The sequence below is a fragment of the Ovis aries genome, chromosome 13 (assembly GCF_016772045.2).
Source record: "Ovis aries strain OAR_USU_Benz2616 breed Rambouillet chromosome 13, ARS-UI_Ramb_v3.0, whole genome shotgun sequence".
NCBI classification, from domain to species: Eukaryota; Metazoa; Chordata; class Mammalia; order Artiodactyla; family Bovidae; genus Ovis; species Ovis aries.
The window spans coordinates 76,606,209-76,678,297 of NC_056066.1; the positions used below are offsets into that span (position 1 = coordinate 76,606,209).

The following is a 72,089-nucleotide window of genomic DNA, read 5'->3' on the forward strand; positions in this document are numbered from 1 at the left end:
CCAACCCTCCATCCTCTCCAGGGCAGCCAGCAGGCTCTTTCTAAAACTCAAATCCAAGCATATAACTGAGTAGGGCCTGGACGAGCTGAGACCAGAGAGGCACCCAGGGCACAGGTTTGAAGGGGCACCCACTCCAGGAGGACAGGTGTAAGGCACTCAGCTCACCTTAGTCCAGCCCTGTCACTTGCCTGCTCAGGTTAAAAATGGGTGTTATTAGACTATTATTCTTCACTTCATGAGTTTCTTAAATCATATGTGATGGCTGAAACAAAAATAATCACATCACGTGATGTACTGCTCATAAAAAACACTTCAGACACTTGTACTTTTTTTTTTCAAAATACAATCTTTTTATTGAAGTAGTATGTGAATGCAGGTTTATTTGTATTTATTTCTTGGCCACACAGTGCAGATGTGGGATCTTAGTTCCCTGACCAGGGATCAAACCTGAGGCCCCTGCAGTGGAAGCGCATAGTCTTAACCTCTGGACCACCAGGGAAGTCCCAACAATTGTACTTTTAAAGCGTGAAAGATAAAGGGAAGGCTTCTTACTTACCTTGCAGTGTTGAAACGTTGATAGCAGCATGTTAAGTCATGCACATGCATACTATAATACCTAAGCAATCACTGAGAAAAATATACAACAAAATACTGTATCATAAATAAATCAAAATGACATTTAAAAAACATTTTAAAAAGCCCCAGGAAGCCAAGAAAAGAGAAACAGAGGGAGCAAATTGAAAATAAAAATTTAAATGGCAGACTTTAGTCCTAACCCATCAATAATTAAGGTGCCAATGGCCTAAATATATCAATCAAAAGAGGACCAGAGTGGATTAAAAAATACCACTCAAATTGCATGCAGTGTGCGAGAAACTCACCTTGAAACTAATATCGGTAGGCTACAAGTAAAAGAATGAATAAAGTGTGATGTAAACATTACTTCAATAAAAGCAGGAGTTGTTATATTGGTAACCGATTAAGTAGACATCAGGCAAAGAAAATTACTAGAGATGACAAGGGGCATTGTATAATGATGAGATCAAGCCACCTAGAAGACGTAGTAATCCTAAATGTGTGTGCGCCAAACAACAGAGCTTCAAATTACAGGAAGCCAAAACTGATGACACCGAGAGAGACGGATAAATCCATAAGCATAGCTGGAAACCTCAACGTCTAATGCATCAGTATTTGACACCCTCTATCAGTAATTTCCATATCCAGCAGACAGAAAATCAGTGAAGATATAGTTAAACTGAACAGCACCATCAATCAGCTGGACCTAATTGACATTTATAGACTACTTCATCCAACAACAGAATATACATCTTCCCAAGCCCACATGGAACATTTACCAAGGGAGGCCATATCCTGATTCATAAAGCAAGTCTTAACACATTTAAAAGAATTCAAATCACTAGTAGCATATTTTCTCATCATGATGGAGTCAAACTAGAAATGGAAATCGATAGCAAAGACAACAGGAAAATCTTCAAACATACGAATATTAGACAGTGCCCTTCTATATAGCCATGAGTCAAAGTGGAGGTCTCAAAAGAAAATTTTAAAAACACATAGAATTGAATGAGGATGAAAATACAACCTATCAAAATTTGTGAGAGGTGGCTAAAACCATACTGAGAGGAATTCAGAGTACTAAATGCTTACATTAAGTAAGGAAAGAGCTCAAATTAGTAATCTAAGTTATCACTTCAAGAAACTAGATAAAGATGAGCAAAGTAAACCCAAAGTGAGCAGAAGGAAGAAAATAGTAAAGAGCAGGATTCAATGAAGTGGAAGATAAAGACAATAGGGGGAAAATAGCAATGACAAAAGAACAGCTTCTTTGAAAATATCAATAAAGTCGATAAACTTCTAGGAAGACTGAGAAAAAAGAGAGAAGAAAGAGCTCATTAACACCAGGAATAAAACAGTATCACTACAGATCATCTAGCCATCAATGGGATAATAAGGGGAAGCGATAAACAACTTAATGCTCATGAATTTTATACTTTAGAGAAATGGACCAATTATTCAAAAACCACAAACGACCAGACTCAATCAAGATGGAATAGGTAACTTGAATAGTCCTGAAACTATTTATGAAATTGCTTTTGTAATTAAAAAGCTACTGAGAAAGAAATCTCCAGATTGTTTCACTAAAGAATTTTATCTAACATTAAAAAAAAAATTTAACACCAACTTTACACAATCTCTTCCAGAAGATGGAATAAGAAACACTTATCAGCTCATTTTATTACCTTGATGCCCAAGTCAGACAGAAGCAATACAGAAATAGGAAACTACAGGCCAATATCTTTCATGAATTTAAACACAGACTTCTCAAATATATTAGCAAATTAAATACAACAGTGTGTAAAGAGAATTTCATAATATGAGCAAGTGGGATTTTTTTTCCTCAGCTTTGCAAGACGGGTTCAATGGTCGGAAAAAAAAAATCAATATCATCCCCGCAAAATCATTTTAGTTGAAGAAAAAGCATCTGTTCATGATAAAAGTACCCAGGAACCAGGAAAAGGGGGTAACTTTCTCACAAAGAACATCATTAAAAACTCCTTCACGTGCGAAGGTCCAACATGCCTCCAGCCAAGCCTTTCTCCTTTCCATCTCACCTTGCGCTGCTAATGAGGATGCTAAATTACACACCTGGACAGACTGTTGTGATGAGCTCTATCCTCCACATGTGGGACAAGCAAAGCTGGGAGAACCTCTCTCACCAGATGAGTGGTCTTCAGTCTCCTCCCCACCCCATTTCTATGTAGAATGAATGGTTTCAATTTAAGTAAAACCCTCCAGTGACTCTGTGGCTTCCCTGTTAGCTCAGCGTAAAGAATCCTCCAGAAATGCAGGAGATCCCATTTGGATTTCCTGGGTTGGTAAGATCCCCTGGAGAAGGGACAGGCTACCCACTCCAGTATTCTTGGGCTTCCCCGGTGGCTCAGATGGTAAAGAATCTGCCTGCAATGTGGGAGACCTGGGTTCAATTCCTGGGTTGGGAAGATCCCCTGAAGGAGGGTGTGGCAACCCACCCCAGTCTTCTTGCCTGGAGAATCCCCATGGACAAAGGAACCTGGCAGGCTAGAGTCCAAGGAGTTGCGAAGAGTCGGACACGACTGAGTGACTAAGCGCGCACACACACACAGGCTCTGTAATGGGGAGTGGAGATGCAGCAAGAAACCCCCATCGCTACTAACTACAAGAGAGCAACTCTTCCTGCTCCGGGGAGAGGCGCGGGGCGTCCTCCAGGGGAAGCCCATCCTCCCTGCTTCGCTGGTGCCCAGAGAACCCGCTTGAGAGCATCCTTCCTTCTCTGCCCCAAAGGAAGCGAGAGCGACCCTGCGGGAAAGGGGCAGCAGATAGATGGAGAGGCGTGCGGGCAGGGGCCTGGACATGCACAGATGCAAATACCCAGATTCAAGCGGAAGCTAAATGTAATGACTTGGTTAATTAAATATTGACTTTTAACTCAAAAAGTGATTAAAACAAGTTGCAGGAAAGGCTGCTGAGAGAGGAGAGGGGGCAGGGAATATTCAGAATTCTCAGGAAGGTGGAGGAGGAGAAAAGGGATTGTCAAAATGGGCTTGTCCTACTGTGTGCTTCCCAGGTGGCGCTGATGGTAAAGAATGCTTGCCAGTGCAGGAGATGTAAAAGACAAAGGTCCAGTCCCTGAGCTGGGAAGATCCCAGGAGGAGGGCATGGCAATCCACTCCAGGATTCTTGCCTGGAGAATCCCAGGAACAGAGGAGCCTGGTGGGCTGCAGTCCATGGGGTCGCAAAGAGTCGGACACGACTGAGCAACTTCACACACACTTACTGTATGCAGGGGGTGTGGTCTTCAGCCTCCTGGTAGATAGGAAATTGCAGACAGAGGCCACTGGGCAAAACTAGGATTTGTGGCTATCTGCTTACTTTTAGATAACATCTTTTTTCCCAGTTGCCCTCCAAGTATACCAGGAGCTTTGGGCCCCCAGGAATTAAATTGTTTCTCTGAATGTTCCTGGAACGTAACGCGGTACTTGGCAAGAGAGCGTGCTCTATAAACATTTGCAGAGTGAATGGATGAACTGCTGAACAAACAATGGCAGTGAGTGTGCAACAGCAAGCGTGCACATGTGCAAGTGTAAGCACATGTGCAAGTGTAAGCACATGTGTGTGTCCGCTGCAGGCAGATACTGCGGATCAGGCCTCAGGTCAGGACCTGACTCACCAGCTCAGACACTCGCAGGATCAGAGGTTCTGCAGAGTGTCCTCTGGTCGTGTTCTTCCCTGCAGCTCACTTCCCAGTTCTCTCGGTCCAAGGCCTCGGCCTACGTTTCCCAGGTTCCCTGCAGGCAGGTGGGGACTCCTGGCCCCATTCGGGAGTGCAGGTTCCTCCTGGGAAACATGAGGGGCCTCAGGGGCTCAGATGCCCCCCAGCCTGGGAAGTCACTCAGCCACAACTGGGAGGGGGCTTAGGATAATTCTCAGAACCTCCTACCTCCTGATTCTGTGGCCTCTCCCACCTCTAACCCCACCATCCGGGACAGCCTTTCTCCTCTGTGTCCCTCCTCACCCTGACATCATCTCTCTCAGTGATCCTCCTGGTCCTGGCTGGTTCAGTTCAGTTGCTCAGTCGTGTCTGACTCTTTGCGACCCCATGAATTGCAGCACGCCAGGCCTCCCTGTCCATCACCATCTCCCAGAGTTCACTCAGACTCACGTCCATCGAGTCAGTGATGCCATCCAGCCATCTCATCCTCTGTCGTCCCCTTCTCCTCCTGCCCCCAATCCCTCCCAGCATCAGAGTCTTTTCCAATGAGTCAACTCTTTGCATGAGGTGGCCAAAGTACTGGAGTTTCAGCTTCAGCATCATTCCTTCCAAAGAAATCCCAGGGTTGATCTCCTTCAGAATGAACTGGTTGGGTCTCCTTGCAGTCCAAGGGACTCTCAAGAGTCTTCTCCAACACCACAGTTCAAAAGCATCAATTCGAGGGGACCTTTCTCTCAATACCTGCAAACCTGTTTTCCTCCTCAGACCAGTTCCCTTTGTGCAAAATGCCCATCTGTATCTATCTGGCTCACCCTTAATGCTCTTCTATTTCCTGGATTCCTATGTAACAATTTTTAAAAAATCGTTCTTGTTTTTTTTTTTTTTAATCTCTGTGAAGAGTTGAAAGATCCCTGGGCCATTTTAGCTTGAGCACTTTTCGGCCGAGTTTAGGTTGCAGCAAAGGGATTTTATGAAGGATGTAAAAGTCAGTCTTTCATCAAGTCAAACAAATTGGCATATGCAACAGAAAGGTTAAAGGTAGGAAAAATGGTTGCAGCCTGGCCGGGTAGCTCAGGGGAGGGCAGGCATAGAGCTGTCGCAAGGGGGCTGTAACAGTTGCTTTTCAAGAGGAAAAGATGCTACAGGAGTCACCTTCAGAGCTGGATTCAAACTCCTCAGCTCCTGGAGTGGGGACTGGGCATGTGTTTTAAAATTGAAATGCCAGTATCATCTACAACAAACTCATGTTAACTCTGCCCGAGTTTTCATTTAGACATAAACTGTCTCGTATGTAGGACTGTAATTACATTAGGGGAAAAAAATCTGTTTATATGTCTTGAGAAATTATGATAATGAAAAATAACAGCATAACCCCCCATTAAGTCAGAAGAAAGATAATTGTATTTCATGCTGCCTCCCTGAGCTGTGCGTTGACATAGAGATGGAATTATTTCGGCAAAATGGGGCTCATCTTTGCAAAGAGGTACCCATTTCCCCCCTTAATTACACCTAACTGAATAGTCTGATTTATACTAATACCCAGTGCCTAACAGTGCATCTTCATGAAGGGAGGATTAGATTGGGAGATGGAAGAATTATAAACTGGCTTCACTAGTCATCCATGTACTATTTTATGTATGACCTCAGAGAGTGATGGTGATTACTCTAAACTCTCACCATCACGAGTTAAGACACTGCTCTGAGATCATAGATAATAAAGCAAGCAAACAGCCACCTTTATCTACCAATAATTCTCTTTTGGATAAGCAGATGAGGAAGATTAAACACGTGGACTTCACTGTGTGATGAAGCAGACACACAAGCATCAGTGCACAGTATGTTACCGGGCTTCGCTGGTGGCTCAGGGGTAAAGAAGCCGCCTGCCAATGCAGGAGACCTGGGTTTGATCCCTGGGTTAGGAAGATCCTCTGGAAAGGGAAATTGCAACCCATTCCAGTCTTCTTGCCTGGAAAATTCAGTGGGCAGAGAAGCCTGGCAGGCTACCGTCCATGGGGTCTCAAAATAGCCAGACACAACTTCGTGACTAAGCAACAACAGTGGCGAAATATTGTGTATTATAACAAGTCAGGTCGGGCTTCCTTGTAGCTCAGTTGGTAAAGAATCTGCCTGCGATGCAGGAGACCCGAGTTTGACCCGGGTCAGGAAGATCCCCTGGAGAAGGAAATGGCAACCCACTCCAGTATTCTTGCCTGGAGAATCCCCTAGATAGAAGAGCCTGGCGGGCTGCAGTCCATGGGGTTGCAAGAGTCGGACACAAGTTAGCGACCAAACCACCACCACCATAATGAGTAATACCCTGGGCTGCTCAGCTACAAATCTCTATGGGCAAAGTACAGCTTGGGGGCCTGGTGGGTAATAGGTTTCTGAAGGGTTTGAAAAGCAGGTTCCATTGGACAATAAGTGCAATTCGATTCGGGTCTCCCTCTGTGACAGCATGTCTTGGTTCACAATCACTTTCCAGAAAATTTACTGAATGAGCTGATTAACGTGATTGCTGATTTAATAGAAGCAGAGCAAAGCAGCCCCAGGGCTGAAATTCTAATTAACCTGACTCTGCAAACCACCATCCCATCTCCAGGCCTCAGTTTCCTTGAATCCTTCTGGAACTCTGAGTCTCTGTCTTCCTCTTCTCCTTTCAAAGGCTCATGTGACTACATTGGTTCCACCTGAATAGCCCGGGAAAATCTCATTATCTTCCCAGGTTCCAGGGGTTAGAGCATGAGCGTCCTTGGGGGGCAATTATTTTGCTTATTTCCACACGTGGATGCATATGGAAGGGTTTCCCAGGTGGCTCAGTGGTAAATGAGATGTGGGTTTGATCCCTGAGTTAGGAAGATCTTCTGGAGAAAGGAATGGCAACCCACTCCAATATTCTTGCCTGGGAAATCCCATGGACAGAGGAGCCTGGCAGGCTGCAGTCCACGGGGTCGCAAAAGAGCCGGAGATGGCAACTAAACAACAAATGCCTGTAGAAAGTGCATTTCAGACAGGGAACGGTAGAGGCAAAGGCTGTGAAACACTAACGAACTTAATTTGTTCAGGAGTTTAAGGGACTATCATAGCCAGGCAGTTGAACTTGAAGAGGGCAGGTGGTGAGGTCAGAGAGACAGTGAGTTCCAGATCAAAGAGAGCTTTGCGGACAGTAGGAACGTGTTTGGGTTGTGTTTCACGTGCCAGTGAAACTCACTGGAACATTTTGAGCAGGGGTATAAACATATCTAACGATTTTTAAGATGACGGGCTTCTGCGTGGCACAAAACAAGGATGAAGTGAGAAGGCCACGGTCACGGACCATAGTGACTTGGAGCAGGATGGTGGCACTGGAGGTCATGAGAAGCTGTCAGAGTCTGGATAGCTTTAAATGATTTAAAAAAAAAGACAAGCAGAATTTTCTGATGATATTAAAGATTTTTGGACTCTCTTCTAGCTAACAGAAGCAGTGGTTTTGGAAAACTTTCTCTCCCCTCCAAGACGCCTCATAACCCTCCAACTAAAGGCAGCTGGAGTAAAAAAAAAAAAAAAAATGTGAAGCAATCCACATGCCTTTGCAAATACCTCCTGGGCAGTCCCCCCCACACGCCTCGGTTCTCCACAGCCCTTGCCACACGGATGCAGACGTACACAATGATGGATAAAAACTCGATTTATCCATAATCGAACGAGAGAAAGAGAAAAAAAAAAAAAAAGGACACCTAGCAGATGTAGAACCATTTTGCTGGAATTTGAAATAATATTAATAGTAACACAGAAAGGATGTCTTCAGCATAGGATGTGTGGAAAATGCTGCTCTGAAATTGAGGGCTTGGGGGGTAATTTTGTGCTTTGCCAGCATCCTGGGCAGCACACACAGCCCTAAAGTTCACTGACGAATCTCTGCCTCCTCCTTCCATGCACACCGAGACCACACCAGGCAGCCTTGGGCTCTGGCTTTGCTTAGCTGCGCAGGGTCTGACTGCCTGGGACTCACGCAATAGAGATGAAAGAAAAATGAGGCTGTAATTACTTTCAAAAGACACACAGCCTGGGTTTGCCTTGTGATTAAGTTGCTAGACCTTGGAAACAGCACTGGCGTCAAGGGAATGCAACCCGCATTTGGAAGGGTCCCTGTTTGGTTTAACTCTGTTTTAAAATTCCTAACAGTCATTGAACAAGGGTCCCCATGTTTTCATTTTGTGCTGGGAAACAGTCTTTCTCATTTTTATTACAGTTACTTAAACCCTTCTCTCAAAAAACTTTTAGAGGGGAAGGGTGACCTGGGGGACATTCCTGGGACTATGGTATGGAAGGGTTTTGGGTTCTCGTGGCAGCTCCTGGATGGTTGAGGATGATGGCCCTGGGGTCATGAGTGAGGCCTCAGCAGAATGAGACTGCAAGACAAGCCAACCTTGGAGGTCCATCCCCACAGGAGGGAGGCATTATTTTACTCAAGTATAGACAAAATTGGGGGCACTGAACAGAAACTGCTCCAGCTCCAAACTTATCAACAGAGCAGCCAGGGCTCAGTGAGACCCTGATCAAACCCATCCTGAAGCAGAAGAAATGGATGAGAGAGGAAGAAATGAATGAGGAGTATCTAGGCCAGACTCTAATGATGTTCCATCTTTGGTCAGGCTCAGATCCTGAAATCATGACTTGGTTCCCAGGACATAACCTGAGCACTGGTAAGACTTGTGTGGTTTAGCCAAGACAATGGTGGCTTGTGAATTCCACTGAGTGGGACCCTCCACTGGCACACCCAGTGATCAAACACTTGGGGAGCTTGTGTTTCTTAAAACCTGAGATGGGGCAAACCTTGTTCCTTGGAAGGTGGCAGGTTCAGCTACGTTTGGGGCCCAATGCCAGATAAAAATGCAGAGTCCTGTGTCCAAACATTCTAAGACTTTCAAGACAGTAATAGTAGAGTATTAAACTAAGTAAGGGCTGAAGAAGTGATGCTTTTGAACTGTGGTGTTGGAGAAGACTCTTGAGAGTCCCTTGGACTGCAAGGAGGTCCAACCAGTCCATCCTAAAGGAGATCAGTCCTAGGTGTTCTTTGGAAGGACTGATGCTAAAGCTGAAACTCCAATACTTTGGCCACCTCATGCGAAGAGTTGACTCATTGGAAAAGACCCTGATCCTGGGAGGGATTGGGGGCAGGAGGAGAAGGGGACGACAGAGGATGAGAATGCTGGATGGCATCACGGACTCGATGGACATGAGTTTGGGTGAACTCCAGGAGATGGTGATGGACAGGGAGGCCTGGCGTGCTGCAATTCATGGGGTCACAAAGAGTCGGACACGACTGAGCAACTGAACTGAACTGAAGGGCCCCTCTGCGTGTGGGACTCCGTGCAGCTGTGCAGGTAGTATGCCCATCCAGCTGGCCCTGGAGGATGAGCTTGGCATTTATAAATGTCTGGGTTCAGGTTCAAGGTTAGTGAAAAGGATATGCAAATGAGCTCCAGCTCAGGAGGTGCCCAGGTAGCACGTGACTGTGGCATAAAGGGACAGATTTCCCTGTGGTTCTCACCCCCTCTGAGGATCCTGGAGAAAACCATGATCATCTTGGCAATGACTCCATTATTGGAGTAAATATGATTCCTCCTGAGACTACTCTGCAGGCTCTAAGATCATACTGTTGTTCAGTCACAAAGTTGTATCCCACCCTTTGCGACCCCATGAACTGCAGAATGCCAGGCTTCCCTGTCCTTCACTGTCTCCCAGAGTTTGCTCAGATTCATGTCCATTGAGTTGGTGGTGCATTCAACCATCTCAACCTCTGCCGCCCCCTTCTCCTCTTGCCCTCACAATCTTTCTGAGCATCAGGGGCTTTTCCAATGAGTCAACTCCTTGCATCAGGTGGCCAAAGTATTGAAGTTTCAGCTTCAGCATCAGTCCTTCCAATGAATATTCAAGGTTGATTACCTTTAGGATGGACTTGTTGGATCTCCTTGCAGTCCAAGGGACTCAAGAGTTTTCTCCAACACCACAATTCGAAAGCATCAATTTTTTGGCGCTCAGCTTTCTTTATGGTCCAACTCTCACATCCATACATGACTACTGGAAAAACCATAGCTTGACTATATGGACCTTTGTCGGCAAAGTGGTATCTCTGCTTTTCAATATGCTGTCTAGCTTTGACCTAGCTTTCCTTCCAAGGAGCAAGAGTCTTTTAATGTCATAACTTTACACACTGTCTACAATGATTTTGAAGCCCAAGAAAATAAAATCTGTCACCGTTTCCACATTTTCCCTGTGTATTTGCCATGAAGTCTTGGGACCGGATGCTACGATCTTCATTTTTAGAATGTTGAGCTTTAAGCCAGCTTTTTCACTCTCCTCTTTCACCCTCATCAAGGGGCTCATTAGTTCCTTTTCCCTTTCTGCCATTAGAGTAGTATCATCTGCATATCTGAAGTGGCTGGTATTTCTTCCAGCAATCTTGATTCCAGGTTGTGAGTATACATATATATACACACATTATATATACACACAACTGAATATTACTCAACCATAAGAGTATAAAATCTTGGCATTGCTACAATATCAGTGCCATTGCTATGACATAATTCCCTTGAGGGAATTATGCTACATGAATTAAGTCAGAAAGACAAATATCTTATGACTTCACTTATATGTGAAAGCTAAAAACCAAAACAAATGAACAAGCAAAACAAGCAGCCTCATAGACACGGAGAGCAAACTGGTGGTTGCCCAAAGGGTGAGGAGTGGGGGAATGAGTGAACCGGATGAAGGGGATTAAGAGCTACAAACTTCCAATCATAGCATAAGCAAGCCACGGGGACGCCATATACCAAATAAGGAATACAGTCAGCAAGACTGCGTGGTGGCAGAGGGCTCCTAGACTTAACGACCGTGAGCAGTTTTTAATGTACTTAAATGTTGAAGCTGAAACTCCCATACCTTGGCCACCTGATGCAAGGAATTGACTCATTTGGAAAGACCCCGATGCTGGGAAAGACTGAAGGTGGGAGGAGAAGGGACGACAGAGGGTGAGACGGTTGGATGGCATCACCAACTCGATGGACGTGAGTGTGAGTACTGGCTCTTCATTGCTTTGGGCGGGCTTTCCTGTAGTTGTGGGCAGCAGGGGCCGCCCTTTGTTGCAATGCAAGGGCTTCTCACTGTGGTGGGGGTCTCTTGTTGTGGAGCACAGGCTCCAGAGCAGGGGCTCAGTAGCTGGCAGCGCACTAGCTTGTCATTGTAGCTCATGGGCTCTAGAGCAGGGACTCAGTAGTTGTGGTGCACAGGCTTAGCTGTCCCATGGGATCTTCCTGGACCAGGGATCGAACCCATGTCCCCTGCATTGACAGGTGGATTTCTCATCTGCTGTGCCCCCAGAGAAGTCCTCCTCCATCTTTCTTAACACAGCTTATTAGGGCAGGACTTTGCCAATTTTATAATATTCGTTGCTGTTTCTCCAATGACTGTCCCTTAGGAAAGTGCAACCATCATTGAATGGATCTGAAGAGGGTCCCTGTGTGCAAACTCTGCTCTTGCCTTGTTGCCAGCTGTGTAACTCTGGATGAGTTACCACCTCCTCTGAGCCTCAGTTTCTTTTTCTGAATACAGAAACAAGGCCAACCCCAAGGTGAGTGAGCCAAATAACCCACAAGAGAGGAGAACACCTGTTCCCTTCAAGGGAGATGGCAGGCATCCTCTCCCTGTCTCCCTTTCTACCCACAGCCCCTGATTTAATTCAAGAGGATCATCAGCTCCTGCCTGGACAGGCTCAGGATTCCTTTTGACTCACTCCACCCCAGCCTGGCCCCAAAGAGGAGGAGAAATGGGATGGGAAACAGGCTGGAATTATTGCCTGCCTTTCCAGCCAAGTGCTATGGGAATGTGTACATCCATTACCTCATTTCCCTTAAAAAGACCAGGTAACAACCAGATGGAGGGAGAGCTGAGCCTCTGCCTTTGTGTAAGTAACGAAGTGGGCACCAAGATCGAGGACAGGAAGGAAGGTTGGTTTACTCTGAATGAGCCTGGGAGATAAGACCCACTAGTGCAGCTATGCAAGCACATCCACAGCCATTGCCTTCTGGGGATGAAGGGCTAAGTCACTTCAGTCATGTCCAATACTCTTTGTGACCCCCATGGACTGTAGCCCGCTAGGTTCCTCTGTCCATGGAATTTTCCAGGCATGAATACTGGACTGGGTTGCCATGCCCTTCTCCAGGGGATCTTCCTGACCCAGGGATTGAACCCATGTCTCTTGCATCTCTCCTGCATTGGCAGGCGGGCTCTTAATCACTTCACCTGGGGATGAAGACACCTATAGATTATTCAGCAATGACCCTGGAGTTTCTAGGCAGCTTCTGGGATGGGGAGCATGGAATCACCACCCCAACCCCTTTCCCCACTGCCCTCCAACTCCTCCTAGCAGGTGGATCCAGTGCACGTTTTAACTCCAATTTCAGCTTAATTGGCAGCTGCTGTTGTTGCCTGGGGACCCCTATCTTTTTACATGTTATTGTAGATCAGTTGCCCACCGCTGCAATAAAGAACTCTCACTGGGTTGTCTAGAATTTCTAAATCAGTGCTGCAGAGAGGCTGGTGGGTAAAACAGGCAGGCTCCCTGCCAAGGGTGATAAGTGCTTGACTCAAGCAGGTGACCCTGGGGTCCTTGCCTCCTGAGATCAGCCCCTCCCCAACAACATCTCAAGGAGGGAAGTGGTTTCCCTGCTATGAGACTGATGGAAGCACACACACCGTGGCTACCTGGCACCCCTTGGCATCCTTTAGTCTGGATGATAACACACTCACCAGCTTTAACGACTTTCTGGTTCCCAACATGGTTCTTGCAATTATGGGGCCGAGGAGAGAGGGGCAGATGGTCGGATATTAGATCAGCGATCATCAAATTGGAGTACTCAGACCCCTGGGGGCACTCGGTGACTTTGTAAGGGTTCACAGGCACAGACTGTTTTAAGAGAATCAATATCCAGACCCCTCGCAACCGGCGTATGCTCTCTGTGGGTTCTTTTCCACATTCTCTTTTACAAACCCCCTTCTCCCCCTTTATAAAAGGAAGATTGATCGGTTGGGATGCCAGCAGAAAACAGATGGCACTCATATTGGCTAATTGGAGGAGAGCTTCACATAGGTACTATTTAAAACTTGTGAGCAGGGTGGAGGGGAATGACAAAGGCTATCGCGGGGCCCTGGCTGTACCACCGGGACCCTGGGTGGGGTGAAGTTGGGGAAGGTTTCTGGGACTTAAAGGCAGACAGGAGCTGTGACCTGGAGGGGATGCACCCAGCTGGGGCCACTCCCTGTGGGGTCCAGTAGAATGAAGACCCGCCCTCGTACTTCCTCGTCTCCCACCCATTCTCCCCACGCATCAGCAAACTCATTCAAAAGCCAGAAAGCAAGGCAGCCCATTTCTGTGGAAGGCACACAAAGCATCGAGTGACATAATTGAAGCTCTTCAATTCCCATCTATTTACATGGATCAAGGTCCACTATCCTTCCTGTGCCTCACGCTCAGTCGTGTCCAGTGCTTTGCAACCCCCATGGACTGTAGCCCACCAGGCTCCTCTGTCCATAGGATCTCTCAGGCAAGAATACTAGATCGGGTTGCCATTTCCTTCTCTAGGGGAACTTCCCAAGCCAGGGATCGAGCCCCTGTCTCTTGCGTCTCCTGCACTGGCAGGCGGGGTCTTTGCCAACTGAGTCACTTGTGAAGCCCAAGATTCACCATGCTTATATCAAATCAAACTAAAGTTATTTTTTAAAGGAGGGAATAGCTGAATCTTGTCCCTTTATATCAACAATACTCATTTGTGACTATGTGAACAAACAGCCCTGCCCACAATATTTATATTGTTTTGATCATTCATGCACTACTCACAAATAGAATCATGTATTAAACATTTGGAGTGTGTGGTCACAGACATTTGTAAATTTTCTATGTTAACTCACCCATGTTTTTGTGGCATTGAAGATCGATGAAAGATTTCCAAGCATAAAAATAGAGCACATCCCCATCAAATTCTTCCAGAAAAGGACAAGTTTGAAAGAAAATGGAATAATGAGAAATTTCCATCAATTAGAGCTGAGTTTCTCATACATTTTCCAAATCATTGATGATGTATATCAAATTTCTGTGGTCCTGAGCTTCCACCAGACATACTTGAAAAGTGATCTAAAAGTTTTCTTTTAGAATATGAGTGTTAAATATTTCTGGTGCGATGATTTACATGTATGTTTTAAAATTAGGTGTTAAAAGTGTGTGGGGGGTGGTTACGTGGATTTTTAAATGCAGAAGGAAATAAAAGGGATGAATTTGGAGAATTCAGCAGGGGTCCAAGGGTGATGTGGGTGCTTCATGTGACTGGAGATCAGGGGATGAAATAAAATAAGAATCTAGAAGATGACCAGGACAGACCTCATCTAGACCCCGAAAAGAAATAATATGATGTCAGAAGATCTCTGGGGTCAGAATAGGTTTTGTAGAGAGGACCCGAGGCTTACCAGGGCTCAAAACCAGGGTGGGGGTTTGAACACATCAGGGGAAACGCTGCCAGGACATTTTAGAAAGAGGAAATTGGCTTAAAGACCCTCAGTTCAGTTCAGTCGCTCAGTCACGTCCGACTCTTTGCGACCCCATGGATCGCAGCAGGCCAGGCCTCCCTGTCTATCACCATCTCCCGGAATTCACTCAGACTCACGTCCATCGAGTCAGTGATGCCATCCAGCCATCTCATCCTCAGTCGTCCCCTTCTCCTCCTGCCCCCAATCCCTCCCAGCATCAGAGTCTTTTCCAACGTAGTCAACTCTTCGCATGAGGTGGCCAAAGTATTGGAGTTTCAGCTTCAGCATCATTCCTTCCAAAGAAATCACAGGGTTGATCTCCTTCAGAATGGACTGGTTGGATCTCCTTGCAGTCCAAGGGACTCTCAAGAATCTTCTCCAACACCACAGTTCAAAAGCATCAATTCTTCGGCGCTCAGCCTTCCTCAAAGTCCAACTCTCACATCCATACAGGACCACAGGAAAAACCATAGCCTTGACTAGATGGACCCTAGTCGGCAAAGTAATGTCTCTGCTTTTGAATATGCTGTCTAGGTTGGTCATAACCTAGGGGTCCTCTTTTTGCAATCAACAACTACAAAATGATAATGCTACAGTTCTATATCCAGCACATATTTTATAGGCACTGAGCTAAATATTTACTCCTCCATCTGTATGTATATACCCCACTCAACAATCCCTATAGGCGTGTGTGCACAGTCATATCTGACTCTGTGACCCCAAGGACAGGAGCCTGCCATCCTCTGACCGTGGGATTTCCCAGGCAAGAATATTGGCATGGGTTGCCATTTCCTACTCCAGAGGATCTTCCCTATTTAGGAATCGAAACGGAGTCTCTTCTGTCTCTGGCACTGGCGGGGAGATTCTTTCCCAGAGCGCCACCCGGGAAGGCCGGTCCCTATAAGGAGAGGCTTTATCATCACCATCACCCATTCACAGGAGAATGAGCTTGTTAATTACCTTGCCCAGATTACTCATCACCTGCTAAATGGTAAAGCTAGACTTTTAAGCATTTAAACCCCAGTCTTCAGGTTCTGGCATCCTTCCTTTAACCACCAAACCGCATTACCGCCTCTTTCATTTGGTTGGTGGATTACTATACAGATATCTCATCTTTATTTCACGAGGCAAATAATTGAGCCCTGGCTGGTGCTGGGCCCTGTGCATCTTAACTGTGGGTTAAGAGACCCTCTAGAAACCCACTCCAGTGAGGTTTAATCACCTCCTGCTGACTTGGTAAGGAAGGACAACTCGCCTTCTGAGCCTTGGAAGGTAAGCCATATTCTCTGCCATTCTCCCCTCATCCTGCAGCCTCGGGGCCCAGTTCCCCCGCCCACCTCCCCTGACCAAGCCCCAAGCGTCTGCTGCACTCATTCCCATAGCTCTTACCTGCTGCTCCTCACCACCCAGCCTCCACCCCCGGGGAGTTTTGTGTTCTCTTTCTACCAGACATTTCACTGGAACTACACAATTTCTTCTCAACGACCTCCTCCTCTGCCCAGGTCCTAGCCCAGTGCTGAGCAACACGGACTGTGTGTTAGTGAGATTGCAGCCTGCTGTGAATTTCCAAGACTGATAGTGCCTTAGAGATAAGTGTATCTGTGTCCATTAAAGGTGCGTACTGCAGCGCTCGCACTGTGGCTCTCAAGACACTGAGAGCCCAGGCCCCCTCCACCTTGTTGCTCAGCCAGGCTCAGCATAAGGCTTCTCATTCTTGCCTTAAGGTGCCTGCCCTGGATGGGTAGCCTGCGTCTGCGTTCCAGCTGCAGGAAACTAGAAAGCAGCTTGTGGTCCTTGCGATACTTCCCAGAATTTGGACACGGAGCTTACACTCACGTTCCCACTGATTGAACTGGCCATGAGCCCCTGCATGAGTTCCTAACAGACTCCGAGTGATCAGATAAGGCTCTGGGATTCCACAGCTCCAGAAGAGATCATGGATACTGGGGGACCGCCAGGAAGGTCAGACCCAGCAGCCGACGTATTCTTTTCACTTGATCCTGACTCTTCTCCTCCCCCTCAACCTCCAACCCTCTGTGTCTCACTCCTCACAGGGTTCAGGGGCCAGGGCGGCTTCTCTCCCACTTTGTGACCAGCCCTCTTCCTTACCCCACCCCTCAGGAGAATCCATCTTCATTGTTATGAATATCAATGCTGAGAAGAACTCTCCAGGGACTTGTTGTCCACCAACTCAGAACACTTGGCATTTGTGGGAACGTGTTCACAGATGGCCCACCATTGATTTACCATCGAATTTTCATATTGTGAAGCAAAAAAACATTTTCTGCTCTGTTAGTCTGTCAGCTGCTGCAGGCAGGCGACAAGGAAAGGTTCCCCACTCCCCAATCAGACAGTTCGGTGGCTCTGAGGATCACCAGCTGCTCAGACTCAGAAAGGATAGGCATGCGGAGCAGAAGGTCCTGACCACGCCTCTGTCAGGGGACTCGGTCGCCTGTGTCCACTCGGCTCAAGCAGGAAAGGAATTTAATAAGCAGCAATAGGAAGCTCCCCAGCTCTCTGGGAGGGACAGCAAATCAGGCTTCTGGGAGTCTCTGCAGCCGGGAATCCTGTCTCAGTTACACTGTGGAGCTCTGCAGTGTTAACCTGAGCACTGGATTCCAGCTGTTTGGTCCCAGCTGTCTCTGGAGACAAGTCACGATGCCCCCATCACCAGCGCAGAGTCGTCACTAACCCTGCTTCTCTGCATCACCAGCTTTCAGGGAAGCCTCCACGTGCCGACTGGCCAAGCCCTGGTCAGGTGAGAGCTCTACCTGCAGGAGAGGTCGTGGAAGCCGGGGATGGGATGGCAGCTAAGACAGGAAGTCCCCCGCAGGCACTGGCAGTGTTTAGATACGAGTGTCAAGCGCCATCTGCCCCTACAAGGATTAAGTCACAAGCCACCACAGTCACTGACCTTCAACACATCCTGAAAGGAGTTCAGGCCGGAGATCAGGAGGGAGGCACTCGGGGCTCTGGGCAAAACTGGCAGAACACGTCACATGTTACATATTTTCAGGAGAAGATTCTTGCATCTCTCCGTATCTAGCAAAGCACTAAAATCACTAACCTAAACACCTGCTCTTTGTGACTGGCAACAAGCCTCTGCCAAAATACGAGCTTGACTGCAAGCACCCCCCTCATTCAGATCACTGACCTTCCCTGAGGGCAGTTCATCAGAGCTTTCTGAGACACTGTCTTCTGGGGTCTAGTCCTCATTTTGCCCCCAGAAAACAACTCATAACTCTCAAGTTGTGCTTTTTTTTCCCAATTGACATGCAGGGCAGCCAAAACCCTGCCAAGTGTCTCCTCCAAACAGGGCAGGTCTTACCCTTCTCTTCCAATTGTATTTGAAGTTCTGAGGACAATCTTGTTAGGAAGAATTCTTGATTATTTTTCACTATTTCTGTATCCGTTGGCTCTTTGGTCACAAGCAGGAGAGACTGGCTCTAGTTAACTTAAGCCAAAAAAAAAAAAGAAGCTATGTTGGAAAGCTGTGGGAAGGTCACCAGTGAAACAAATTTGTGAATCGAGTTTTATGAAAAGAGTAGAACATGGAAGCTTCGGAACTCTAGATATTAGAGACTGTGACATACTATTTGGTCCTACCTTGCTTCATGGCACTTCTCAGTACCTGAAACTATCTTGTTTATCTGTTTGTAGGTCCTTTATTTTCTGTTCTCTCAGATTGGGCAGAGATCACAGCTATTCTGTTCCACAGTCTCCACCGCCAGCACAGAGCCTGGATTAAGGCCAGCTGCCAGGGGGAATGCTCAGGAAATATTTGGTGAAAAAAGACACAGAAGAGCTAATGAAGATGATGAGCTGAGCTCCAGGATTCCCAATTCTCATCTGACTCGATGAGAATTCAAAGACTTGCAGGACCAGGACGTGTAGATCCAAAAGGGAAGCAACTTGGAAAGATTTGGAAGCTGAACAAAATAACCAACCCTCTTGTTTCCTCTTACGTTTAGACTTCAATCCAACCATCCATCCCCCAGGAGACATTCATCAGCCTTTCTGGAAGAAGCTGCCTTCTGCTTACTGTCGGATATCCTCAAAGTGCCAGGAGAAGATTAGTTGATGGGAAGGCTCGGATCTAAGCACAGCTGTTCCCTAGTGTTTCGGCACGAGGGATCGGTTTCATGGAAGACAATTTTCCCACAGACCCGGTTGGGGGGATGGTTTCGGGGTGATTCAAGTGCATTACATTTACTGTGCACTTCATTATTATTGTATCAGCTCCACCTTAGATTATCAGGCGTCAGATCCCAGAGGTTCAGGACCCCAGTTTTAGAGAATATTGGGCTGTACCTGTCACTCCATGGAGATCCTCATTTCTCAATACAGAGGAGCTATGACCTGGAGCAGAAAAACTGAGAACCTGCAAATGTAAAACACACTGGGAGCGTAGGCAGAGGCATCGGAATTGGATCAAATTTTCCCCCCTGGAGTCCAATTTGGAGGCATTAATAGGCAGCCCAGTTTTTTTAATGATCTCAAATATTTGGTTAAAAAAATGCTATAAATGTCTGTATTAAATCCAGCTGTTGTCATATTAAAAAATGTCAGCTGGTTGTTTATTCCTATGGTTTGCTCAGAAAGCAACAAAAGCTGGTGACCTATTTTGTAAGAAACTGCACAGAAAGGAACAATATTAAATTAGGTGCCTGTCTATTCTTCCAAGCTACCTCATATTCTTTGCTTCACACTGAAATTCCTTCCCCCTGTTTATCCACATTGTTTCCTTCCAAGTAAAACTTATTACAAAAATTCCCCAGGGTATTTTTTTCCCCTTTTCGTTTCTTGACTCTGGTTAAATAAACTATTGATTTTGTTTTCAAGGTAATTTAAGGAGGGAATATAGTTCCGATTTGATAAGTATAACCTTAACGCATTCAGAGTAAACACATTTTAAGGGTTCAATTAAGGCTTAAAAAAATCAAATTGACCAGATGATTGACTGTCATGGGGGTGTTGAAGAGCATGGAGCTGCATGGTATTAATAACAGAGACAAATTAGCTAAAGGGAAGTGAATATTAGTGCCTGGTTGGCTATTCCAGAGACATGTGCTTTATGAGGATGAATTAATACTCAGTTTCCCAGAAGGAAACAAAATAAACTGTAATTTTTGAGAAGCCAACAGTGCTTGTTCGAAATGGGCCAAGAAAGACTCCAGTTTTCCAACGGTGTCACCGTTCAAGCATCTGAGCGCCCCGATTCACGTCGCCTCTGACATCAGACTGCCAAAGGCCAATGGGCACATGAGCTAGAACTGCCTGTTGAAAGCAGCCTGTCTTCTCTTGCTCACATGAGGAAATATCCAGCATCCACCCACTGATTGCTCTATAAATTATCCTGTAGCCTCAGACCGAAAGCATTAAAACTGGGTCTCAGCGTTTGCATGGAAACAGAAATAGGTATGTTTTATATGCGTTAAGTTCATCTATGTGTGCACACACCAAAGTGATGGAACACAATGGAAGATTCTGTGGGTTGAAAATGCAGCTGCATATAAATTACAGACTAGCGCAAGATACACTTAGACTACACAGTGCTGTACAGACGTAAAGCGTCGTCTTCATCAGCATCATAGTTAGACTTTGAACACCACTGTAAGCACTTTACACTTATTTTACTTATCAATGCCCTGAAATTAGTATTGTATCTGTTCTCATTTTACAAGTGAGGAAACTGAGACGCAGGGAAATTAAGCAACTTTCCCAAGGTCAGGGATGGGGTCAAGTGCATGATAGGATTGACCCTTGTCACCTGTGAACTGGGAGTGGCCATGTGCCCGACAAGGGCCAGTGAAATGTGACGGGAAGTGTGTGTCACTCTGGAGAGGATGTCACAGTGATCCGTGATGTATCTTGCTTTCTTGCTGAGGTGACACTTTCTAGATGGTGAGGAACTGCCATTTCGGGTCTGTAAGTCAGGGTCTTGTGGAGTCAGATGCCCACTGCCCAGCCATGGACATAAATCTGAGTAGATAATAAATGCTGTCGCTTCAAGCTACTGCGATCGTTTCTTTTTCCTCACATGTTATGGGAGAATTACATCAGATATCACAGAGAACTTTAGCCTCATCTAAATGTTTTCATTACTTATTAAAGGAACATATTCACATATCACTTGGGTAATTAGTTAATAAAAAGAAACCTAGGATGCTCTAATGGCAGTAGAATTAATCTTTAGTTTGTAACCCAAGTAAAATAAGGCATCCTGGACATCTGTGTTCCCAATGGCTAATGATTAATAATTAAAGCTTCATTTTATATTTAAAGAATTTTGTTATGCTGGTGTGTACTGCTCTCTTCTTTTACCTCTGATATAATTTAAGATATTCAGTTGTCTCCTTAAAGAGTAACTTGACCTAGTTTATGTCAAAGAAATCTTTTGTTTTCAAATGCTTTTATAGCACATTTTTCTATGTGGTTAAATGCTTTGCAAATAGGGAGCATTGGTAAAAATCTGCCTACTAATGCAGGAGACAAAAAGAGTCGCGGATTTGGTCCCTGGGTTGGGAAGATGCCCTGGAGGAGGAAATGGCAACCCACTCCAGTATTCTTGCCTGAAAAATCCCACGGACAGAGGAGCCTGGCTGGCTACAGTCTATGGGGTCGCAAAGAGTCAGGCACAACTGAGCACAAATTTGGCAATAACTCTTCAAGTATTATTAATCCTCCCAGAGTTCGTGGGTAAGGAAGCCAGGATTTGGTCTACAGGTGTGTGTGTGGGTGGGGGAAGGGGGTGGGGGGGTGTACGGGTGTGTGTGGGGGTGGGGGGGGGCAGGGGGTGTTCAGAGTTCCAACCTTTAATTATTACTCCATCATTTTCCTAAGGATCTAGAACAACCCGTCAATAATTACTCAAGTGAATGAATTTCACTTTACCAATACCTTTCATTTGGATGTCACAGCAGTCCATTGGCCAAATGTGTCATTAGTATCCCCAAGTTATAAGAACCGAGTCTTGGCAACATGATGGGAAAAGGAGGTGGTAGAATTGGGCTAGAGCAAAGAACATACTCAATAAGCCTAAGGTTAACCAGAAACTCACCAAGAAAGCTCTGATTAAGGTTGATCTTGCAGGCAGTGAGAGAACATCAGCCATTCTGGAGCAGTTGACAAGAGAGCTCGGGAAGCTGGAAATATTGATCAGTCCCTGTTGACCCTGGGAAGGGTTATCACTATTCTTGAAGAACACCTCATGTTCCTTATCGAGGATGTGAACTGACTAGAATCCTCCAGGACTCTCTTGGGGGAAGTACAAGAACATCTATCATTGCAACAGTTTCTCCTGCATCTCTCAACCTGGAGGAAACTCTGAGTACATTGGGATATGCTCATAGAGCAAAGAACATACTCAATAAGCCTGAGGTTAACCAGAAACTCACCAAGAGAGCCCTGACTAAGGAATATACAGAAGAGAGAGAGCATCTGAAACGGGATCCTGCTGCAACTCGTGAAAAAAAAAGGAGTGAACATTTCTGAAGAAAATTTTAGAGCTATGAGCTAACTGTTCAAGAGGAAGAAATTGTAGGATTGGTTGAAAAAATTGCTGCTGTTGAGGAAGAGCTAGATAGGGTTACAGAATTGTTTAAGGACGGTAAAAATGAACTTAACCAGTGCACATCTGACCTGCAAAGTAAGACACAGGAACTTGAAACACTCGAAGACAGGAAACGAAATGACAGCTTGTTGAAGACTATATCACCTCGGCTTGGGAAAGTACGGAGGAGAGACTTCATGAGGCTGCCAGCAGGATGCTTAACACAGTTGAAGGAAAGGCAGTTGATCAGCATAACACAGAAGCTCAGGATGTTTCTGGCAAAAACTTGCACAGTCTGTTTAATAATATGGAAGAATTAAGGATGGCAGCACAAAACAAAGGCCATGCTGGACGTTCACGAGGCCTCGCGTGGTGCCCTGCTGACGTCCAGTGTGTCTGCATCAGACACCAGTACTGCAGTACTTGGGTCTCTCTCATCGATTCCAGAAAATGTGTCTACACTTGTTTCTCAGACATCTAATATGATATTGAAAGAACAGTCGCTAGCAGCAGAAAGTAAAACTGTACTTCAGGAATTGATTACTGACCTCCTCAGTTCACTGGGAACATCTTTATCCCCCCACTGTGGCATCTATCCTGGAAATCAATAGCCAACTGAACAATATGTTCAAGACTTCATCTATTGTGGCTAATAAGATAGAAGATCAGAAGAAGGAAATGGATGGCTTTCTTAGTACACTGTGTAACAATCTACATGAACTAAAAGAAAATACAGTTTCTTCCTTGGCTGAATCACCGAAGCTGTGTGAAAACTTAACTGAAGACGTGAAGAAAGCAAAGAAAATATATTCACAGGAACTTTACCAGTTAATCAGTCTTTGGGAGGAGAGATTCTGTGATTTGGAGGAAAAGTATAAAAACATCCAGAAAGCAGTTAGCAGTGTTCAAGAAAATACAGAGCAGTATGCTGTTTTTACAGATTAATCTACAGATTAATTGTTCCCATTTCACCACCATCACCAGGCCGACCACTGGCAACAAGAAGAACTAAAAGACATGGGGCATCAAATGCCAGCTGTCACTGGAGAGGCCCAGTTGTCTATGAAGCCTCTGTTGCAAGATGGTGTCTCTTTTCTTTGATCAGCGAAAGTAAGCAGGAAGCCCAATCGTGGAGAGCTCAACTATTTTTATTCTTGGTTTTTGATTGCCTTCCTTCTCAATTCAGTTCATTTCTGTCGCTGTCATGTCTGACTCTTTGCGACCCCATGAATTGCAGCAAGCCAGGCCTCCCTGTTCATCACCAGCTCCCAGAGTTCACTCAGACTCATGTCCATCAAGTCGGTGATGCCATCCAGCCATCTCACCCCTCTGTCATCCCCTTTTCCTCCTGCCTCCAATCCCTCCCAGCATCAGTCTTTTGCAATGAGTCAACTCTTTGCATGAGGTGGCCAAAGTACTGGAGCTTCAGCTTTAGCATCATTTCTTCCAAAGAAATCCCAGGGCTTATCTCCTTCAGAATGGATTGGTTGGATCTCCTTGCAGTCCAAGGGACTCTCAAGAGTCTTCTCCAACACCACAGTTCAAAAGCATCAATTCTTTGGTGCTCAGCTTTCTTCACAGTCCAGCTCTCACATCCATACATGAATACTGGAAAACCATAGCCTTAACTAGATGGACCTTTCTGGCAAAGTAATGTCTCTGCTTTTGAATATGCTATCTAGGTTGATCATAACTTTCCTTCCAAGGAGTAAGCATCTTTTGATTTCATGGCTGCAGTCACCATCTGCAGTGATTTTGGAGCCCCCCCAAAATAAAGTCTGACTCTGTTTCTTTCCACTGTTTCCCCATCTATTTCCCATGAAGTGATGGGACCAGATGCCATGATCTTTGTTTTAAGCCAACTTTTTCACTCTCCACTTTCACTTTCAGTCAGGAGGCTTTTTAGTTCCTCTTCACTTTCTGCCATAAGGGTGGTGTCATCTGCATATCTGAGGTTATTGATATTTCTCCTGGCAATCTTGATTCCAGCTTGTGCTTCTTCCAGCCCAGCGTTTCTCATGCTATACTCTGCCTATAGGTTAAATAAGCAGGGTGACAATGTACAGCCTTGACGTATTCCTTTTCCTATTTGGAACCTTCCTTCTACAAGTACACTAGAGAACCACTGGAGACAGAAAACTATGAAGTGTTGCTTTTTAGAAATGACTATGAAAGCGTCTCTCATTGCTATACCCTTAAGAGCCTAAGGTCTATGCTTTTTTAAATTTTAGGGAGAGTGAGCCTATAATTTCAAGATACCTTCAGTTCAGTTGCTCAGTCATGTCCGACTTTTTGCGACCCCATGGACTGCAGCACGCCAGGCCTCCCTGTCCATCACCACCTCCCGGAGTTCACTCAGACTCATGTCCATCTTGAGTAGCAAAATTTGAACGTCTTCCAAGTCCCATTCTTCATAAATCTATTTAGAATCAAGCTTAAAAATCACCACCAGCAAATCATTTTCATAGCCTATATGGCAACTGAACATTCTTCTATTTAATTTTTCAGCACTGCTTTATTATAAGACATAGGTTGCAAAAAATGAGTTATATGTATTGTAAGCTGAAAAAGAGAATCATGAAGTAGATTTGCAGCAATCTCTTCTGAGGAAGTTTGGTTTGGGGGTGCAGAATACAAGTCTTGTGAAATTCAGAGCACTCTTTTAGTAGACTAGAAATCAAGGCCCATATCACCGAGTGCCTTAAACGTCTCAGGTATTGGGAATAAATATGAATGCAACAGCAACAAAATAAGATTATGATTTAAACTGTTGCCAAAGCATTTATAGGTTTGCTAAGTGGACATCCTTCGCACATTTAAACCTTTCCTGTTCCAGGTTTAGCTTCATTTCCCCTTATTTGCTTCCTTTGTGGCTCAGCTGGTAAAGAATCCACCTGCAATGCGGGAGACCTGGGTTCAGTCCCTGGGTTGGGAGGATCCCCTGGAGAAGGGAAAGGCTACCCACACCAGTATTCTGGCCTAGAGAATTCCATGGACTGTAGTCCATGGGGCCGCAAAGAGTCGGACACGAGGACACGACTGAGCGACTTTTCACTTCTGAGGATGGCAAGAAAAAGACATTTCAACTGTGCCTTTAGATTCTCAGTCAGGTTGATGGAAACAAATAAGCCCCAGGTCATTCACCTTAAAACCTAAAGAAACAATAGGCCAACCAGAGGTATAGAATTGGTATAGAATTTAAAGACTCGAGACAGTTTTCTATAACAGGTTAACCTGGGGTATCCTCTAACGCACATTAATGAAGTCTCCTTTACATACAGTTGGGAAGGTCCCCTGGAGGAGGAAATGGCAACCCACTCCAGTATTTTTGCCTAGAGAATCCCATGGACAGAGGAGCCTGGCGGGCTACAGTCAGTCCATGGGGTCGCAAAAAGTCAGACACAACTGAGAGACTAATACTATTACTATAAGCGTCTGAGGACTTCCCTGATAGCTCAGTTGGTAAAGAATACGTCTGCAATGCAGGAGACCCTGGTTCAATTCCTGGGCCAGGAAGATCCGCCGGAGAAGGGATAGGCTACCCACTCCAGTATTCTTGGGCTTCCCTTGTAACTCAGCTGGTAAAGAGTCTGCCTGCAATGTGGGAGACCTGGATTCGATCCCTGGGTTGGAAAGATCCCCTGGAGAAGGGAAAGGCTACCCACTCCAGTATGCTGGCCTGGAGAATTCCATGGACTTGCAAACAGTCAGACATGACTGAGCGACTTTCACTTTCACAACATTTGAACTCCTAGTTCACAGTTCTTTCCTCCTGCACGCAGTTCAGAAAATTGATAGCCTCAGGTGAATCCAGGCCACAGGCTGTTGAAATTTAATTAGTTGGGAAACTCCAAATAAAACAACCAGGTTTCCAAGCTGTCTCTAAAGAAAGAAGGTTTGGCCACACAGGGTTTCACTCCTGTAGACAGCCACCCAACTCCTGGAGCTGGGCCCCTGTGGCCTGCCAGGCCCCAGTGACCCTCATGGCAACCTTGGGGGAGGAGTTAACAGTCTCTTTTTACTGATGAAGTTGAGGCTTATGGAGAGGTTTGTGGTCACAGGTGGAGGCAATGGTGTCACTCTGGTGGGATAGCTGTGCGGCTACCTCTTAGATAGCATTTGTGCTGATACTAGGCCTGCCCAGGGCCCCGGAGTGTGGACAGGAGGTAAGTAACAGGCCCTGGAGTGGGGAATGTTTCCTTTTGACCAAGATTCCCAAGAATGAAGAGAAACAATTCCCTTAAGAGACCCTCACCCTCACTAACTCCCCAGCTAGTCAAGCAGAAAAAGCAGCCACTGTTCCACATCCCAAAACGGATATGAAACAAAGGTTTTCTTTTCTTCTAAGGGACAGATGATTCTGCCTCCTTCACCTAAGATGGCACCAACTTGGAGGTCTGCACTTTTAACATACATCTCCTCTCTGTTCAGTGCTTTCATCAGCTATGTGGTAAAATCAGAGGGGCGTCTTGAACTGCCCCCTCCGGGGACCCTGCCTGTTTCAGTAAGGAACCATGTTCAGGGAGGAGCATGGTCTTTTCTTTGTGCACGAAGAGAAGTCGGCTCTGGCATCTCCTCCTCTATCTTATAAGGACACGAGCCCTTACGGGTTAGGGCCCTCCCTTATGACCTCCTTCCAGGCCCCATCTTCAGATACAGTCACACTGGGGGTCAGGCCTTCCTGCCTCCCCCTCCCTCCCCCGTCCGCTGGATATGTGCTAGCCACTATGTGCCAGACATGAGTTAAAATACAACATGAACAGAGCCAGCTCAGCCCTCGTCCATGGAGCTCACACTCCATGGTGGAGACAACATAAAAAAGTGAAGCCATCCAAAGAAGACATACGGATGGCTAACAAACACATGAAAAGATGCTCAACATCACTCATTATTAGAGAAATGCAAATCAAAACCACAATGAGGTACCACTTCACACCAGTCAGAATGGCTGCGATCCAAAAATCTGCAAGCAATAAATGCTGGAGAGGGTGTGGAGAAAAGGGAACCCTCCTACACTGTTGGTGGGAATGCAAACTAGTACAGCCACTATGGAGAACAGTGTGGAGATTCCTTAAAAAATTGCAAATAGAACTACCTTATGACCCAGCAATCCCACTGCTGGGCATACACACCAAGGAAACCAGAACTGAAAGAGACACATGTACCCCAATGTTCATCGCAGCACTGTTTATAATAGCCAGGACATGGAAACAACCTAGATGTCCATCAGCAGATGAATGGATAAGAAAGCTGTGGTACATATACACTATGGAGTATTACTCAGCCATTAAAAAGAATTCATTTGAATCAGTTCTGATGAGATGGATAAAACTGGAGCCGATTATACAGGGTGAAGTAAGCCAGAAAGAAAAACACCAATACAGTATACTAACACATATATATGGAATTTAGAAAGATGGCAATAACGACCCTGTATGCAAGACAGCAAAAAAGACACAGATGTGTATAACGGACTTTTGGATTCAGAGGGAGAGGGTGGGATGATTTGGGAGAATGGCATTCTAACATGTATACTATCATGTAAGAATTGAATCGCCAGTCTATGTCTGACGCAGGGTGCAGCATGCTTGGGGCTGGTGCATGGGGATGACCCAGAGAGATGTTATGGGGAGGGGAGGTGGGAGGGGGGTTCATGTTTGGGAACACATGTAAGAATTAAAGATTTTAAAATTAAAAAAATAAAAATTTAAAATTAAAAAAAAAAGTGAAGCCACAGCCTCCTCGGGGACACCCCAGACTTCCTGTGGTCCCATAGTGACCCGTGGCATCACTCCCATCCTGCCACCCCTTTTAGAAGGAAGTTCAAGAAATTGTTTTCTTTTGAACAACAAAAAAAGTTGTTTCTAACGAGTGGCTCTGTAATTCTACTATAGCAGACGTCTGCGTGAAAAGGGCTTGAGAGAAGCTTTCATTGCCCATGAGCATCGTCCCCTTCTACTTCTGATGCACCAGGCTCTGTTGGCTGCAAAGCAAACCCAGGCCCTGAGATGCTGATATTTGCAGGACAGTCAAGCACAGAAGTGACAAGACCAACCTCAACTCAAACCCCCGCAGGAGGGTGAGCGGCTGGTGTATTTATGGGTTAGGGGATACAGCAGCAGGGCAGGCTGAGTGTAGGGAGCGTGGGGAAAGGTGATCAGAAACAGGTGCAGCCTGTCCTGTGCAGTCGTGACTAAGCCTCCGGCCTCTTCATGGAACATGGGCTCACAGGTGAAAGCACTCAGCCAATCAGAGGGTGGAGTTTTCAGCCCTCTGACATCTGAAGGTCGTTAAGGGGAGCTGGCACATGCCCAGTTGGTGGTCCTAGCCAATCTTAACTTATCCAATCCTAACCAGCTCAAACTAGGCACAGCGGACTCCAAGTTTCTGGAGAAAAAAAAAAAACTGGACAAACATCTTATTAAGCTACATGCCGCTTGGAGGACATGCGTGTCCTTGATTAATGAAGGCAGATGAAGTGGATTTTGACTAATGATTTTCCATGGTCTCACCTCCAGAAATAGAGGTACAATGCTTCACAGCGCCCTTTAAGCTAAATGGGGCCAGGAGGCATGCCCTCGATGGTTGGTGTGAATGGAAGAGGCATCGTGGGTCACTTCACTGAAGCATTTCATGGCAGGTGAGTGAGCTCCAGGGCTCTCTGCCCTGCACCATGACGGGGGAGCCGGTGCTGCGAGATCCACACCACGAGTGGTGGGACACCGAGACAGAGTCCCCCCCTCAGCCTCTGCAATGGTTGAGTCTACTCAGGGACACTACCCTCGAGGGCCACCTGGACCTTCAATGAGCCTCACATGAGAAGAAAAATAAGCATCTAGGTTCATATACAACAAACACATTTTTGAATCAGTTACCACTGAGATTTGGGACATTTGTTGCTACGGTGTAATTTCAGCCCTCTATGTTTAATTAGGGGTTATCATGATGGGTGGAGGGCACTTGACATGAAGAGCCTCAGCAAAACATTCTGGTTCTATTTGGAGTGTATGTCTAAGATCAATAAGATTAAAATGAAACGTTTTATTTTGTTTTTAAACACATCTTAGTGGAACTGAAGTGGAGACTACAGAGGCTGGTGAATGCCCTTTTTCCAATTCTTTGCTGGCACTACCACTAGTAAAGGATATTAAGACAAGAACTCAGGTGTTTGGGGATTTCTTAAGGGCCAACTCTTATTGCGACTTAATTAAGAAGCTCAGCTGAGAAGCATCAGGCTATTAAACAGAGGTTGACGGAGCCTTGGTTGACTCAGAATGCAGAGAGACAGTCTTCTTTGCTTCTATGAAAGCAAAGTAGGTTTGTGTTCCACTTGGGGACTAATCCATTCGTCACTGTGAAATCTCTGAGGACAGGCAGGTCCATTTCAAACCTAATTTGCAGTTGGCTTTTCATTTTAGTGGTTTTGGAATAGGATTCATCTGCCTATCCCCTAGCGTGTTTGGCTACCTCATGCAAATATTTAATACCCACTGCGAAATTTCAATAGAACACTAACAATTTGTTTTCCCTGCTTTCAGCCTCATTTGTCAAAGCTATTGACCCAGGTCCGTAAAGAAATGTCACTCTCACCCCCTTTGCAATGGTTTTATGCAAATAGCTTTCGAGACTTAATTCTGGGGAAATGTTTAGGGAGCAAGAAGGTGGTGGGGAGAAAAGATAGACCAAAATGGCAGCTGCATAGAAAGATGGAGGGGAAAGAAGAGGGAAGTGGAGGAGAGATGGGGTCGTGGAGAGAAGGGAAGCAGGAAAGAAGGAACAGGTCAGTGGCAGGGGCACTAGACTTTCTATGCAACACAGAGTTCCTTCCCTGGGCACCCCCCAGACCTGCCGTGAGGACAGACATGAGACAATGATCCTAAAAGGGTCAAATATGACTCAGAACTTCTGACACTTACAGTTCGAACAGACAGAGAAGCCAGAAAAATAATCATGGGAGTAAGAGCAAAGATTGCCTGACAGAGGAAGGCATACCTGGGGCTCCACCTTGCTCTCCAAGGGGTGTATATATGTGTGGGCATGGCAGTTCAGAAGCTTCTGACTATTTTTGCTGCCTGAACTGATCTGCCCAAGAACACTCTTGCTACGTTCTCAGCAAGCCTGTTGCCTTCTCCCATCCCCCTGCTTCATAATATTCCTTCTCGAATTTTGCAAAAGAAAGGCATGGTTTCAGCCATCCAAGCTCTTCCCCTGGGCCTTTACCTCCAGGTGTACACACCTCCTGGGCATTAAACCAAGGGGCAACATAGCAGGTTGGCTTCTGGGCCAGGGCCCCTCTCACCAATACTCCACCACGTTCTCTATCCATGTTTTGAAGAGATGCATTTCCAATATAAATATTCTTCTAACGTTTAAAAGTCATCACATTTTGCTTTTTATACTATTTTCATGAATTGAGTTCTTCTGATAATTCAAAATATTTTTAGGGACTTTTCTGGTGGTCCAGCGGTTAAGCCTTTGCCTTTTAAAGCAGGGGGTGCAGGTTCAACCCTTGGTCAGGGAGCTAAGACTCAACATGCCTCTTGGCTAAAAGAAACACAAAATACACAAAACAGAAGCAGTGAAAGTTGCTCAGTCATGTCTGACTCTTTGCGACCCCATAGACTGACTACACAGTCCATGGAATTCTCCAGGCCAAAATACTGGAGTGGGTAGCCATTCCCTTCTCCAGGGGATCTTCCCAACCCAGGGATCGAACCCAAGTCTCCCGCATTGCAGGCGGGTTCTTTACCAGCTGAACCACCAGGGAAGCCCTCAGGGAAAACAGAAGCAATATTGTAACAAATTCAATAAAGAGTTTAAAAAATGGTCCACATCAAAAAAATCTTATACATACACACACGTACACACACACCCTTAGGGACTTCTGTTCACAGTAAATTTTAAAATTCACGTATACATTTGAATCCCATAGGGGCAGAGACCTGTTTTACCTGAGCGACCACAAAGCACCCAGGCCACCTGCTTGTAGAGCCTCGTTTTTCAATATGCAGGTAGATCCTGACTTCCAGAAGCCACTGGAAACTTCCGTATTTACAAACAGCTCTGTGGTCTCGATCAGGTCCCCTTAAAATGCAGCTGTCACAGGATACCTTCTCACTGAAAAACAGTTTCATGGACTGCTTTCTGTTTCCATTCAGCCTGTAGTGCAGTCTCATCCATTTCATTAATCTCAGTTGTATTTGCATCTCACTGTTTCATTTTTTTCCAAAAGAGCTATTTCCTGGCTAAGGCCATTCATCTTTCAGGCTTCTCCAACTTCAAAGGCTGTGCTGAGTTGACTTAAACTACTCCATAATACTGAAAATCCCCCGAAAGACTACTTTATTATACGCAAATACCACAGAAGCCGCTGCTAGCCTTTGGGCTCAAGTTCATGTTTCTGGGATCATTTATTCCATTTAGTATCAGACTATGCTGTTAATCTGACCTCTTAAGTGTATATAGTATTTTACAAGGTCACCAGCACCTCTATAATACTGTCCCTCTTCCAAACAATAGCCAGGACCCAGGTCTTATCTTGGGACAATAAAAACTAAAATGTCCTAACAATAGGCATCTAAATATGGAACACTGGTGAAAACAGTTATAGACTGTAAAGGTTAAAAGAAAATTAAAAAATCAACTACTCCATAATATTGCTGCCTCAGCGTCCATTTCGTGAGGCCAGGAAGCCTACAGGGCCCTTGAATGGACACCAGCCTGCCTCAGGGGCTCCCATGCCCAGGACCAGGGGTGGTGGGAGGCCTCTTAGGACCTGCTAAGGCCCCCTTAGCAGGAGGGGAGTGGGAGGCCTGTGAGCAAAGCTTCCACGGCTGCTCCCCTCACCAGCATTACTGCCTGAGGCATACCCAGCCCTCACCGCAACCCCCTCCCGCTCCCCCTGCCAAGCGCCAAGCCTCAAGCCCCACCCCCACCCTCCCGCTCCTCTCCACCATCCTGGTCTCCCAGGAGACCGGTCCCTGGTGCCAAAAAGGTTGGCGACCACTGCCCTACTTAAGAGCCCGCTGTGTCACAAGTAAACATTAAGTTCCTAATCTGACTCCCACAATGACCTTTATGGTGAGCTCTTCCCCACAGCCCAGGGCCTTCCTCTTGTGTGCCTCTATCACCTCACAGCTCCAGAGCTTACCCAAACCCTTCTCTCTCTGCTTAAATTGACTAATCCAGCCTTAGTTCCGGGTGGACCCTAATAAAGGCACTCGGCCCAGGCCCTGCAGCACCCTCTCCGCCTGCACCCTGCCCTAACTTCCCCAGGGGCCCCTCCGGATGTGCCATGTACTGCCTCCAGGACCTGTGAGTAATAAGCCTTCCTATTTCACTTCCCCTGGCAGTCTTGTTGAATCTGTTTCATCCAATACGCTGGACTCTATTTAACAAATGTTCATTTAACAAAGTCGCAACAGAACGGAGGTTGGGTTTCTGTTCAGAGATGATTATTCACTAGGAATCTGAATTTTAGTCAATTACGTGGATGGGAGGAAAGTTTAGCCCTTCCTGGGTTCCAGACGTCGAGTGGTGGGCCAGCCTGAGTTACCAGCTAACGTGGGTTGCCCTGCCCATCCGCTTTGCTGTGGGACAGTCCAATCCACGCCCCAGCAAAGCTACACGTCGCTGTATGTGATGAAGTGTGGTGGTCGTCAGGGCTATTTGCTAAATACACAAGGCCCTCCTTCCTTCTAGACAGCATTGTACTTCCCCACCATATTTGAAATTTGGTGCAGCCATGTGACTGGCTTTGCCTGTGACGTATGAGTAGGAGGGGAGTGTGTTATTCTTGAACCATTCCCTTAAACCCCATTATCATCCGCTGGCCATAGTGGTATAATAGAAACACCTGTCGAGCCGAAGGCTGGGCCCTTAGTGAAAACAATCTACAGAAATCCCTGCTGTGACAGAGCTGGAAACGCAGCATTCATGAGAATTAACTATTTCTTATTTCAAACAACTGAGATTTGTTATTGCAGCATACTAGGCCATTCTGACTGACACACAGTTATTTACTAGTTAAAGCTTCGTTTGCGACTTGTTAAACCTGTAATGCATCTTATTTCGGTTTTACTGTTTAATCGCTAAGTTGGGTCAGATTCTTTTCAACCTCATGGACTGTAGCCCGTCAGGCTCCTCTGACAATGGGATTTCCCAGGCATGAACACTGGAGTGGGTTGCCATTTCCTTCTCCGGGGGATCTTCCCGACCCACAGATCGAAGCTGCATCTCCTGCGTGGCAGGTGGGTTCTTTACCACTGAGCCATCTGGGAAGCCCTTTATTTTGGTTACTGTGCTTTTTTTTTCTCAGTCCTTTGCATGATTTGCATTTTTAAAATACATTTTAGAAAATTTATTTTTAAGTGGAGGATCATTGCTTTAAAATGTTGTGTTGGTTTCTTCTGTACAACAATGTGAATGAGCCACAAGTATGCATATATCCCCTCCCTCTTGAACCTCCCCCTCTTACCTCCCCACTACCCTAATCCCACCCCTCTAGGTTGTTATACAACACCAGGTTGAGCTCCCTGAGTTATACAGCAACTTCACATTAGCTATCTATTTTACATATGTTAATGTATGTATATTTCAACGCTACTGTCTCAATTCATGATCTGCATTTTAAATCCGCCTTTTGGAACCAGTTCTGCCAACTGCCAAGCTTGTATTTTGTCCTTGGTATATATATGACTTCAGAAAGGACCCAAGAGTTTACCACCATGATTTATTCTGCTGCCGGCCAAAACCCTTTGACCGTGGAGTCTGTGCTCAGGGAACTAATCCTGGAGGCCATGACCTCTGTAACATTTCTCAGCAATTCCATTTTCTGCTTTGACCCAGGGTCAGAGACACTGGTCAATAAGCCAAACCGGTGTCCATCAAAATTTGATTTAAATAAGAAAGTAAACAGGAAGGTCTTTGCAAGAGAAATGTCATGTGCAGCTAATGGAGACCAGAGAACAAGATTCATCGGCCCTGGAAACTCGAGAAAACTGGTGAACCAGACCAAAGGGCATGGCCTGCAATCCAACTCAGCAATGACAGACCCAGATGCCATCCTGCATGGGTCCATTCACCTGGTGATTAGCGAACCCGAAAAGCTGGTGGGAACCTTCACTCCTTTAAGACAGCAACATAAATACCCAAACTCCAATTTAGATAATCATCCATTGCAGAACAATGAAAAAAACATCTCATCATGATTGAAACAATACTTTTCTCTCCATGCATGGAATTGTCTCCTCGTTTGTCTAAGGCCTTAGCAGATCAGAGACAGCATTCTTAAACTCTGAGTGATACCAGGGCACCTAATCCAACATCAAAGTCTTGAATGAGGTCAGCTTCTCCTGGAAAATTCTTGAGGGTATGTATCATCACATTTCATCAGTTCTGGCTTTAATTTTTCCTCTCAGTTTCTTAACTGTAGACCTAATTGAAACCACGCAAGGCTACTTGATCCCTCTATCTTAAAGGACAGAAGGACACCTTCTGGAGGATGAAGGGAGAGAAGTAACAGCTGGAAGACTCTTCTTGCAGAACCAGCTGAACCTAGAGACCGTGTGTGTGTGTGTGTGTGTGTGTGTGCGCGTGTGTGTGCGCGTGTGTGTGTGTGTTAGTTGCTCAATTGTGTCTGATTTTGTGTGATCCCATGGACTGTAGCCCGCCAGGCTCCTCTGTCCATGGAATTCTCCAGGCAAGAATACTGGAGTGGGTTGCCACGCCCTTCTCCAGGGCATCTTCCTGAATCAGGGATCAAACCCATGTCTCTTACGTCTCTTGCATTGGCAGGCAGGATTTTTACTGCTGAGCCACCTGAGAAGCCCCTTGAGACCTAATAGCAATCAGCTATCCGATATGACATCAGAGACCCTCTACAACCCATTGTTGTGTGTTTGCAATCCCATTATAACTACAATAATTCCTCTACATATGAATCTCCAAGTTGCTGACTTTCAAAGATATGAACATGTATCTGGTTCCAGCAAGGAACCAGAACCTCTGCCATCAACATCAGCCATGAGTGGAGTTGTAGCTTGCCTTCCATCTCCTCTTGCTGACGATCCTTCAGCTCTACCCTCTCCCATCTCATTCCAGCTCATTCCTAGGTCTCATGAAGATGTCTCTGATAGGACACTCAGTGTGCTGTTACTAGGTCTGATCAACAGTGAAAGGGCTCTGGACTAACCAACCTGTCTGGCTCTGCTTCCTCCAGTCGGTAGCTCTTCTTGCCTGTTCGCTCAATGCCAGCGCCTGTGTGCCCAGCTGTTGTACTGCACTACCGTACTTTTCAAGATATTGTATATAAGATTTAAAATGTTTATTTTTGTGTTATGGATCATTTGATCATTTGTGTGAGAAGTATTAGAAACCTATTCTAGTACAGTCCTATATAGCTGATTGTGTGAGTTGGGTACCTAGTCCAACTTTGTTGGGCTTAACAAATTGGACTTCAAATGTGCTCTCAGAACTGGTTCATATATAAGGAACTTCTTCTTGGCTGAGACAGTGGACACTCCTTTTTTTCTTTTTTTTTTTTGGACACTCCTTTTTAAGCGTAAACATCATAAACCTGAAAAGACTGTATCAGTCAGGACACGTGGTTTCATACAATAGAAAACCTGAGTTAAATAACTTTAAGTTAAAGGAATTTATAACATCAGATACTTAAGAAGCACAAGGAGTAGTTTGTCAGTTTCAGGCACAGCTGAGTCCAGATACTCAAATGACGCCATCCGGTCCTGACTAACGTCCTGATCTCTCACTTCCTGCTTTCCCTGTTAGGCCCATTCTTAGAGATTCTCCTGCCAAAGCTGCAGGACAGACTAAATCCAGCGGGAAAGGGTCACCGCCTCAGTTCCAGTAGCTATGACAACAGTCTTGTTGCATCTCATTGGTCCTGAGTTTATCACATGTCCACCCCTGAGCCAATCAGCATTGTCAGGAAAAGAAAGCCCTGAGGCCTTAGTCCCGGGAGGAGATCTGACGCTCATAGGTGGACCTGCCCCCTCTCCATCTCCAGGCCTGGACTAGCAGAATCCTAAATCCTCCTCCCTGTGGCTGACGGGGGCAGGTGGTGATGGCCATCTCTTCCTCTCCTGCTCCCACCCTGCTGTGAGCCTGGAATTCCATCATCAGAGATTTCCTCCTTTTTGACTTTCTACCAGACCCTTCTCCTTGGTCGGGTGGCTGGCGGAAGCATAACTGCCTACGTTGTAGCAGGGGCTTCTGGAAGGCAATGTGGGTCTATCTCCGCAGATGGAACAGAGGGCAGAGTTGGAGGAGTCAGGAGGAAGGAGAAAGCCTTGTACATTCAAGACACCACATGAGATTTCCTTTCTCCTGGCTCTCCTGGGAGCTTACCCAAGTCTATGCTGGGAGGGGTAGTGGGAATTAATGTCACCTCCTGTGACTATTCTTGGGGAGGGGCTGCCCCTGTTGACTGACCAATGGCTCTTTTGGAGACTTTCAGGATCCTCAGAGGGTCCTTGGAGGGCATAAGGTGGGGATAGGGGTGTGAAATGCACCCCTGCCATTCAGCCAGGGCAGCTCTGTGTTCAGTCTGTTTCTGAATGGGATTTTTATGTAGGGTTTCATTTGAAGAAACTCTTCACACCTAACAACTTTGAGAATAGCTGCTTCAGTCTAAGTTGGGATCACTTTATTTTAAAAACAGCCATTTTCAGCAGGACATTTCAAATATTGTTCTAGTCAGGGTCACAGCCCACTGAAGCTGGCACCTGTGTATTAGTTGTCTATTGCTATAGAACCAGTTGCCCCAAATTTTAGCCGCTTAAAGTCAGACATATTATCAACTATAGCTCTGTGAGTGGCGTAGCTGGACCCTCTGCCTCTGGACTTCTCATGTGCTACAGTCAGGGTGTCCGCTGGGCCTGGGGCTGGGAGATCTGCTTCCAAGCTGACTCAAGTGGTTGTTTTGTTCTTCACAGGCTATTGTTGATCTGAGGGCCTCTGGTCTTTGCTGGCTGTTGGCTGAAGGCCTCCCTTGCTTCTTAACCCCATGAGCCTTCCCCAGAGGGAGCTCACAATATGGCTGTGGGCTTCCTCAGAGTGAGCAGCTGAAAGGGCTAAAGCATGTGAGAAAGGCTGAACCCACAGGGTTGAGTTTGTTCAACCCAAATTTCAGAAGTGACATCTATTACTTCTACTCTGTTCTACTTGTTAGAAACAAGTAATCAGGTCCAGCCCACTCTCAGGGAGGAAATCACATGCGGACATTATACCAGGATGGGACCCATTTTAGAAGCTGCCCGACACACCGTGTCTGACAAAATGTGTAAGAGTTGTTAGACTCAATTGTGAATAATTAACAGATTGCATTTTCTTCCATTTCCCAATTTTAGGAGAGATTTCTCTCCTGGAAATAGCCCTTGTTCACACAATGGTTGTGAACAGAAATTCCTTTGCTTTGCTGGCCTCAAACCCATCGAAAAATGTGATATTTCAGGGAAAGCGTTCCTCACTTGGTAGCTGAATTGTGTCTTTTTTTCCCCCTAACTCATGCTTTTATGGACTGTTGAAGAGGATGGGAAAATTGGATTGGGTTTTTTGTTGTTTTTTTTTTCCTGCCTTAAAGGGAAAAGTCTTGGCTAGAGTTGAGTGCCTTTTAATCCCCACTATGAGAAATCCGACATTCTCATTTTACTTTACACCCTCTCTAATCTTCCCACAGCCCAAGGTGGGGGTATGTCCATCCAGCGCGCTACAATAATCCCACCCAGTAATAACAAAGGCATGCCTGAGGGCTCCAGTGGAGACTGAAACGTCCCAAGCCCATCTCTTTTCTAAGGCGATGAAAAGTTGATCTGGGCATGGCCCCAGGAGTGAGTTCTCAGATTCTAAGTGGCATTGTCCCTGGCCCCTCACCCTGTGGGGTCGGGAGCTCTTGTTTGAGGGTGGGCTCCACAGGTAAGCAGGAGAGGTGACCAGGCATCAGGCGTGGGGGTGGGGGTGGGAGGTGGTTCAGGATCCCTGAAGTAGTTCCTGACTAGGGCTGTTCTCTGCTTCTGGCAAAGACCAGGGCTCCATGGAGACAAGGAAATAGGCAGAGAAAATGACTCATCCTGGCTCAAAGCCCAGAAAACACAGGCTAATGGCTTCATGCAGACAAAAATAAGATTATAAGAGATTGGGTGCAGAGAAAGGCAACCTCAAATGGCACTTCTGTTTAATCCATCCTCTCAGAAACCCAATCTTTTGAGATCCAACATGTCGAAGAGAAAACCATCACATTAGTGACGTTGTCTTTAAGTCAGTCTTTTCCTTTCCACAGCTAGTGCTCTGCTAGGGTAGACAGCACAAGCCCTCATTTGCCTTCTGGGTTCCCCTCCTCTTCCAACCCCACAGGAGGTTCACACTTCCTTAACTTGTAACGTCATATGGAGACAGATGATCTCACATGGGCAATGGAATCTGAGAGGAAGTGACTTACTGTTTGCAGGTAGAATCATTAAAGAACTGGTGTATGATTCCCTCTGGTCTCACGGGGGCCACGGGGATGGTGGGAACATAATAAGGTGGTGGAGCCTCTGTTGCCCTAGTTCCATGAGAGGTAATAATAATAATAATAAACAGAGCCCCTCTACCAACCCTTTTATATAAAGAGAATTGGTTTTGTTGCCTGAAGCCAGGATGATGTCAGTGTTGATAATGCAACATCACCTTATCCATCCTGACTAGTAACTGCAACCTGAACCCCAATCAACTGCTTATAGAGGCGTTAAAAGCTTACAATTCCCCTTAAACATAGACACAAAGTAGGTCTGGTTCTCAGGCCCCTCCAGACAAAAACAGAGAGTGGCTAGAGACAAGACAGCAGCTGGCATCAGCCAACAGGAAACACTGCCCTCAAACTTGAACGTAATGAAAAGGAAAGGACCCTTTAAACTCTCTGTCACCAGGAACAGACACTTTAATGGTTCTGTCAATGGAGATCCGAAGTTGAAAATAGCCAAGTGTACACCTTTCAAGGTCTATATTTCAAACGAAACAACAGGAGGAATGAACCTGTGGGACTAAGGTGCTTGGTGCCATTTGGGAATTATTTGAGCTAAATAATTACAGTCACGCACATTGTGGGGTATATTTTTTCTTTAGATCTTTTAAGAAACAGGAAGGAGAAGGTAAGAGGAAAAATATATTCTACACAAGAGACTGGACAATTGATCATTAACCGCAGCCTCAGAAATCAAAGGAGTATAGATTGCTTTTGTTCCCATCACAAGTAAGCTCTGAATAAATGTGGGAAATTTCCAAAATTATGAAGCATTAAACTATGAACATGAACTCAGGGTAGTAGGCAAATGTTGTTTTTGCTCCCCAGCCTTCATTCACATGCCTTTCAATAAAATCATGTCCCCATTTATTTTCCTAGGAATCTATCCCAAGCCCACGCTGGAAAACATTGATTCTACCCTCAGCTCCAGGAATGAGTTGTTATGGGCTTAGTTCAGAAACCTATTTGATTCTGCCCAGACTCGTTGATCAGTTCAGAGAGGGACAGAAACCCGAGAGAGCTCCATAACGAATAGTCTTAGAATCCTGCTGGGTTATTAGAAGCTAATCTGTATTTTTCTCACTCGTGAATCTGCAGGTTAACTGAATGCATTTTGCTTCAGACTTCAGGTCAGGCTCAACTCCACGTCTTCATCCTGGGCTCCTAGGTTGCTCAGAGCCTGGCCTTCTCACGCCCTCCCCTAAGTGCATTCCACACAAGTTTATTTAAAGGGTCTTCTCTTGTCATATCCTGGCAACTCGCTCCAGTATTCTTGCCTGGAGAATCCCCACGGACAGAGGAGCCTGGCGGGCTGCACTCCGTGGGGTTCCAAAGATTCGGACACCACTGAACAGCTAAGCACAGCACAGCAGCATGTCATATCCACTCATGTTCTGTTAGTCAAGCCACATGCTGCTGCTGCTGCTAAGTCACTTCAGTTGTGTCCGACTCTGTGCGACCCCAGAGACGGCAGCCCACCAGGCTCCCCCGTCCCTGGGATTCTCCAGGCAAGACCACTGGAGTGGGTTGCCATTTCCTTCTCCAATGCATGAAAGTGAAAAGTGAAAGTGAAGTCGCTCAGTCATGTCCAACTCTTCGAGACCATGGACTGCAGTCTACCAGGCACCTCCATCCATGGGATTTTCCAGGCAAGAGTACTGGTGTGGGGTGCCATTGCCTTCTCCAAGTTAAGTCACATAGCCAAGGTCAAATTACCTCAAATGAGGCTGTACCTCTGCCCACTCTCCAGGGAAATACCAAGAGGCCCCATGATGGAAGGAAGGGACTGAGAAATGCTAACCCAACCTATAGCATCCACACAGCTCTGAACCACAGTGACAAAAGCATCGACTCTCTTTTCTGTTGAGTTGGGTCTTCATGTTACCTTTGAAGCAGAGAGTGCCAACCCAAACTCCCAGCTGGTCTCCGAGTTCCTGGCCATACTGAAACGTATATTCATTTCTCTTTCAGAAGCACCTGGGAGACTCTCTAAGGGAAACCTCAGTTGGTGAAAGATGAGTGACAGGTGACAGCAGTGGAGAGGACGAAATTCTAGTACACAAGCCCTTCTCGGTTCTCAAAGTGGTATTCGGGCACTGGCTTTGAGCTGTGAGCATGAACATCAGAGAATTCAGCCTGAGGCCAAGGCCACCCTGAATTAAAGGACTTCCTGAATCAAAGACTTACAAAATAAAATGAGCTTCTATTCCTTCCAGACATCCACAGTCTCTAAAACACACAGTCCTCTTGTTCCCTTGTTGACACTATTAATTGATGTATAGACATGAGTCAGAGAGCTAAGCTATGCCTACGATTGGGAAGGACTTGAGAACTGTTATTAATTCTCTGGTCAATCCCTCGGAATATCTTAAATGTAAACAAAGCTGGTCCAGTTGACAACTATCAGCCAAGATCGTTTAGGGCCAGGCCTTCCACAACACAAGAGTTAGGGAAGCACCCACTAGGACTAGCCTGCCAGAGTTTAGCCCCATCTTCTCCTATCTTCTCCTCCTCCAGGCTGTGAGATCGTGGGCAGGTGATTTCATTTTTCTGAGCCTCAGCCTCCTCATCTGTAAAATGGGTCCATTGCCCTCATGTCATGTGACATGGCTAAAAGCACAGACTCTGGAGCCAGAGTCCCAGGGTTGGGACTGAAGTTCCTCTATATCCCAGCCACGTGACCTGGCTAAGTGACTTCAACTTTCCATTCCCTGGTTTCCTCATTTGTAAAATCCAGATGATAACAGCACCCACCTCACTGAGTTATTTTGAGGATTAACTGGGTTAATAAGTAGAAGTTCTCAGAAGAGTTTGTATCACATATTTATCACTCAATAGGTGTTGCTATTACTATTAATATTAGTGGTTGTAATAGTGGAGTTTTCCTTCCTCTTAAGAAAGCTTTGAATTAATCACAATATGATCATAAGTATGATGACAATTTCACGTGGTTCAAACTAACAGCAACCTTTGCTGAATGAACGTGTAGGTGCCTGACACTCTGCTAAGCCACTTATATGCCTTACCATACTCATTCTCAAATCTTTATGATGTGGAGGATAATGACGATGATGACAACTATGATGACTTATTCTCCATCAGAGATGGGAACTGTGAGACTCAGAGACACCAGGGAAAGGGACCAGGGTCACACAACAAATTGTGACAGAGCCAGGATTTCAACACAGGCCCCCTGGTTCCAGACCTCAAGTCGCCCTAATTCTGCTTTTTAGAACAGGAAAGATAAGAATGAACGTTTCTTCTTTCGGTAGTATTTATTGAGTCCCTCCCACGAGCCTAGTATACAACAAGGCAGAGAAGGCACACTCACCTGTCTCTCCATCCATCCGTCCATTCACTTTTCTGTCCATTCTTCATCATGCATCATTCCATCATCCATCCATCCGTACATAACACCTGATCGTTCTAGGATGTAATACCTCTACCACACGCAGAGTCATGGGATGAACCATGGATCTGCCTTTTCACTAGAAACTGTGTCCAAACTCTAATCCTAATCCTTAGTCCACATGCCAGTTTGCTGCCCCCATCTTAAGATTCAGAGCCATCTCCAGGATACAAACACCTCTGGACTCTCAGTTGGTCACTGGTTGGGAGTTTTGATGCATCTTGTTGCTGCCCAGGGGCTGACCGTGGCACAGCTGATCCATTAACAGGTTTCCCTGGCTCTGCTTCCAGACCAGTCAAGGTGTCTGCACATCTCAAGATGTGGACGGATGTAGGCTGGGTAGCTGAGCATCATGATACTTACTTATCAGCCTCCAGCACTTTGTCAACTGTGTCTTCATTTTTTTAAATACCACGAGTTAAGAGTTTCTTAAATTTTAAGATGTATTTGGTTTGAATTGGGCTACTGGGCTCGGAAATACACCTGTGCCAAATTTATCTTTCAAGAATATTTGAGTGGAACTTATCCTGTTAAAGTTGAATTTTGAAACAAAATATACATATTCAATTCTCTAAGGAGCTGTATGCTGAGGTTTGGAGAGGCGGGTTGAAAGAAAGAAAGTTTGACATCTAGCTTTGAATCTGTGATTGCCAATCTAGTTAATTAGCACTGTTCATTTAGATGTTTGGTTTAGTACAGGTGACTAAAAATACTTATTCATATTAATAGGAGTAAATTAGTATGCTAAGTAGTCACATTTCAAAAATTTTGGAAAATAAATATTTGGGTGGAAAACATAAAGGTTTTGATTTATAATACAAGGTTTTCCACAGCATAGCTCTGGTGCTTTGTTCTTCTGTATTTATGAAGGTCCCTCTGTGTTTCTTAGGGATGAGATCACAAGTCTCTATAAGGCAGATCCCATTTATGCATTTCAAGGAGGGAAGGAAAAATAAGAGAAGTGAGACAGGGACATATTCAGCTGTTCGTTTTCTCTTAATGGAAGATAGCTGCTGCTGCTGCTGCTGCTAAGTCGCTCCAGTCGTGTCCGACTCTGTGGACCCCATAGACGGCAGCCCACCAGGCTCCGCCGTCCCCGGGATTCTCCAGGCAAGAACACTGGAGTGGGTTGCCATTTCCTTCTCCAGTGCATGAAAGTGAAAAGTGAAAGTGAAGTCGCTTAGTTGTGCCCGACTCTTAGCGACCCCATGGACTGCAGCCTACCAGGCTCCTCCATCCATGGAATTTTCCAGGCAAGAGTACTGGAGTGGGGTGCCATTGCCTTCTCCGATGGAAGATAGCACGTTACAAAAAAAAAAAAAAAAGAGGAGGAGGAAAGGAAAAAATCAAAAGTTATTAGAGAAAATAGAGCAGAGACATGACTGATTAGGTTTGTGTCAGAGCTTGTTGGCCTGTCCAATATTCCTTCTTTTTAACTGAAGACTTATTTTTATTTCAAGTAGTAGTATTCCCAGCTAAAAATATTTGCCAGGTTACCTTTCATCCTGGGTATACAGATCTAGCCAGTGGTTACTAAACATGTTACAAGGTGGTACCTCTAGGAAAATCCTTGAAAGGGAGCTAACTCAGCAGACATTGCTATTGTTTGTCTTCCAAAATTTGGTCTTATTGGCTGGAACTCTGGCAGCCACCTTGAGGCCATGGGGACAGGACTCACCCTAAAGATAGAGCAATAGAAAGCCATAAGGAGCCTCGTTTCTGATGTTATCATGGAGCCATCATAACATTCCAGGACTGCATCCCTCTAGAGTTGTTTGACATGAGGAAAAATAAACCCCCAAGTTATCAGACTTGGGAGAGAGCATCTCTGTAACCTGTATTCAAAGCAGACTTTGAGAAACTCTGTCTCTATTTTTCAACCACCCTTAACAAACCACTCCCTACGGTGACAGTGTGTATTTCCCCTCTTTCCAAGTGAACTCTTTTTTGAACTGAAATGACAGGTATTCATGCTACTTTTTTCAGCTGCGTGGAAAATGTCAAATTATAATGTATAATTTTCATTTCACCATCCTAACAAATCCTTTGTTGAAGGCAGTAACTAAAGAGCTCATTGAAGAAGTAATTTCCTGATCATCAAATTTTTGAATAGATATATATTTTAATTTGCTACCCCTGCTGGGATGCCTGTTGGCATCTGTGCTAAATCTTGGTGATGTTCACTGTTAATTTTCAAAGACTGATACAAGTCAGCCCTCAGATAACCTTCATATGCATTTGTTAAGAGGCATCATAGAATCAGGAAATCAAGAGCCAGAAGGAACTTTAATTAAAGTTGAGATTTGCTTATATAGCAAGGATAAGATTTATAGAAGTCATCAGGTGTCAAGGCACATTAACGTCTTGTTTGGTCCTAGGAAACACTTTACATATTCCAGAATTTTCCCCAGGGTGGGAGGTGAGTTTCCTGCCCATCTACTCAAATCTGATCTAAGCATCTCTGAGATTCCATTCCTCCCACTTAATTCAGTTTGGATCAGCCATGGGTATAACCAGTGATCTAATCAGAATTAATCCCAGGTCTTTGGTGGAAGCTGCTGGAGATCTGGCCCCCATTCCTTTTGTCTGAGAATCTCTATGGATGCTAGGATGCAGGCACTGTGGACCAGCAGGTCCCTGAACCAAGATGTCCTAATGCCCTAGTGTGAGTGCTGGATCTGGCTATATAACTGACGCCTGCCTAAAATAACCATGTAACTTACTGTCCAAACCAAGACACTTCTGTAGATAAAGGGGAACGTTCTTTATAACTATTACAATTACTAACTAGCAGGCATAAACCAGGGCTGTCCTGGGTAAACTCTTGACTGACCTCTCAATTCATGAGACAAGAAATCATGTTCTTGTTAAAGCCACTCTATACCCTCACAACAGTGTCTTAAGTCAGCCAGAGAGTTGTTCTGTGCCTCACCGATAGGTTGACAAAAGAATCTGTTATTCAAGCTGGGTCACTTTGGAGAGTGAACGAGGCTGCTATTAATAAACCAAGGAGGCAAACAGGCGTGCATAGGGACGTCCTCACTCAGATCAGGACATAAGCTCACACTTGGGACCCAGCATCCTGAGCGCTAGACCCGCACTGGACACGGAGGATTCCAGGATGAAGAAGACGTGAAGCACGGAGCCACGCGCTCTACCTTGGAGACAGAAGCGCCTGATACCACAGTGGCAGCGGCCGATGCTGCGGGAGCGACCTCAGGCGAAACCTGTCAGCCCAGCTGCCCCTTTGAACTGTGAGCACGTTTTCCGTTTGGTTTTGTTCAGTAAAACCCGGCGATGACGGATTGCTGAGCACAACTGACTTGACCTCTTCCCTTCCTCCAGCATTTCCTGAAAAACTCCAGCACTTCAAGGAAAAGCGGCAGGCCATCTGTGGTTTGATGTTTTGAGCTACTTTCTGTCCCTCGATGGTGAGAATTTCAGTCCGGGGGGCTTAGAGATGGAAAGCCTTCATCTTCAGGTCAAGAAAACGGCGAGGATGGAATAAAGAGAAGGCTCAGCCTCCCCCTCCTCCTCTCCCATCACCTCCACCCTGGATGGGGGTGGGAGTAGGGGTGGGTCCGGATTCCCCCTACCCCTGCCCCCACACCGGGCTCAGTGACTTTCCTTCTGAAACTGAAACATTAATATGACTTTCCTCTGCAGAGTCTTCAGTGAAGTTGGGTGGGATTTATTATCTGGTGCAGTGTCTATCGTGAAGTCGTTGCCACATGATCCCAGGGCTGTTGGACCAGGCTGCAGGGAAGGATGAGGGGTCAATTGTGGGCATCTCCGGGAGGATCAGGATGGTCACATCTTTTGCTTCCTGATTGACAGACACACTGGGGCTTCATCCATCCTGCCCTCCATGACCCTGGCTATATTTTGGGTACTAACACCACCCTGGGCTGCCAAAATAGAAAGGACCCTTTTATAAGCCATCCACGTATGTTGTTTCCAGGCAATATATTCAGATGGCGTAAACATCAAACTAACATAAAAAGGTACTCATTTAATGGGCTCATTCCACTCTGAGTACCCCATTCTGCTCAAAGACAATTCCTGTCCCGGCTTCCAATGTAGCTTTCAGTGCTTCTTCATGCGAACATGAGCAATATAAACATAGATAGTCCCACATGCTTTCCTGTTATACACAAAAGCACCATTTTTTTGTATATTGCTATGCATCTTGCTTCTTACCATTTACAAGACTGTATATCCAAAATGTTATACCATGATCCTATATCTTTATTTTAACCCTTCCATGTTTCAGTACATGGACAGTTCATAGTTTTTGTTTGTTTAGCTTTTTGTTTTGAACCAGTTTCCTGTAGTGACAAGTTTCTCTTGGTGCCTATGTTCAGTTCTCAAAAACAATACTGTGATTTGTAACCTTGATCATAACTTGTTGCTCAGTCACTCAGTTGTGTGTGACTCTCTGTGACCCCATGGACTGCTGCACGCCAGGCTTCTCTGGAGTTTGCTCAGACTCATGTCCACTGAGTCAATGATGCCATCCAACCATCTTATCCCCCTGCCATACCCTTCTCCTCCTGCCCTCAATCTTTCCCGTCATCAGGGTCTTTTCAAATGAGTCAGCTCTTTGCATCAAGTGGCCAAATTATAGGAGCTTCAGTTTTAGCATCAGTCCTTCCAATGAGTATTCAGGGTTGATTTCTATTAGGATTGACTGGTTTGATCTCCTTGCTGCCCAAGGAACTCTCAAGAGTCTTCTCCAGCACCACAGTTCAAAAGCATCAATTCTTTGGTGCTCAGCCTTCTTTATGGTCCAACTCTCACATCTGTACATGACTACTGGAAAAAAACATAGCTTTGAGTAGATGGACCTTTGTCAGCAAAGTGATTTGTTTGCTTTTTAATACACTGTCATAGCTTTTCTTCCAAGAAACAAGCGTCTTTTAAGTGTCTTTTAAGCAATCTTTTAATTTCATGGACAAATACTTACAACTTAAACCCCTAGAGGTCAAATTGACTGGATCAAAGAGCAAGCGCATTTGTCAATTTTGTAGATATTATCAAAATGTCTTCAACAGAGTGTTACCATCTCATCCCCACCCACCACATTTGTGAGTGCCTATTTACCAACAGCTTCATCAACATGGAACATTACCAAACTTTTGGATTTTTGCCATAAGGGAAGAGAGAAATGATATCCCATTCTACTTTGTCACGATCAAAATTATCTGTATTAAAAAGGCATCTGTGTGTGCTGTGTAAGTCACTTCAAGTCTTGTCCAAGTCTTTGTAACACTATGGCCCGTAGCTCACCAGGCTCCTCTGTCCATGAGATTCTCCAGGCAAGAATACTGGAGTGGGTTGCTGTACCCTCCTCCAGGGGATCTTTCCGATTCAGGGACCAAACCCGCGTCTCTTACATCTTTACCACTAGCACCGCGTGGGAAGCCCAAAAAGTCATCTAGGAGGCTCTACATCACTTGGCATCCCTGGTCACACTCAGAGAGGAGGACGACAGTGCTGACCCCCCTGGATCTGCCACTGGACGCTCCCTAGGACAGCAAGGACCGTGACTGATGTGAATCAGTGGGGCCATCTCAGGGCTGTGGGGGGCCCTGGAGTTCTGCTTGGTTTTATTGTAGTGGTGGTTTGGTTTGTTTGGGGAAGATACAAACACGTGCCAAAGGCCACACTGATGCTGGCATCTTTTCTAAAGCTCGCCTCTTGACAGAAAGCAGAGGTCCAGCCTCCGCCCTTCCTAAGCGGGCCACGCTATATGTCAAGTTACCAAGGGGACTTGATGAACTGGGACATGGCTCGTCATCCAACAGTGAGTGGCTGTGTTTCCTCTCCCGAGGAGAATATTGGATTTCATACCGATAACCTAAACAAGAGAAAGGCACGTACCTAACAGCTAATAGCTACAGAACACGTGTTTCTGTTCAATTTTTGCCCTTTTATCACTCTGACGTGGTGATCCTTTCTGCTCCGTAACAGCCAGATCCCATTCATCTGTCTTCCACCTAAGTCCAGTTGAAATCTCTTAGGCAGACCTGTTCCTGGCCTACTTGTGTCCCTGTCTACAAATCACTGCAGCTGATTCACTTGCACTGCAGGATTTTTTTTTTCTTTTTTGGTGGGGGGGTGGGGAATCAATAGCTGAAAAAACTCTGATGATGTGAAAAGAGATATCATATTATTTTCATGTTGTTTTAAATAAAAGATGACAATTTGGGGTCCCCTTGGGACAACATGCCCGGGTATCCTGCATTGCAGGCAGATTCTTTACCATCTGAGCCACCAGGGAAACCCTCTGGAATAAATTATATGCTTCAATTTTTCTTTTAAAAACAGACCACAAAGCAAGAGAAAGTATCTACCTTTATTCTCAGAAACACAAAACGAATTCTTCAGAAATATGTCTGTCCCTGGATAAACTCATACCACCTCACTCAGATAAAACTCAAATCTTCACAACGGCCCACACGTGAGGTCTGGTCTCCCCGTCTCTCTGGTCTTTTCTGTACACCTGTCTCCTTCCTTCACTCTGCTTCAAACATGCCAGGTGCGCTCCTGCCTCAGGGCCTTTGCGCTTGCCATTCTCCCCACTTGGAATACACTCTCTCCCCACATATTACACTGAGTCTCTTCCTCACGGCCTTCAGGTCTCTGCTCCACGTCAATGCCCTCTGAGGACCCCTCTTGGACTCCAACCCCACCGTCCCCTGCCTCGCTTTCCTTCTTAGCACCTGCCACCTCCTGGTTCATTCCAGAAACACTTTATCTTGTTTTCAATCACCCCTGACCAGAAGTGAGCCCCACAGTGTCAGGAGCCTCACTGAGCCCCCACTTCATACCTGGAGCCCATAACAGTGCCTAACACATAACAGACACCTGGTAACTTCTTTCACTGAGAAACCAGGCGAAACAGAACAGCTACGCAGGCACCAAATGCCAAGTGAAACAGGCTGCAAGAACATTAAAGAGTCCATTTAAAAACACGCCAAAACCACAGAGTTCTATGACACCTTTTTTCTTTGTAAGTACCTCCCAATCTTATATTTTTTGGAAGAAACCAAATAAGTACATTTTCATCAGCCTTTACTTGTTTTTAATAAGCATTTCTTTGCCTGCCCAGCAGCCGCTGGAGTGCCTGGGTCCCACAGAGGCCCATCTGGCTGTGGGGTCGTTTACAGTTTGGAGAAAATGAGGCCGATGTGAGAAGTCACTGCCTTTGTCAGTCAAGGCCAAGATCCACAGCGCCAAATGTCAGCCAAAGACGGCCTCTGTAATAAGGGCTGCTCTGCTGGAACATTTTGCCTAACTGGAAAGCGAGATTAAGAGCAATAAGGAAAACTAAATGCGGACGTCCAGCGGTTTATGAAGCAGATGCTGGAAAATAGAGCAGAGGGCTTCCAGCAAGCTCAGGCTGATGCTGTTATTTGCTTATTTTTCTAGAGCAATGGAGCAACACAGGCAGGAGTGGGAAGGACAGAGCAGGTTTGGGGAAAGCCGTGGCTGTGGAGTCAGGTTGAAGTTCAACTGCCCTCTCTCCAGGGCCCTTGGTGACCACTCCTCAGGTTGTAAAATTGGAACAACATTGATGAGAAGCTTTCTGCCTGTTTAGTTAAACCCAGCATGTTAGGGGAGCGGGCAGTATGGCAGAGAAGGGTAGCACAGAATTGGGTGCTATTTGTTACTGCAGCAGCATCTTGTCTATCCTGACAGATGCAAGTTCTTCTGTGGTCAACTGAAAAATGATGCCCCACGGCCCCCCCAACCCCTGGCCAAAAGCTGTTCAGATCCTAAGCCCCAGAACTTGTGAATATGTTACCTTCCATGGAAAAGGGGTCTTTGCAGGTGTGATTAAGTTAAGGGCCTTGAGATATGAAAATTGACCTGGATTATCCAGATGGGTCCAGTGAAATCTCAAGGGTCCTTGTAAATGGGAGGAAGGAGGGTCAGAAAACAGGGGATGTGACCTCAGGGGTGAGAGATTTAGAAGATGCTACCCTGCCAGGTGTGAAGATGGGGGGGCCATGAGCCAAAGAAGGCAGGTGGCTTCTGGAAGCCAGAAAAGGCAAGGATACAGGTCATCCCATCAGGCCAACCCACTTTAGACTTCTGATCTCCACAATTATAAGAGAGTAAACTTGTATGTTAAGACACTAAGTTTGGGGTAACTTATTACAGCAATAATAGGAAACAGATATGTCCCCCGATGCTTTTTGTGAAATAAACAAGGCTTCAACAAGCCTTCTCCACATCTCTGATATGTGTGGGTGTTCCTCAAATTTAAATTTTTAAACACAGGATGCCTCCTACAAGATCATTTTCTTCTTTAAGAGTGAAAATGAACTGCTAAATAAAATGTCATTGAAAAGTTCTGAAATGTCTAAGATTAAATACACAAAACCACTCACTACTCTCTCCCTCCCAGTTTAATACAAAAGCTTGAGATAACTGCCATTCACTCTCCCCATGACACTTTTTGTTGAATCTGGCGCAGATGTCAGCCCAGGATGGGGAGTCCCCAGACTTGGTCTGAAGGAGCTCACCGAGACAAGCCCCCTTCTGAAGGAGAGATAAGCCTGAGCTTTCCCCACCTGCACCTGGTACTTGCCCTGACGCACACCCTCCCTTGCATTTAGATCTGAAGCTGCAGGAAATGGCAGGACAGTCACCTTGCAGGTGTCAGAGCCCCAATGTCACTTTGCATTTTGCTCCCCTGCATTTAACCCAGGAGGGGGTTAGGGAAAGTCACAAACCACCAGCACAATGAACCCAACCTCACTAACCTTTGTCCAGCCTGTCTGCACATCCCTGTGTTTGTGGCTAAACCCCTTCCCTTTAAATTTTTCTCCCCAGGAACCCAAGATGGAGCAGGACTGTGGACAAGGCTGGATTCTTAATGGCTGTTTTGATTGCTGAGGTCTGAGCTGTTCTCTCAATTTGGTCACAAAGGTTAACTGCGCTCCATCAGCAGATCAATTAATCACTAACGTATGCAGACGTGTTTTCATCCCCTTTCAGGCCACAGAACGGGTAACAGACAGACTGCCAGGTCATTTTAAAGCCATGAACATTCTAATTGCTTCTGAGCTGAGTCTATTCTAACACATAGCAATTTTGAGCCTTTGTGCAGCTGATTCTGCATAAGCTGGTAATGGGTACATGGGGAGAGTCAAGGCAAGATTGGATGGCTTTCCTTTAGGATGGCAGGAATGGAAATTTGAATAGAAGTTAAAGAATCATCATGAAGCTTCATAATAACACCTCCAGAAATGGGGCAGCAAACTCTGTTAAGACATCTGTGTTGTTTACTGGGCACTAAACTCGGTCAATGCAACCTTGGTCAAGGTTAGAGCTCTCCAAATTCCCACTTAAAAGGTAATCATTTTCAAGGGGCAATAATAGGCGTGGCTGGGGATTGCTGGGGAGGCATGTGCAGCCCAGAGAGAAGAAACTAGCTACCTGCCACAATTCACTTTTCAGAGGGATGAGAGAACGGCAAGAAAGCGAGTATTTGTCCAGCATTTAGCCTCACACAGAAATAGACATTACGATCAATAATGATTATTATATGTTCGTGTGCCCACTCCAGTATTCTTGCCTGGAAAATCCCATGGATGGAGGAGCCTGGTGGGCTGCAGTCCATGGGGTCGCTAGGAGTCCGACACGACTGAACTACTTCCCTTTCACTTTTCACTTTCATGCATTGGAGAAGGAAATGGCAACCCACTCCAGTGTTCTTGCCTGGAGAATCCCAGGGATGAGGGAGCCTGGTGGGCTGCCGTCTATGGGGTCACACAGAGTCGGACACGACTGGAGCGACTTAGCAGCAGCAGCAGCAGCAGCAGTCTTTAGTGTAAACCTGTTTGGAGTTTTGACACGCCTTGCCCCAATCTTCTGGTAACTGAACCCGATAAAGAAACATAATAATGCCCCGCCCCATTGGTGCAATTCGGGATGAGCTCCACCGCTAAGGGTGGAGCATGTGACCTGGCCTGACCAATCAGATGACAGATCCCCACACACCTGTAAGTGGTTCAAGATGAGCACATAAGAGAGATGGTCCAAGGAAGAGTGAATCTTCTGCCTGGACGGGGAGTGACCGGGAGAGATGTTCTCTGGGGCAGGCACTGCTGGAAGTCCACCCATTAGCTCCCCCACCACTGATTCCTGCCAGCAGAGCCCAGCCCCCAGTCTAGAGACAGAGAATGCATTACTTGCGTTTTCATCCTCCTTTGCAGTGAGTTGTGGTCATGTGACCCAGTCCTAGCCGTGATCTCAGGGAGCATCTATTGTAGGGAAGGGGAGCAGTCCTGAGAAAAATTTGCGTGATCTGGAAAAGGAGAGCTGTGCTTGACCAGAGGTTTCCTTTCCTACTTTTCTTGGATGCTGCTGTTTCAGTCCACAATACTTGGAACTATGACAGCTGTTCTTTCACAAAGGGGAAGAAAAGCTACTCCTAGCCCTGACATTTTGAGTAACTGAATCAGTCTCACAGCTAACTACATTCAGGCTTCTTGTGTGAAAAAAAAAAAAAAAAGAACTTTATAATTAAGCCCCTTTAAGACAAGATTTTGTTAGTTGCCTTCAATCTTGTAAAAATTGCTGCTGGGAGCCTTGTTGTTCCCCTATTGAGATCTAGAATAACACCATTATGACATGTCATAACGACTTTGAGCCCCTAGATCCATCTGCACCTGAAGCTTTATCTCTGAGTTGTTCAACTATAAGAGCCAACTCATTTTCTTTTTGCTACTTTTATTATGGTTAGGTTTCTCTCACAATTTAATACATCAAAATGTATAGCTTCTGTATAACAAAGGATTGCCTCAGCAAAGACAAGGAGGAGGTATCTGGCTTATACGCAACAAAGGATTAATTTGATATGCTTTCATGAAATAATAAGAAAAAATATAAATAGTTTGCTAGAAAAATGGACTCAGGGATATGAATGAATAGTGTACAGAAGAGATATGCAAATGATCAATAAACATATGAAAAGATGAGAACTTGATCTTTAATTAGACAAAGGAAAATGACAATTAAATATCCTTTTTTTTCACACTTGTCAGATGGGCAAAGCAAAGCTTGCCAGGCTGTAAACAGATACACTTACTCCTATTGGTCTGATCAAATAAGAATAGGCACTTTGGCAGGTACTTGGCAATAGTTACCAAATTAAAATAAGAATGCTCATACTTTTTGTGTAAATCAGGGTCCAGGCAGGAAAGCAGACACCATTCTAATGTGAAAAACAAATAGCAAGAATCAGTTAGCTATGTAAATAAAAATTGTGAAATTCCAAAAATGACATAAAGGGAAAGTCATTCACATCCTATCACTTGGGGGCGGGAGTCGGGGGGAGAGTTATACGAATTTAGCATGGCCAGACTCACTGCCACCACCGCCTCCTGGGGTCAGACCTGGGACCCCAGGCTAAGGCATTGAGCGGGAACTCGAGCCCCGCCAACCCCATCAGGCTTGCCAGGAGATCCTCACAGCCACAGGCATGTCCCCTGGGCAGCCTGAGGCAGGACAGGCTGGCACTGCCCATCCTGCACAGCCTGGGCCTCGGTGACCCCTTTCAGGTTCCCTTTTGTGACTCCTGAGACAGCGCCAGCACGTAGGGGCTGTCACAGGAAGAGCCCCCACACCACAGGGCTGGCGGGTCCCCTCCTGCCTTGGAGTAAAGTCCCCATTTCACCTTAGCTTGTCAAGAGCCGGGACCCTCACAGTGAACAGGCCAGCTGCTGTTGGCTTGAAACCACAGCCCCTTCCCCATCTGTGATCCACGTCCAGCAGGGCCTTGGCCCGGTGCACAGACAGCCCTGGGGAGCCAGTGTCCTGGACCAGATGCAACCGCAGGTCCCCACATGGCCAGCCGAGGTTTAAGTTTCTTTGGTTGAGCTACACCCGTAAATAAATACCCAAGTACATGCATGGACCCTTGCTTGCTTTGGATCCTACCCGCAACTAGTCTGTCCAAAGTAACTGAGACTGGAATCATTAAGATGGGGGCAGACCTCAGACTGTGGGCCACTTGCATGAGGACAAAGGTCCTCCCTGAGACAATCACTGTATCGCTTCATTGCATTTATCCTGTGCCTGTCTCATTCCCCTGCCCAGCTCCAGGCTCAGTAAGAACTAAACTCTGTGTGTGTGTGGTGTTAGTCGCTCAGTCCTGCCCGACTCTTTGCGACCCCATGGACTGCAATCCACCAGGTTCCTCTGTCCATGAGATTTTCCAGGCAAGGATACTGGAGTGGGTTGCCATTTCCTTCTCCAGGGGATCTTCCCAACCCAGGGATCGAACCCAGGTCTCTTGCACTGCAGGCAGATTCTTTACCGACTGAGCTACAAATTTATCCTCATTCTTATCCCTTCCCATTCCACACAAAGGTTATTGTCCCTCAAAGACAAGCGGGTCCGAATCTTATTAAAAATGTAGCTTCTCAAATCACACCCCTAAATATTAAAGCCAGCCTGGGGAATCAGACATTCCCATGAGCTCTTAGAGCGATTCACAAGTATGTCTATTTGAAATACGTTGCAGTAGGTAAGAAACAGATCCATTTTTTACCGCCCATGACAACTAAGATTGGTCCTTCTCTTTGGGAATTCAGTCTGGTTCCTTTGACGCAATTATTCCTACGTGTGCTAAGTCACTTCAGCCATGTCTGACTCTTTGTGATCCTGTGAACTACAGCCCGCCCGGTTTCTCCGACGGTGGGGTTTTCCAGGCAAGAATACTGGAGTGGGTTGCCATTGCCTCCTCCAGGGGATCTTCCCGACCCAGGATTTGAATCTCTGTGTCTTACTGTATTGTCTCCTGTATTGGCAGGTGGGTACTTTAGTGCTAGTGCCTCTTATGATCCAACCTTATCTTATTAGAGGATTTCCCTGCTTCCTGAAAATAGAGCCTTATGGAATGGCACAAAGCAAAGAAGCGGTTATCTTAGAGACCATCTTGCTAACAGGTGCACAAAATAATCTGAGATAAAGCAGAGATTCTCACAGACAGTTCAAGGCTACTGGGCTTGATACTGAGATTGTGAAAATGCTTCCTGGGCTTCTCTCTCCCTGCTCTGGGTGTGCCCTGACTCTATCAAGGTTTGCTGCAGGACATAGTGTTTTAGCTACTTTCATTTTACACTATTTTTGTAAAAATGAAGATCCTCTTTGGATTTCTTTCAGTAAGCAAAAAACAGGTAGGTCTTTTGTAAAAAAAAAAAAGTGTCATAAATCAAACTTTCTAAAAGTGGGGGATACTTATATTGATTTTCTAATTCTCTTTTTTTCCCCCTCTTCTTTCCTGCCGTATTTTATTTATTTATTTTGGCCATGTTGCTTGGCTTGTGGGATCTTAGTTCCCCAACCACTGAACCACCAAGGAGTTTCCTCTTGCCTTATTTTATATTAATCAGTAACAATTATTACTATTATATGCAATTGTCAATTTTACTTCCATCATTCTTTAGTGGATAACCTGTAGATGACAACATATTTTCTCAACTTACTGGGATCTACATTAAATTACATCCTTTTACCACTTGGACAGTGGAAAACATTGAGAACACTTTAAAACCATTTAATCTCCTCTGGCTCTTTTGTCACCCGTGGCAAGTACTTTAATGTGACGTATACTGTAGACCTCCACAGGTTATTATTATTATTGCTATTTTATGTACTCATGGTTAAAATAAAGTTTCCAACATATTTACCCTTCCTACTGCTCTTTATTTTTCTGTAGTCTTCATCTAAAAGTATTTTCCTTCTTCCTAAAGAAACTCCATTTAATATTTATTTTAAAGCAGATCCACAGGGGCCCAGAGTGTACATCTAACTGCTAGTAATTAAAAATTAATTATAAAATTTCAAAAGTGGCAAAACAGAAAGATCTGCTGACGGTGAAGTAGCTGCTTTTGCTTCTATGAGAACATTTATTTATATTCACCTTCAAAGGATACCTTTAATGAGATAAAGTTCTAGACTGGCCGTTGTTTTCTCTCAGATATGTGTTTCTTTCTGCCTAGCATGCCAGGGGTTCTGCGACTTTAATCTCTCATCAACTTTGAGGAATCCTCCAGCTATATATCTTTGCATAGCGCTTCTGATTTTCTGTTCCCTCTCTTGTTAGGATTTAAGTTGTACGTATGTTGGAACCATTCCCATGCTCCTTGTGGCTTCATGCTCTTTTGTGTACAAGCACACCTTAGAGATATTGTGGTTTTAGTTTCCAGACGACCACAATGAATCAAATATCACAATATAGCTAGTCACACAAATTTTTGGCTTCTTGGTGCATATCAAAGGGAATGTTGGGCTGGTTTGATCTTCTATTCAGTTCAGTTCAGTTGCTCAGTCATGTCCGACTCTTTGCGACCCCATGAATCGCAGCACGCCAGGCTTCCCTGTCCATCACCATCTCCCGGAGTTCACTCAGACTCACGTCCATCGAATCCGTGATGCCATCCAGCCATCTCATCCTCCGTCGTCCCCTTTTCCTCCTGCCCCCAATCCCTCCCAGTATCAGAGTCTTTTCCAATGAGTCAACTCTTTGCATGAGGTGGCCAAAGTACTGGAGTTTCAGCTTTAGCATCATTCCCTCCAAAGAAATCCCAGGGCTGATCTCCTTCAGAATGGGCTGGTTGGATCTCCTTGCAGTCCAAGGGACTCTCAAGAGTCTTCTCCAACACCCACAGTTCAAAAGCATCAATTCTTCGGCGCTCAGCTTTCTTCACAGTCCAACTCTCACATCCATACATGACCACAGGAAAAACCATAGCCTTGACTAGACAGACCGATCTTCTATTCAGACCACTAAAATTCCCTCCATATCCGCCCATCAGCTTCTTTCATTTTCTTATCATTCGTGTGTTCACTAAAGTCGCACTTTAAACCTTCCTTTGAGCACTTCTCCTTTGCATTCACAACTTAGATGACTGGCTCAAGAGGCCAAGATTCCAGCCTGTGTAGGCTTTTGACGTGCCTTCCTCATTAAGCTTAATCATTTCTAGCCTCCCACTTAAAGGGAGAGACATGCGGCTCTGCTTTGCACTTAGAGGCCCTTCCAGGATTATTAATCAGCCTAATTTCAGTGTTGTTCCAGAGGAGAGGGGGGAAGTCGGGGGAAAGACCTGGCAGTAGACCAGCCAGAACACACGCGTGTACCAAGTTCCTCGTCTTTCACGGGCACAGATCACAGGCCCCTGAGACAGCTACAGTAAAGCCCCCGAGATCACGGATCACAGACCACAACAGCAAATGTAATGGCGAAAAGCTTTGAACTATTGTGAGAATTACCAAAATGTGTCACAGAGACGTGAACTGAGCAAGTGGTGTTGGAAAAAATGGTGCCAACAGACTTGCCTGAAGCAGGGTTGTCACAAACCTCCAATTTGTGAAAAATGCAATGTCTGCAAAGGCACAGTAAAACTACTTATGCCTGTATATGCAATCCTTTTCTCTCTCCATGCTTCAAAAAGGACATTTTCAAAAAACCTATCAAAATCTTTGCCTGATACACCAATCTATTATATTTTTTCATTTTAATTATTATATTTTCTAGTTAGCAAATATTCATGTGAGTCCTTTTTAGATATTCCATTTCTCTAATAAATTTCTCCATCGTTTGAGCTTTTTATTGAATATGTTAATAATAAATGTTTTACAGTTTATCTCTGATAGACTCTGATAATCCATCAACTGTGACTTTTTTCCTTATTGTTTATCATTTTTTCTTCTTGGTGTTTGGTTATTGGGTCTTCTTTCTGATCTATCTGGTAATATTTTTCTGAAGGCTGGCAAGGCATTTTGTTTGAAACATTGTGCTATGTATGGATAATGTTCTATTTCCCCCGAGGATTCTAATCTGTCTTTTTGTCTCTTTTCTCTGTTAGCCGCTATAGTGAGGACAGATTATTATGACCGTAATGATTCAAGACTGATTTTCTGCTTTACAGTTCTGGTTTATTTTGATTTGTCCTTACTTCCTAGAACAAGTTCTTTGAGAGACTGAACATATACCACTGTTTATTGTCCAAGACTCCACCTATTTGGCCATCACTGATCTCCAAGTTCTGCTGTATAGCATCGTGATATCAGTGAAAGCTTTGCTGAGTTTCTTAGCCTTTCAGCTGCTTACTTTCTGCTTGTATTCTGAGCCCCTTGGTACAGCTTGCTGCTAAGCTGCTGCTGCTAAATCGCTTCAGTCGTGTCCGGCTCTGTGTGACCCCATAGACGGCAGCCCACCAGGCTCCCCCGTCCCTGGGATTTTCCAGGCAAGAACACTGGAGTGGGTTGCCATTTCCTTCTCCAATGCATGAATGTGAAAAGTGAAAGTGAAGTCGCTCAGTCATGTCCGACTCTTTGCGACCCCATGGACTGCAGCCTACCAGGCTCTTCTGTCCATGGGATTTGCCAGGCAAGAATACTGTAGGAATCTGCAAATGCTTCAAAAGGGAGAGAACTGCAGTAAAAGGGAGACTCACTGCTAGGGGCTTCTCTGAAATCTTGGGCCATGAAACCCTGGTTTCCTTGGTAACCCCAAATATCAAAATTTATGTCCCCAGAACCATGAGCTTGTTGGAAAACGCTCAGTTTCCTATGAATCTTGGCTCCTCTCTGCTCACAAATTGGCAGATTCCCCCAAGAGCAAAGAAGTGGACAGTGTAAAGCTCAACTCAGTGCATTTCCCTCTGTCTGTGCGGTCGGCCCCTAAAATTGTGGCAGCCTCAGTCACTCTCTAATGTATTCAGACAGGTTTGTCCCCTCGTATATAGCTACTTTTTCTCTTGGATTTCTTGAAAGATGGGGTTCTCTTTAATACTACAGTCTTTCCTAAGAGAAAACTTATAAGGCATCTTGTGTGTGTGTGTGTGTGTGTGTGTGTGTGTGTGTGTGTGTTGGGGGTGTGTGCTCAGTTGCTCAGCCATGTCCATCTCTTTGCAACTCCATGGACTGCCCACCAGGCTCCTCTATCCATGGAATTTTCCAGGCAAGAATACTGGAGTGGGTCACCATCTCCTACTTCAAGGGATCCTCCCTTCCTGACTCAGGGATCGAACCCAAGTCTCCTCCATCTCCTCCATTGGCAGGTGGATTCTTGGCCACTACACCACCTAGAAAGCCCTATAAATCGTCTTAGTAACTAGTATCTCATGGAAGCAATAAGTATTAATAATATTCCAAAAATGGACGCTCTCGGAGAACATCTAGCCAGAGCTTCCAATTTTTAAATATGTATGTTCTATGCTTACAGAAAAAAATACAAATTATTTCAATCTAACTACCTACTTTTGAAACACTGTGCTCAGAAAAAATATTCAAGGATTAAAAACTCTGAGAAATTGTAGCATAGATGTTAAAGCATGGATTTGGACGTCAAACCACTTGGGTTCAGAGCCTGCCTTTGCCCCTGCCAAGTAGGTGACCCAGGGTAAGTCATTCAACCTCTTGTGGTCAGAATTTCCCAGTTTATAAAGTGGATTGCTAAGACAATTAATCTCATAGTGTGGAAGAGAACATTAGAAACATTAATATACAGGAAACACATAGAACTCAAGATCGTATGTCTAGAAAAGTGTTCATTAGTCAAATAAACAAAGCAGTGTGCTCAACAGATTGACTCTCTAAGGTGACTGCAGCCTACAGGCACTACTTTGAAGCATCTGCCCTGGTCCAGTCTTTCTCTGCAGATGGGGGCGTGTTTGAGCACAGAAAGGGGAGGGGCCCTGCAAACATAGAGCTGGTTACTCCTAAGACTGGGTCCAGGGCTGGAATTTCCTCTTGAGCATGTTATCGATTAAATCTGTGCCCTGGAAGCCAAGCAGCTAATTTCCGTAGAAGGCAGAGGTGTCAAAGCCCTCTCAAACTGTGGATAAATCTCTAATTGCCACGTCTGCCCCAACTTGGTTGTGATCATTAGCAGAGCCCCTCGTGCTCTGGCTGAGAGAGGAGAGGGAGGCCAGACGTATCACCGCTCATCTAAATTTTTAATAATGCTCCAATCTTCAGATCATCGGGTAATCAAACCCAAATTAGCCTGATACTCAGAGCCAAGAATAACAAGGGGAGGGAAAGAGAAAAATGTTTCTTTAATGAAATTTTCATCAATGCAGATTCCTCATTGCATATTAAGGTCTTGGCTTGAAGCCAGCATCAGAGCTGACTGCTGTGACATTGACCTTTGTCCCTCAGGGGAGACACAGGGCGGAGTCTGGCTGCACCAGCTCCCCGATGACACAGGTGGCTGTCCTTGCAGCTCAAACGGAGGAGGCTCTGGAGCCGGGGCCGGTCGGCCGAGGCGCCTCAGTCCTTTCCAGAAGGTTTCTCTGCACCTCAGCCCCTCCTGGACCCCACCCGCCCCCCAAGACCCCCGCACCTGACTCAGCAGCACCTCTGTTCGCCCAGCTGCTGGGGACAGATCCTTGGAGGTGACCTCGGTTCGTTTGTTTTCCTCTCACCTGCCCTGTCCCTCCAGCAGCACATCCGCCAGCCTGACCTTCACAGGTAAACCCCGAGGCCGGGCCATGGTCACCCAGCCCCAGTGTGGCCTCCTCACGGTCCGGCTGCCCTGCCCTTGGCCCAAGGATCCGTATAAACCACACTCAGAGCACGGCCCTCCTCCACTCAGACCCGCCAGTGCTCGGGTCACACACACAGTGAAGCCAGCGTCCCTTCAGGGGTCTGCAAGGCAAACACAGACCCAGCTCGTCTCCTCCCTGACCTCAGGCCCACCACCCCAACCCCGGTCACCTCCCCGCAGCCACCCTGGCCCCGCTGCCCCTCACACCCGCAGGTCCTGCCCCGGCCGTGCCCCCAGCCTGGAGGCCCCTCCCCAGGATCTACGAGCCCGGGGCATGTCTCCACGACCCCTGTCCCGTGTGATCGTCTCGGCAGGTCCCCCTGCAGCCTCTCTGGCTCCTGTCCCTCCCACCCCCACGGCTCATCCTGCTGCGCTCTCCTCTCTGCAGCGGTCACCCCCAGGCCGCACATCCCGACCTTTCTCAGGCTCGGCATCTCCCGGCTGACGGGGGAGCTCCAGGAACAGGGACCGGGCTTGCTGTCCTTCCTGCTGCCCAGGGGAGAGCTGAGCACAGGGAGGCGTCCTGCACGACTGGCTGGGCGAACGCACACACGAAGGGCAGGGTCTGTCATGCTTTCCAGATCAAGTTCACAGTGTTAACGGAGCACCCGCCAAGCACGGGGCTGGGTCAGGCCCTGGGATGCCCCAGAGAACAAGAGAGAAAGGGCCCTGCCCTGCCCTCCAGCATCTGGACGGACACGGAACAAGCCAGCACGTGGGGACCAGGCAGGGCAACAGAGCCCCTGGGCACGTGCTCCTTTGAAGGGCCATCTGAGCTGAGCTCCAGAGAAGGAGAAAAACCCTTCACATGAAGACTGGGGGAGAGGCAAAGGTTTACAATTTTCCAGAAAGAGGGAGGAGGCCTTGCCCCCCAGCACAGTGACGGGAGTGGGTGGGGGGAGGCCATAGGAGGCCTCACAAGAGTGATATGGCTGATGCCCACGGGTGTGCCCCACGAGCCATTCTACACAGTGTCACACTGAAACCCCACAACCACCTGCCAAGCCGGTGCTCATGCCATGAGCCCCCTTTGACAGATATGGGAATGGAGAATGCAATTCAGCGCCCAGCGTCACGTGTCTGTATTTCTCAGCCATTGCCCCGATAACGAACCAAAACTAAACACCCGAACTCAGTGACTCTCCACATCCCACACATCTGAGCCACCCTCCTGCAGCCTTGCAGTCAGGGCCACAGAGGACGGACCTGCTCCTGGTGGTGCCTCCTTCGTCACAGACACAGGCAGTTGGTCCCCAAGCTGCATCCTGACAGCACCCAGGAATGAACACCAGCCTGTGTCTGAGAGCACAGGGCCTCCTTGCTGCAGAGTCATTGTATGTGCTGTCGTTGTTCGGTTGCTGAGTCACAGCCAACTCTTTGCAACGCCATGGTCTGCAGCACCCCGTTCTCCTCTGTCCTTCACCATTTCCTGGAGTCTGCTCAGGTTTATGTCCTTTGAGTTGGTGATGCTCTCTAACCATTTCACCCTCTGCTGCTCCCTTCTCCTTTTGCCTTCAGTCTTTCCCAGGGTCTTTTCCAGTGAGTCAGCTCTTCACATCAGGTGGCCAAAGTATTTGTGGTTTAGTCGCTCAGTCATGTCTGATTCTTTGCAACCCCATGGACTACAGCACCCCACGCTTCCCTATCCATCACCATCTCCCGGAGCTTACTCAAACTCAGGTCCATTGAGTTGGGTGATGCCATCCAACCATCTCATCCTTTGTCATTCCCTTCTCCTCCTGCCTTTAATCTTTCCCAGCATCAGGGTCTTTTCCAATGAGTCAACTCTTCACATCAGGTGGCAAAAATCTTGGTAGTTTCAGCACCAGTCCTTCCAGTGAATATTCAGGGTTGATCTCCATTAGGATTGACTGGTTTGACCTCCTTGCTGTCAAAGGGACTCTCAAGAGTCTTCTCCAACACCACAGTTTGAAAGCATGAATTCTTTGGTGCTCAGCCTTCTATATGAGTCCAACTCACATCCATATATGACTACTGGAAAAACCATAGTTTTGACTATAGGGACCTTTGTTGGCAAAGTGATGTCTCTGCTTTTTAATACACTGTCTGGGTTTGTCATAGCTTTTCTTCCAAGGAGCAAACGTCTTCTAATTTCATGGCTGCAAGCACCGTCTGCAGTGATTGTGAAGTCCAAGAAAATAAAGTCTGTCACTCTTTCCATTGTTTCCCCATCTACTTGCCATGAAGTGATGGGACCAGACGCCATGATCTTAGTGTTTTGAATATTGAGTTTTAAACCAGCTTTTTCACTCTCCTCTTTCACTTTCATCAAGAGGTGCTTTAGTTCCTCTTCACTTTCTGCCATAAGGGTGGTGTTATCTGCATATCTGAGGTTATTTATATTTTTCCCAGCAATCTTTATTCCAGCTTGTGATTCATTCAACCCAGCATTTCGCGTGACGTAGTCTGCATATAAGTTAAATAAGCAGGGGGACAATATGCAGCCTTGTCATATTCCTTTCCTAATTTTGAACCAGTTCATTGTTCCATATCTGGTATTAACTGTTGCTTCTTGACCTGCGTACTGGTTTCTCAGGAGGTAGGTCAGGTAGTCTGGTGTTCGCACCTCTTTAAGAATTTTCCACAGTTTGTTGTGATCCACACAGTCAAAGGCTTTAGCATAGTCAATGAAGCAGAAGTTTTTCTGGAACTCTCTTTCCTTTTCTATGATCCAACAGATGTTGGCAATTTGATCTCTGGTTCCTCGGCCTTTTCTAAATCCAGCTTGTACATCTGGAAGTTCTCAGTTCACATACTGTTGAAGCCTAGCTTGGAGGATTTTGAGCATTACCTTGCTCGCATGTGAAGTGAATGCAATTGTGTGGTAGTTTGAACATTCTTTGGCATTGCCTTTCTTTGGGATTGGAATGAAAACTGACCTTTTCCTGTGGAAATGGAAAAGCTCCCTGGCAAAAAAAAAAAAAAAAAGAATTACAACCAAAAAAATGAACATGGACAATGCTGTAGGGCTTCCTTGATACACACTTACACAAAGCAGTGAACCATCACTGTTCACTTTGAGCAGAGCCCCAGCTTCAGTGAAGTCAATTTTCTACATTCTTCTGAGGCTCTATCTTACAACATCTTTGTCTTGCAGGAAAATTGCAGGTTTTGCTCTCACAACTCTGCTCCCTAACAGTCCTGGATGGAAAGACGGGAGTGCTTGAAGGCATTCCTTCCCTGATATGCACACACAATATATATTTTCAAGGCCCATTTCATTCCTTCTAGAAAAAAATGGATTTCATAATACAATAGTAGAATTGATAGAGGTTATTGAAGAAGGTGATAGGGATTATTTTTTAAACACTTTTTTGCTTCATGGCTGCAAACTATGAAGCAAATAAGAAAGGACATGAACATAACTCTAAAACAGAAGGAAAGTCACTGTTTTCTAAGACAATATGTAAACAGTAAGAGAATACAGAACAGTATGTGTTGGATTCTGGGTCTTGCCAAAGTGAAAATGCTTTTTAAGAAACCATTTCAAGCATCGCTCTGTATCTTGATACATCATGTTCAGATGTCTTGAGTAGACATGGGACCATAAGGGAATTCAAAGCAATATTTAGGAAGGAACTAAAAAGCTGAAATGGCATTACTTTTTAAAATTCCATAATGAATATGAAGAGAACATTTGGACTGGAAAAAGGAAGCCCAGACAAAACAATACTCATTTTGAAATTTCAAAGAAATTAAGATTTTAATTTTATGTATCTTTTTCTGCCAAACATTAATAATTATGCATGTTGTGTTTCTTCCTCTTATAGGAAAAGATAAATGATAAAGAGCAACGTATTTCAGACTTGGGTCAGCCTATGAAGTCTCCATTTTCACAGGAAGCCTCTGCCAGGTTTCCACAGCATGCAGAGCTCAGCCACCACACCAGGACCCAAACAAGTGTTATTTAAATAAGGGTTTACCCTGAATATTCATTGGAAGGACTGATGCTGAAGCTCCAGTACTTTGGTCACCTGATGCGAAGAACTGACTCATTAGAAAAGACCCTGATGCTGGGAAAGATTGAAGGCAGGAGGAGAAGGGGATGACAAAGGATGAGATGGTTGGATGGCATCACTGACTCAATGCACGTGAGTCTGAGCAAGCTCCAGGAGATGGTGGAGGACGGGGAAGCCATGGGGTCTCAAAGAGCTGGGCACGAACTAGCGACTCAAAAACAATACAATACATAACATTAGAAAACTGAAAGAGGGGAGCCAAAAGCCAGCTTGTTACTTCACGTGGCTCTGGGCAGTTGTTGGTAGTTAGGCTGCAAGCTTTACAGCTAAATGACTGATATTGGTTTAAAATGTGTTGGGATGTAACATAGCAGAACCAGCCCTCAGATGCAAGTTTAGGGGCCATGGACCCCACCCCTCATGGGAGGAGCATCCAAAAAACGTGCTTCCCTCGTGGCTCAGATGGTAAAGCGTCTGCCTGCAATGCGGGAGACCCCAGTTCAATCCCTGGATCAGACAGATCCCCTGGAGAAGGAAATGGCAACCCATTCCAGTACTCTTGCCTGGAAAATCCCATGGATAGAAGAGCCTGTTGGGCTACAGTCCATGGAGTCACAGAGAGTCAGACATTACTGAGGGACTTCACTTTCACTTTTCATGTTTTAAGACCATCGTATGTGACAATCAGCTTTGCATCCTAAGACTGACTTTTCCTCTTTTCCCACTTCACTCTTTCCAGTCCACTGACCCCTGCCCTAAATAAGCTACCTGCCTACAAGCTTGCATCTCCAGCTCTGCTTAATGGGGAAACCCAAGCAAACACCCAGGCCATAGCCTCATTCCTCAAGCCTGGAGGGTCTCCAGGCTTATCAGATGAAGTTTAGTGCAGATATACATGAGTTTTGGGCTTCCCTGGTGGCTCAGAGGTTAAAGCATCTGCCTACAATGCAGGAGGCCTGGGTTTGATCCCTGGGTCGAGAAGATCCCCTGGAGAAGGAAATGGCAACCCACTCCAGTATTGTTGCCTGGAGAATCCCATGGACAGCGGAGCCTCATGGACAGCGGAGCCTGGTGGGCTACAGTCCACGGGGTCGCAAAGAGTCGGACACGACTGAGCAACCTCACTTTCACTTTCACACATGAGTTTTAAGTTGAATTTTCTTCAGTTAGAGTGTAAGGTTGTCTTTGGGAGAAAAGCAAGCTCCCCCAGGAGTCAATTTCCACCTTAACACATCCACCGCTTTCTTCCATAAGACAACTTTATCTTGCACTTTTAAAATCTCTCTGGTTCCAGGCTGTCTGCATTCCCTGAAATTCACATCATTTAGAAAAGCTTCTTAATGACCTTTTAATTCTTTCTCAACTTTCTGATGCATCAGCGTGTGTAAAGGGAATGTGAAAAATTGCTCCCTCTTCCCGATTCAGCTCCATAGTCCCTTCGTCACCATGCAGCAGAGTCTGGTCTGACTCAAACCTCTCCATAGCTGAGTGGCCCCACGGCAAAGAAATCCCCTGGGAGCAGGAATTTGCTTTCTCTGCTGTTGATTCACATCACCCCAGTCTACATGGAACAGGCGCAGTTCAGAACTCGAGGTCAAACACGGAGCTGGTTTATTTCAAAGTATTCACCGTTTACTCGGGGCTTGGTCTTCTCAGCCTCTGCTCTCCCCTCTCTTCCCTAAAAGAAGCAACCTGAGAATTTTCAGCTCTAAAGAACAGTTTAAGCATGCGTAAGATCCTCAGTGATTTAGAAGTCATTTCAAAGGAAGCCTCTAATTGATTTATTTGATCTTAGTGGAAGCAAGTTTTAAAAATGGGTATGTCAAGGAATTCCCTAGTGGTTCAGTGGTTAGGACTCAGCACTTTCACTGCCAGGCCCTGGGTTCAATCCCTGGTCAGGGAACTAAGATCCCACAAGCTATGTGGTATGGCCAAAAATAAATGTGTATGTCATAAGTTAGTGGTAGTGCAAGGACACCCCAGGACACGAAGGCCCCCAAAACTCAGCAGTTGGATAAGTGAGGTGCAGGACAGTGTCCGCATGCTGACTGGACTCCTATAGAGCCACCGAAAGGTGCCGTGGGTTGAGAGAATTCTGCCTGATCTCAACACTAGGAAACCTGAATCAACAGCATCATTTGGGGGAGGTCTAAATTAGGAATTTGGAATTAACATATACACACTATATATATAAAATAGACAACCAACAAGGCCCTACTGTATAGCACAGGGAACTACACTCAATATCTTATAATAATCTATGTGGGAAAAGAATCTGAAAATATATATATATGTGTGTGCATACACATATATAGTGGTATAGTGAGAGTTCAGTCGGTAAAGAAACTGCCAGCAATGTGGGAGACCTGGCTTCGATTCCTGGGTCAGGAAGATCTCCTGGAGAAGGAAATGGCAACCCACTCCAGTATTCTTTCCTGGAAAATCCCATGGACAGAGGAGCCTGCAGGCCACAGTCCATGGTGTTGCAAGAGTCAAACACGCCTTAGTGATTAAACCACCACCAGTGGTGAAGAATCCACCTGGCAATGCAGGACATGCAAGAGACACGTTTGGTCTCTTGACTCAGGTTTGGTCCCTGAGTCAAGAATATTGCCTGGAGAAGGGAATGGCTACCCACTCCAGTGTTTTTGCCTGGAGAATTCCGTGGGCAGAGGAGCCTGGTGGGTTGCAGTCCATGGGGTCTCAAGAGTCGGACACAACTTAGCAACTAAACCACCTCAACCATGTTCCAAATACTGAGTGGTTCTGAATTTTATCTCACAACCTTAGACTCCATCAGCCAGGAAGAAGGGGTGCAGCTGTTAGAGAGACATGTGACTAAATCTCCAGTGCTGAGAACAGGGCCTGGCACTTAACTGCCAGAGAGGACTGAGGATGAAGCGATGGAGTGGCTGGAGGGACTCATTTCCTCACCACGGAGACCTGTAAATAGTACGATGGAGCAAGACCAACAGGACAGAAAGAACTACTTGAATCATGTGACTACTTCTAGAAACAAAGCCACTATCCTAGTATGAGGGCACTGGTCACCTAAATTCATGCTCCAGTGTGGTCTTTCCCACCACAAATGGACAAGAGCTCTGGGTGGTAGGCATCTTACCAGGAGGGTTTGCTCTTGACATCAATGGGACAAACCAGAGGTCCTCTCAACTTTTCTCAATCCTTCTACCCCAAAGCAAGTCAGCTGGGTTCACGAACTATCTCTCTTGGGGCAGGCAGCGTCTAGAAACTTCTCCCACACTGGATGACCCAAGAAAAAGATGGAGGAGAGGCTATTCCTCGGGTCACTCTATCCCCATCTTCTTTGTCCTTGCTCCCAAAATAAATAACTCAGGACCATTTTCACCCTGATCATCTGAGACAAGATGGAGATGGGTATAGAAATGAATGTATTGATTAGGCGCTGTTCACAGACCGGCTTCCTTTCTTTGTGAGCAGCTGTAATTAGACCGCTGTGATTTTCAAGTCAGGAAAATGCTAAATGGAAGCGCGTCAGCTGGTTATAAAAGAGCTACCCAAAATAACATCACAGGGAATGGATCTTTTGATAAAATATTCCTAAAGGCTTTTAAGCTATAAAATATTTTTTCCCCCAAATTGGCAGTTTTTGCCTCCCATTTCCAGATTTCCAGATTTGACATTCCAGATTGTTTTATTTTTTCTTTATGTTGCAAAATCTGCTTACTTGCCCCTCTGCAGAAGTGTCTCTTTTGTGTTTTTTAGTACATTTTAAACCTGAGACTGATAACTTTTTTAGTGCTAAGTCACTGGTATAGGAATGGCCCAGTTGTCAGCTCTCCAGGCAGAGATAGGGGCCTGGGACCAGTTTAAAAAAAAAGCAACTCTCAGCATATCCCCTAAGAGACTAACAAACCCTGCTGGTCAAGGCTCTCTGAGGAAGATTCTTGTGTAGCTTTTCCTGGTGGCAGAGGAAGAGTGTCTTCTCAGCCACCTGTCTGAATTTCATTGAGTCAAGAAATATTTCCTAAGTGCCCAGGGAACATTTTAGGGATTATGAAAGAAACGTAGGAGAAATCTCTCTCTTCAAGGAACCCATAAGATTTAGATGAAGTTGAGATTTTAAAACCGACAAGAAGGATGTGTGCATGTATTGTATTTGTGCCAGAGGAACGTAAAAAGTCAGCTTCCCATCGCTCGACCTCCAGAAACGTGCTTCCATTGTGAACTGTGCTTTAATGAAGTGTCCTTACTTCCCCAACTGGACCACAGATGCTGAGACTTCAGGATCTAAGGTGTGGTGGTCTTAACAGCATCTACTACCTCTGGGGGCTTGCCCGGTGGTTCAAATCCACCTGCAATGCAGGAAACATGTGTTCAATCCCTGGGTCGGGAAGATGCCCTGGAGAAGGAAATTGCAATGCACTCCAGTAGTCTTGCCTGGGAAATCTCACGGACGGAGGAGCCTGGTGGGTTACAGTCCATGGGGTCACAAAGAGTCAGACACGAATGAGCAACTAAGCAACAACCTCTTGAATCCAAGAATAAGACATCCTCAGTCAGTTCTGGCTGGCAACTTAATGAGCAATTCTAGAAAGCCCAAGAAGACAAAACATCGTGTGGACTGCGAGAGTTTTAAAGGAGGAGGTCTTCATTTCAGGAGGAATCGTAATGTTCCCTTGCACGGGGTTATATTTCCTCAGAAGCTGACAGGACTTTCAGGCATGAGACCCAGGAGTGAAATATGATGTATGTTTCCTGTTGAAGCCGAGAGTGACCCAAGTGTAAACCCAAGCTGGGCCATCAGTTTGAGCCTGGTCAGATGCAATCGCTCGAAAACGCCCCGATCCTACCAGTCGGAAATGATTTGTAGTCTCACATAGAGGAAAAAGTGGAGTGATCTTTCAATATTAACATTTGGAGACCCTACACACACACACACGCACACACACACTCACACACAAGCTTGCTCTTAGACACATCTCCACCCTGAACTGATCTGAGTAGGAATTTCAGGCTGCAAAGCAAAGCCCCATGAGCATAGGTGAACCAGACAGTTGCCAACTCTCTCCTTTATACTGTACAGGAGCCCTGGCAACAAGACAATGGAAAGTGACCAAGAAAATTAATAAAGAAAAAGGTGGTGGTGGTTTAGTTGCTAAGTCGCATTTGACTCTTGTGACCTCGAATGGACTGTAGCCTGCCAGGCTCCTCTGTCCATGGGATTCTCCAGGCGAGAATACTGGAGTGGGTTGCCATTTCCTTCTCCAAAAGAAAAAAGCGGAAACCTGAAAATAACGTGTGTTTTATTGGTGCTGAGTGTGGCACCAAGTCAACATGGGATTTGGGTCGGGGTGTTTGTGAGCAGTTGCCTACATCACTGCCCTCATCTTCTCACCTCCCTGTTCACAAACCTCCAGACCACCTGAAATCTCCCTCTTAAAAGCACCACCTGCTTTCCCAGGCTCCCCCAAAGCCTGCCTCCATCCGCCCAGGGGTGCCCTCTCCTGTGTGGGTCCCAAGCCCGGGGAAGAGCCTGGAAGGGATGAAGTTGTCTGCACTCGTGGCTGCGGGTTGGGGCACCGGCCGTGGGAGGAGCCACAGGTTCTATGAGCCAGTTGGTCTGCATCTTCCCTGCCCTCCACTGCTTTTTCTGGGTCCTGACCCCTGAGGACCGCCTCTCCCGGGCTCCCTGCCCCCTGAGGTCTGGTCATGGTCAGTCTGCTGGAGACGCTCTGGAGGGGAGGGAGGACTCGTGCCCTTTCTCCACGTGCTCCCTGCTGTGCCCAGGGTGCAGCTCCCGTGGGCAGCCCGTGCCCTGCACGGCTCTCTGGGACTCCCCAGACACCCTGCTCCCCTCCCTTGCTTTATCAGCCCCAGGAACACCAGCAGCTCCCCTCTAGCTGTTCTCTGGTGCTTCCATCCCAGATGGAGTTCCTTTCATTCTCCTCGAAGCTCCCCGCCCCCCACCAGAGTGAGCCTGTCTTTCCTGCTGGGGCTGTGGCCCATAGAAACCTCTGGACAAGAGCCCTGAAGACCATCAGTAGCAGAAATGCTTGTCTGATCCTGGGGGCTCAGTGCAGAGCAGAAGCCTGAGTCTGTAGCAGAAGCCAGCGGCGCCCCAGCTCCTCCTGCTGCCCAAACACACAGGACTCCAGGGACCACTGCTGGGTCACTTTCTCTGTTGCTACAGCAAAGGACAGTGAGCACCTGGTCTTTGGCCCAGGAACCTGCTTGCCATGGAGCAAATGTTCGTTGAGTGAATTGAGGAGTTATTTCATCTGTCTCATCTCCCCAGCTGGATCGTGAGCTTGGGGAAGAGGCCTGGGGGTCATATTCTCTGTGTTGCCCACGCCCCTCAGCTCGTGGCCAGGGCACATTTGATTAAGTGACCAATCGGGTCAGCCCCCTGCCGTGTCTGCATTGACTTTTTCCGTCTAATCTTGGTGAAAATAAAAATGCAAAGGCAGAAAATCCAGACAGGAAAGGAATGCAGGAGGGACATTCAGGGAACAGATGGCTGAGAGGGTTTGATCACAGCCCAACGTCGTCACTGAATCCTGTCAAAATTAAAGGGATTGAAAAGTTGGGGGCATTTGGGCAAATGCCTCCACCTGTGGGCGTTTCCTCAGGTCAGTGCTCCATAAAGAGGGCGATGCTGCCAAATGGCAACCCACTCCAGTGTTCTTGCCTAGAGAATCCCGTGGACAGGCGAGCCTGGTGGGCTGCTGTCTATGGGGTCGCACAGAGTCGGACACGACTGAAGCGACTTAGCAGCAGGAGCAGCAGCAGCAGCAGCCCTTCTGAATGAGTTGTAGAAAGGCAGCCCAGTCAGAAAGAAAACTGCCTCTCTCTCCATCTTCTCCAGGTGTTGATTGGATTACGAAGAGATGATTGTGGGGTGGAGAGGAGCAGGGAGGGGCCCAGAAGTCAGCCAAGCCCGAGGCCTGTTCAAAAACACATTAGTCACTCAAGTCCTGGAGGTGATGGGTATTGATTTCTCCTCCGGCTGATGTGCTGGAAATCAGAGCCCTGACTCCAGAGGGCTTAACCCGAGCCGCCCCGAGCGCCCTGGCGAGGCTCTTACTGCTCCACAGACCTGCTGAAATCTGGGCCTGGGGTCTTCCTCGGCCTGCCAGGGGCCCTCCCCACAGATGGGGATGAGGACTGACTCAGTGGGCAGGTGGGCACGGAGGCAGAGGGTGATGGCCAATTATCATCTGAGCTTATGCCTGCAGCTCAGCCT

At 46.1% G+C, this 72,089-nt stretch overlaps 1 long non-coding RNA gene and 1 pseudogene across 1 annotated transcript; both read left to right on the forward strand.

The window, feature by feature from the left end:
* The first annotated feature begins 5,730 nt into the window (after positions 1-5,730).
* LOC106991511 (kinesin-like protein KIF11) lies at positions 5,731-26,705 on the forward strand (annotated as a pseudogene).
* Positions 26,706-32,497: 5,792 nt separating this feature from the next.
* On the forward strand, positions 32,498-41,118 carry LOC121816243 (uncharacterized). Its single transcript, XR_006055738.2, has 2 exons — positions 32,498-32,696; positions 40,873-41,118. It is a non-coding gene; the product is annotated as an uncharacterized LOC121816243 (long non-coding RNA).
* Positions 41,119-72,089: the final 30,971 nt, after the last annotated feature.